Below are 72089 nucleotides of genomic sequence, written 5' to 3' on the forward strand. Positions count from 1 at the left end.
ATTGGTGTTACATGGCATTTCATCCAATTTTTTACTTACAAAACAAATATGTTGAATTCAGTTGAATTCGATAACTGTTTAATTCAATCGAGAATTTGATCAATACAATACAAATGCTTACTAAGATAACGGTAGTCCCACGTCAACCTTGCGGTTTTATCATAGATATAACCTCCCCTTTTTTGTTGATCCTTTTTCATGAAATTGATTTATATATCTCTACTAGGTGACCCGGTAAACACAATAATTTCTATCCAGCAAATCATTAAATCGTATAGAGCAATTCCAAATGAAATCGACAAATGAAAAAAACATGTGTATTTTTAATTCGAATGAAAGTTTGTATTCCGTTTGGGTTGGAGGAAATATGAGTTGTCTACAGCATTTGGGAATTTTTTGACTCAAGTGCAACTTTTAAAAAGGGCGTATCGATTTTAGTAACAGAAATCTTTGAAAATTTATATCTCTTAAACTATGTGTCTTACCGAAATAATATCTTATGGCGGGTTTACATTAGGGAGATCTATAGCTATAGATGGATTTATTCACGTGAAATAGGTGTAAACGGGTGAGAATAAATATGATACACTTATTCGAGGTATATATAACTTGAATAAATTCAGCATATGTAAACGCTTGTGAATTTCTCACTGGTGAGAAATCACTAAAGTTGGATGCAGTTCTACTTCAGGTGAATAAATTCACCGAAGATATGAATATATTCATTATAGAAGTTCATGCTAGTGTAAACGGTTGATGCGATTTCTATAAATCTCATCATATTTCTTCATATGAATATATCACTAGTCTAAACCCACCCTTAGGAAGAGTACAGGGTAACTTCGATATAACGTACAGTTTACTTTCAAATTTGTACGTTGTACCGAATTGACGTTATATCGAAGCATAATAAAGAACTCAGGAACGTAGCTTATATTACTTTATTGTGTTGTTGTTTGAGTAAGATTAATTAATAAATTCAACTAGAAGACGAAGCCAAACTTTCTCTTGATGTTTCCCTTCGTACTGTTGATTAATGTTTGAGTCATTCAGAATCCAGAATCACAAAACAGTTTTACTTCGGGATTGGTTAAAGGTACAAAACAAACTTTAGTATCAAAATACAGATAATTTATTGTTCTTTCAGAAAAAAATATTCCAAAAATTATTCCTTCGAACTTTGAAAATGTGTACGTTATATCGAGTGACGATATATCGAAGTTCCCCTGTACTTTTTTTTTATTTACAAAAAAAACTTTAACTTGCAATATCCTAAAATATATATTTTAATTTTTTTTTTGTTTTTCCATATAAAATAAAAGTCATGTAGAAAATTTAAAAAATGGGTCCAAGATGGTAAAACTATTTTTGACGAACTTTGTGGAACATTGAATTTTTATGAATTTTCGTAACTTCGAATTTTGGTATGTTGACAATAATTTTTAGCCACAAATTATGAATCCTGATGTAATTTAAAATAATAAAGTTGTTCATCAATCTCCTTCTAATTGCAGCTATTCTCGAGATATTTAAAAAAAAAATCTAAGGGGTTGTATCTAGGACACGACTGCATATTTTCGACGTAGAACTACGAAATTTTAATATGGAATCCACTTGTTTACCACTTCGAATATTATCTTAAAATGCATCGAAATTTTTGTAATAGATTATGTTCTTCGTTACAAATAAATTTGATGAATCCTTTTACGTTTCATATGATGCCTAGGACCACCAAAATATATGAACGGAAAAATTGTCAAACGATCATTGTATTTTACATTTTCCTCTGAAATTATTGCACATCTAATGCTTACGTAGTTCTCGAACCGCGAAAGTTCATTGACTTCTAGTATCTGAAATGACGATTTTGCCAGGCTTCTCAGTACAAAGCGAGTACAAAAGTACTCAACACCAAAAATTACCCCCGACTTGCATGTTTTTGCAAAGCGAATTCCCCCAGGCACATTGATTTTCAAGTCCGTGTTAGGGAAATACAGCTCGGTGGGAACAAAAATACCCCCGATTTGCATGTATATTTGCAAAGCGGATTTCCACAGGTACACAGGTACAAAACTTGGCAGTTATTTAAATGTTGTTTGACAGTTATTTAATTGTTCATCTCATGAAAAATAACATTTTATTAATTGTGATAGACGCACAGAAATATTTCCTATTACTTGATGCAAACATCTTTCCGATCTGTTAAGAAATGTTCGAGTTATAAGCATTCGAAATACGGGTAGGGTTAGCACACAAATCGGCGGAACCAAATGTATGGGAAAAAGGAAATTCTTCCAGTTTTCATAAATTAAACCGTTTAGAGATTAGCGAATTATAATGTATAGCATATCAAACAAATCTTAGAGAATTTCTGATTGGATTGGTATGCAAATCATTAGAATTCATTCACAGTGAAAATAGTTATTAACGTTATCTTTATTTCATAAAAAAGTGACCTGTTTTCTGATTTGACACCCTTCCTGAAAGACGTAGATCTACGTCAAAACATTTCTAATTTATTGTCCTTTTCAATTTCATTTTTTTATTTGTTATATGCATTTCTTTTAAAATATTAATATAAAATAGAAGTCATGTAGAAAATTCGAAAACGTAGTCCAAGATGGTAAAATTATTCTTGACGAACTTTGCGGAACATCGAATTTTCATAAATTTTCAAAGCATGGAATATTGTTGTATGTTAACAATCATTTTTAGGCACAGCCCTTCATCAATCTTTTTCTAAATGCAGCCATACTCGAGATGTTTGAAAAAAGTCACAGGGGTCCGAGACACTACCGCACAGTTGACGTAGGATTCCGTTAGGCTATCTGTTGATTTTTGATATGTTTGAAGAATTATATCGTAAAATTCTTTGATAATGATTTGGTGGTCTCTTGAAAAGGGCCGTTCCAATCCAGTTCTCTTTGCTTTCGCTGCGCTTCGATCTAAGATTGGACCCCACCAGTGGTAATCCAACTTGGATATCGTCATGTGGTTTTTTTCAGTTCGTTTCTCGCGTTATTCGTATCGTATGTTTTTCTTTCCGCGTCATAAATTGGACGCTTCGCGTAGTGTGTGATGAGCAAGAAGAAGAGGAAGGCAGGCTCGAGCTCTGCAAAAAAAAAACAAACGCATTGCCAGGAGCAATGAAATTTCGAGGCAAGCGTCATCTAATGATGCACGCGATGTTGCTGCAGTAAAAAGCGCTCGCACTGAACCGAGCCTTCGCGAGTGTGACACCGCATCAAACAACAGCGAAGTAGGCGATTTCGGCGCGTCGGTCGAAAAAGTAAGTAAGCAACCAAAATCAAAAAAAAAAAAGCTCCCCCCGCTGGTGGTAAAGGTGGTCTCTCTTGACAAACTCATCGGCGAATTCGCATCGATAGGTGTTACAGCAGAGTACAAGCTGTGTGGCACAATTTAGTCTTTTTCCAAGCAGTTAACATTGTTTGTTTTCCGTCATCATAAGGGCTTCGTAGGTGCCTTTGAGAATGCATCATTGCATTAAACTGACGTTATAGCGAAGCAGACGTTAAGGTGCGCCAAAACATTATAGAATAATATCCGAAGGTATAAACAAGTGACTTATATAAAATATCAGCGTAGTTCTACGTCAACAATGCGGTCGTATCTTGGACACAACCTCCTATAATTTTTTATATCCAAAATATATATTTTATGAAGGCTCATATGGCGTCAGCCTAACGGGGCCGGGAGTTCAATATTTTGACAATGTTTGCTTACAACTATGTTAGTAATATGTAACCGATTACTCGCGGCTGACTCGAGGTTAGTATTACAAGTGTTCTCATAATTGGTATGTCGCAGTCTTCGATGCTCTGTACGTGTGCCCGACACGGGATACTTCCTATTGGGATGCAGACCATTAATCAGCAACGCCCCCCTAGTCTGTACCCCATATCTAGCGTGGTGCGTCTTTCTCGACTCGAGGAATCCAGGATAGAATGGTCACTAGCCGGCGCAATCATCAGCTCGTGTAGAGTTGTCATGAGCGGTACAACCTTTGGCTCTTGTTGAATGATCAGTGGACTGCACAACCTTCGGTCCGTGCATCTGTAAAGAGTGTGTGTATGTATTGCCGCGACTAAGTAAAAGTTTATCGATCGGATAGGAGGGATATGAAACGGGGACACAACGAAGGAAACATCATTAAACGTTGACATCGGCGTTTCTGAGGAACAGGTATAGATGAAGCAGAAGATCAGGATCACGGCTACCTAAGATATCCCGGACGGGGATATCCGATTGTCTGCCTTGTGCTCTTAGTGCTCTAGAGAGCTGAGAGCGAGCAGCATGGAACCGGATACACGACCAGACAACATGCTCGATCTCGTGGTAGCCATCGCCACAATCACAAAGATTGTTTGCTGCGAGCCCAATGCGATAGAGATGCGCGTTTAGGTTGTAGTGATTGGACATAAGCCGAGATATCACGCGAATGAAATCACGACCTACATTCAATCCCTTGAACCATGCACTCGTCGAGACCTTAGGGATAATCGTGTGTAACCAACGACCGAACTCATCACCACTCCACATGCGTTGCCAACTTACGAGCGTATACTGACGAGGAATGTGGAAAAATTCATTATATCTTGGTTGAGTTCATTCATCTTGGTTGAGATTTTTGAATTGTTCGATAGTTAGTTTCATGACATATATTAGGCTGTCAAAAAAGTCCTGCGGTATTTGTTTTGAATTTTCATTTGTTCATAAAATTAGTTACAATCATCTGTTTTAAGTCAAATATGCGCCGTTTTGTTCGATGACTTGTTCCCAACGAGATGCCAACTTCATTATACCCCTGTTATAGAAGCTCGCTTCCTTATTGGCAAAAAACTCGGATAGCCAATTTTCACAGGCCTCTTTTGTGGCTAACTTCTGACTACCTAGCTCGTTCGCCATGGACAAAAACAGGTGGTAGTCACTTGGTGCAAGGTCCGGACTATACGGCGGATGCAAAAGAACCTCCCATCCTAGGTCCCGGAGCCTGACACGACCGCACAGTTGACGTAGGATTCCGTTAGGCTATCTGTTGATTTTTGATATGTTTGAAGAATTATATCGTAAAATTCTTTGATAATGATTTGGTGGCCTCTTGAAAAGGGCCGTTTTGTTTGGTTGTTGGGTATTGTTTGGTTGTTGGGTATTGTTTGTTCACTCTACCAGTGTTTATCGAGTGATCATGACAGAAGGTTGGTAAACAAAACACATTTTTCAATTTTTCTCGCCGTATAAAGTTTTCTTGGGTGAAAATGAACACAACAAAACTGACAGCTTAAACCAGACGACCCGTTCTCGAGCGGGAACACACCTTGGTTTTCATTTATGAAAATTGAAATAAATCGTTTCATATATCAAGTCATTTTAAACACAACTGCTACCGTATACAATTTTACACTTACACTTGTGCTCCATTTTTCAGAATACACAATCGGTCATTGATATGAAATTTCACGAAACGACCAACAGTAAAGTTCCAAATTTAAATTTTATTTGCTAGAATTAATCGTATCACTCACCTTACTTGCAATATAAAAATGCACCCGACTTTCATGTATTTGCAATGTCGATTACCCCCAGGCAGCAGGTTTTGATGACTCTGTTAGGAAATACATTTCGGCAGGAACAAAAGCTCCCCCCATTTTCATGTATTTGCAATGCCGATATTCCCCAGCAGCTTGGTTTTGATGTCTCTGTTAGGGACCCGCCGCTTGTTCCGTCAATTTCGACCAATCAGAAGTGGGTATTTGCGTTAGGATAGGGGTTGAGATTTTTCAATTATTCGATAGTTAGTTTCATGACATATATTAATTTCGTCAATATAAAAAATTGTTATGGAGTGCCGAAATCGATTGACGCAAAAATCCTTCAATCCATCATGAAATGACTGAGCAATAAGCATTTGAAATTGGACAATTTTCACGATGTGATCGATTTTAGATTTTCAATTTGTACCCCAATATGTTCCCAAAAGACGTAATCCTACGTCAAAAAATATTTCTAATTTATTGCCTTTTTTATAGTAAATAGGTTCTTTTAAAATGTTTGTCGTGTTACACCGCCATGTTCATGAAATTTGATGAATTTGCTTATAATTTTCAACAATTTTTCCAAATACATTATTATGATACAAATATATGTTTCGGAGTTACGTTGAAAAACATTTGGAGACATGTGGGTTAATACAAAACGTAGCGATAATGTTTTTCAACGTAACTCCTAAATATATATTTTTACCATGATGATGTATTTGGAAAAGTTGTTGAAAATTATAAGCAAATTCATAAAATTTCATGAACATGGCGGTGTAACACGACAAACATTTTAAAAGAACCTATTTACTATAAAAAAGGCAATAAATTAGAAATATTTTTTGACGTAGGATTACGTCTTTTGGGAACATATTGGGGTACAAATTGAAAATCTAAAATCGATCACATCGTGAAAATTGTCCAATTTCAAATGCTTATTGCTCAGTCATTTCATGATGGATTGAAGGATTTTTGCGTCAATCGATTTCGGCACTCCATAACAATTTTTTTAACATGGCGGTATAACACGACAAACATATTGATTAAGCTTATTTACCATTAAAAAAAATTAAAAAATATATATTTTAGATATTCAAAGTTTTTTTTTTGAAATAAATAAAAATGCTATTTTTTTCTCAGTGTATATTTTTTTTACATTTGGACATCAACACTCTATAACTCATTCTAAGACACTATTTCGGTAGGACTCATAGTTTTTGGGATATAAATTATCAAAGATTTCTTTTACTAAAATCGATACGCCCTTTTCAAAAGTTACACTTGAGTCAAAAAATTCCTAAGTGCGGTGGAAAACTCATATTTCCTCCAACCCAAACGGAATACAAACTTTCATTCGAATCAAAAATACTCATAGAAAAACTTTTTGTCATTTGTCGATTTCATTTGGAATTGCTCTAATGTGCCTCGATTGAATGTGAGCCTGTCGGCCACAATGGTATCCAATACGTGGACACGTGCACTTGAAAGTTCCACCATGAAACGGTTTCACAGTAGTAATCGTGTATGAAAATGATGATTGAAGAGTAAATTGAAATCAGATCAGATTAATTTGTGTTAAATTTGCTTTTATTTAATTTTACCAGATTAATCCAATGAACCTCCAACGAACAAATTATTTCACAAACCAAATTCGGACATACACCCAGGGTAGGATCGTAAATGTTGAATGGTTAGCTCATTACGTCCGACCGGCCTTGGGATAACTATCAGGCTAGATCGATAAAAAGAAGAGCTGAATTCGATTTCGGGGTTGTTTGTACGTGTGTATAACTTCCGGAGGATTTCCCAGCGATGACAGCTTGTTAAAATTGCATGAACAAATTCTTTCTCCACATCCATAAAAATGTGTTAGTTTTTGGTTTAGTGCACTGCTGGAAAACACACATCGGAGGATTGTTATCGGTGGCGTAGCCAACACCCTCGGCGAATTGGGACGAATTTTCACGATATGCTGAATAATTCAAACGCCAATAAAGGTATTTCGGCTGGATGGGTTTGACCTACCATGGTCCAGTCAGGATCTAGGGGGTCGAAAATTGACTTTACAGCGCGTTAGGGCTAGTTTACTATTTTTTTTTCTCATGGAAAAACTCGTAAAATGAAATCCCCATGGCCCAATGGCTAACGCTGTTAAGTTTATTACTTTTGCCACTCGTCGAACGGAGTAATGATTTAAAAATGAAACCAGAGTGAGGGACATTGTGTTATTTGATTAAAACACAACCGGATAGCAAAAGTCATGTGATTGTCGTGCGAAAGTTCACTCTTTTTATGTAAAGGGAAGCCATTTTGTTGTGTGGACAATTGGCCGAAATGAAACAAAATGAAGCTATACATGTACTCGGGTCTCCAGATAATTAATTAAATTCCCTCTCCAGCATTGGCCACAGTAACACCAATGTGCTTTTGTTCCTTTTTTTTCTCTGAACATCTTCAAAGCGTAAAGAGACACCAGCTGAAAGTAAACACTTTTTGTGAAACTGTTCTTCTCGCTACAGTTACTTCTGTTATATAAACTGTCTACTGAGAACGAGAAAACAAATGAAATAAGAATAGTTTTTCTTCCAAACTTTCTCCTCCTCGAGCCCAACTATCCCAGGCTTTTACGACTTCTTTAATGCTTTTACCCGTTCATTTGGCCACCTCCCGTTGAGTCCTTTTCTCTGCCACTGAAAATTACCTAGAAAAGGATTCACATTGCATAAAACTCTAACTTCAAAAGCTTACACTGGGATACTCGCTTTTCCCCGCCACTATTCGCCATCTGCACACACCCCGACCAACCAACTGGCAAATTGAACAAGTTTAATTTATAATGCTTATTTTGAGATTTTCCCCCCCGGGTCCGACTTCTTTGTTTCCACAGTGGAGATTCCGGAAATACACTTTTTTATTACTATCCCGTTTCCGCTGCTGTCTTTTGTCCCGGTGTCCACTTTGATACACTGGATGCTCTTGATAGAGTTAAACTTGGCGCTTTCTTGATTGAAACGTCCATTAGTAGGGATTAGGTATTCACAGGTGCGCCGTTACCGATTGGCCAGGTGAGCTGAACTTTGTTGCTCTCTTCAATAAAAAAAACGGAAACTTTTATCTGGCGCAGCCAATTGCTGCTTGCTTCTATTTTCTTCACCACTGTCTGCCATCCGCCAGGGTAATTTGTTTTGTTACCTGGAACCGGGAGCCATCGAGATCTTCATTACATAGTTGTAACCATGAGGTGGTGGTGGTGTACGGGAAAGCGATCCTTGGGTGTAGATGCTATGATGAGAACACAGCTTTGAGGATTACACTGATGGGAATGCTATATCGGGAGGGATTTGATGAGACACAAACAAAGATTCTCTCGAGTTAGCATAGTTGTTCAGCGGAACACATAGCCGGTATACATTTCGTGAACTAAGTGGGGTTCTTGTGTAAGCAACATATATCAAAATATGACACCTACAGAGAGTATCGGTATTTTAGAAACATTTTTAACATTAATTAGCACCAGTTTTTGGAGTCCTTTGTCCTTTGTCCTTTGACTTTGTCCATCAGCAGAATAGAGAATCTCGCATTTCTATCGCAGATTGACAACTTGAATAGTAGAACTTTTTTGTGAAGGAGTTTGCTTGATTTCGTTCAATTGGTTTTGTTTTTATGACGTAGAACTACGTCTTTCATTAAGGGTGCCAAATCAGAAAACAGGTCACGTTTTTATGAAATAAAGTTAACGTTAAAAACTATTTTTGCCGAGAACGGATTCTGGCGATTTGCACACCAAACGAATCGGAAATTCCCTAAGATTTGTTCCACATGCTAAAATCCCAATCAATCCCACAACACCATTAAAATCCCATAGTCTGTATATGGTTCTAATTGATGAAAATTGGAAGCATTCCTATTTCCTCTTACATTTGTTCTGTCCATTTGTGTGCTTCCCTGAACAGAGCTGTCAATAACGAGCAACTTATCGACGAGCAATGGAGGGAAATCGTAAGATGTAAAGTCTCCGTGAATAAAGGAAAAGAAGAATAACGAAGGGGAATATTTGCCTTGAGTATAAACAGTGGATCTTGCTGAGGTAAACTTTATCCTTCTTGAGGACACCGACTGGACAACACCGGTGAGGGATCGAATGCCTTTCTCAAGAAAATGGGGGGTGGAAGAGCAATACGAGGAAAAAGTAAATTTTTCCAATGGCCTTTTTGAAGGTTAGAGACGTATGAACTGAAGAAGTTTAAAGTCTCACATGTCTTCGTTTCGGATTGAGCAGTGGACGCGACCAAATCACTCACTCGCTGATGTCCCTAGCATTGCAATCATTGCATCAAACTGACGCCATTACATTAAGGTTCTGAGCTACACGATTGTGTGGGGAATCATCAAGCTAAGCTATCGTCAGCTCACCAAGAAAATAAATGTTCTGGAATTTTGTCAGTGATTTGGTTTCGCATGACGGTAAGAAAACTCTCTCCACAAAGGATGACAGCTAAGTTAATCTAGACTGGCTAAATGAACAGAAAGAGCTTCTTTTGACCAGAGCGCAAAACAGAGATAAATATGTGTATATTTAGTTGATTCAAGCCATCAATATATGGATATTTGTATACGTACGTGCGTGCTTCATAACCCGTACGTAAAAAAAGTGCATCTTCGCTGCGCTGAAACCCCATTTGTAATGATAAATATAAACAAGGAGGGGAGATAGCGGTAGGGAATTATTTACGCTAGGGTATTAGTAATGAATCTCTGCTGAGGCAAACATTTAGTTTTTTTTCCAAACAGTTAACATTGTTTGTCATCATAAAGACTTCGTTGGTGCCTTTGACATTGCATCAATGCATTGAACTGACGCTATGGTGAAGCAAGTTTAAGGTTGTGCGCCAAAAATTATTTGGGAAATACCAAGTTATTTAATACGTTATAATAAGTCATTAGTTTTTCTGGGTTCGCGTGCAGATATAGTTTATTTCGCCTTTTTAGTCACCAAGAAAGTAAATGTCGTTCTGGAGTTTTGTATGTGATTTGGTTTCGCTTGCCAGTAGCAAAACTTTCTCCACTAAGGACGACAGCTGCGCTTATATCGACCATGTATTGTTCGGCGAGCACAAAAATGATTCATCAAACAATTGTCGTAAAATGATTCTACAATAAAAAAAAAACATTTCAGGGCGACCAAACTGGTAGAATGGTTATTTCAAAATTTTCGTAGCATTATAAAATAATATCCGCAGTTGTAAACAAGTGACTTGAATTAAACTACAGCGTAGTTCTACGTCAACAATGCGGTCGTGTCTTGAACACAACCTCCTATGATTTTTTTTTGTGCCAAACAGACAGTCGAAAGCAGCTTTTTGACGTGGGACTACGTCTAACCGGAATATATGAGGGGTAAAATGAAAACCTAATCACAAAACATGCAGCAAAAAATGAAAGATTTCGAATGCTTATAACTCGAACATTTCTTACTGGATCGGAAAGATGTTTGCATCAATTGATAGGGAATACTTCTACGTATCTAACGCAATTAATAAAATGTTATTCTTCTTTAGATAAACAATTGAATAACTGTAAGATGTTAAGCTTTATCTAAACACCCCAACTGCCTCGTTTTGATTGGCTCGATTTACAGCTTCCCCAATACAGCCATCTCAACCATGCAGCCTCGGGGAAATCAGTATTGCAAATACATAAAAGTATGGGGACTTTTGTTTTCACCGAAATGTGTTCCCTAACACAGACTTCAAAACCAAACAGCGTTGGAGAAATCGGCATTGCAAACACGTGAAAGTAGGGGGAGCTTTTGCTACCACCGAAATGTGTTCCTTAACAGAGATTTCAAAACCATGGTGCCTGGAGGAAATCGGCATTGCAAATTCATGCAAGTTGGGGATATTTTTGTTCCGACTGAAATGTGTTTCCCTAACACAGACTTCAAATCCATGGAACGTGGGGAAATCGGCATTGCAAATACGTGCAAGTCGGGAGCATATTTGTTCCGACTGAAATGTGTTTCCCCAACACAAACGTCTAATCCATGAAGCGTGGGGAAATTGGCATTGCAAATACATGTAAGTCGAAGGCTTTTTTGTTCCGACTGAAATGTGTTTGCCTAACACAGACTTCAACACCAAGGTATCTGGTGAAATCGGCTTTGCAAATAAACTAGGAGTACTTTTGTACTCGCTTGCCTTTGTGCAGACTAGAATAAGTTTCCCTAACACGGTCTTCTAAACTTAGGAACCTGGGAAAATCGTGCATACGAGAGTACGAGAAGTAAGTACATTTGAGAGATGCAAACTACAGAGGAAAATGTAAAGTAAAATAATCGTTTGATAATTTTTCCGTTCACATATTTTGTCCTAGGCATCATACCAAACGTAAAAGGACTGCCATTAAATTAACTTGTAACGAAGAGCATAATCTATCAAAATGCATGAATTGACCTTACATGGCATTTGTTCAATCTTTTTACTCACAAAGCAAATATATTGAATTCGCAAATTGTTGCATTCAATCAAAAATTAAATCAATACAAACAAATAATTGCTAAGCTAAGGTAGTCTCACGTCAACCTTGCGGTGATATCATAGATATAACCCATTCATTTTTTATTTATTTTGCTATTTCAATATTGGAAAGTTTGTGACGACCATAAGGTACTCAAATAAAACGGATTCCCTGTGTTCGAAATATGTTTTCTGCGTTGATGATATTTATTGTATGCGTATGGCTTAAGTATTGGGCTGTTCTGAAATTTCGTGACGCCACTGATGATGACTAGATCGAGATGCTGATCGAGAATAATACTCGGTACACGACATTCAAATTCGTAAATTCACCATTGAAATTGAAAACTTCCAATTACGAGCGTCTGGTGAAGCTTGAATATGTTGACGCCTCGGTTGCAAACAATTTGACAAAAAAAATGTAATTCTAGTCTCGCTGGAGCCTCAACAGTTAACAGCCTTTCTTAAGAATCACAGTATCATCAGCCTATAGACTACGATTTGATCTTTTGATTATCCTACTTCGATGGTAGAGGCGGATGAACTATGAAGTTGAAAGGCTCGACACATCCAAGAATTTTGACGTTGGATTACGTCTTTCGGGAACATACTGGGGTACAAATTGAAAATCGAAAATCGAGCACATCGTGAAAATGGTCCAATTTCAAACGCTTATTGCTCAGTCATTTCATGATGGATTGATGAAATTTTTGCGTCAATCGATTTCGGCACTCCATAACAATTTTTTATATTGAAGAAATTGATATATGTCATGAAACTAACTATTGAACAATTGAAAAATTTCAGCCCCTATCCTAACGGAAATACCTACTTCTGATTGGTCGAAATTGACAACATAGGCGACGGGTCCCTAACAGAGACATCAAAACCAAGCTGCCTGGGGGAAAGCGGCATTGCAAATACATGAAACTAGGGGGAACTTTCGTTCCTACCGAAATGTATTCCCCAACAGAGACATCAAAACCAAGATGCCCGGGGGAAATCGACATTGTAAATATATGAAAGTCAGGGGCATTTTTATATTGCAAGTAAGGTGAGTGAAACGATGAATTCTTGCAAATAAAATTTTAAATTGGAACTTTAATGTTGGTTGCTTCGTGAAATTTCATATCAATGACTGATCGTGTATTGTAAATGTAAAATTGTATATGGTAGCAGTTGTGTTGAAAATGACTTTATATATGAAACGATTCATTTAAATTTTGATAAATAAAAACCAATGTGTGTTCCCGCTCGAGAACGGGTCGTTTGGTTCAAGCTGTCTATTTTGTTGTGTTCGCTTTCACTCAAGGAAAGTTTATACGGCGAGAAAAATTGGAAAAGTTAAGAAATATTAGAAAAAGTGACACATATAGTAATAGGTGTTGTTAGTCAAACTAAAATTCGCAATGGGTCGAATAAACATTCAGAAAGTAAAAAATATAAAAAAAATTACCTTTTCCATTTCAAATATGTTTTCTCTATGTTAAAGTAAAATGTTTTTACTGATGAGAAAAAATGATAATTTTGTTCGGTATTGGTAATCATCTTATATTACATTAGTGAGTTTCTTATTTTTTATTGCATCCATACATATCACAGAAGGTATCGTCTAGAATCACAGATGGTGGTTTTAGTCATATCTCGTTCCACTTCAGTATTTTTTATCTGGTACGCACCATCCAACGACTGTTTACCATCCTTCTGTCATCATCACTCGGTAAACACTGGTGGAGTGAACAAACAATACCCAACAATCGAACAAAACAGTCCTTCTCAGGAGGCCATCAAATCATTATCAAAGAGTTTAACGATTTAATTCTTCAAACATTTCCAAAATCAACAGATAGCCTAACGGAATCCTACGTCAACTATGCGGTCGTGTGTCAGACACAACCCTCCTGTGACTTTTTTTCCGACTTGCATTGTGCACGCTAACCGATTGTCTCTCAAAATACATTCAAGACGTGTTGTTTGGCATAAGAAATTTCAACTAAGTATGCAAGTAATGCTCCTTGAAACGGCAAAAGTTTCTCTGGGACGTTAGTGGAATTTATTGACTACTGCGAGATGATACAAAACCTTGAACAACCCGAGCAAACAGGTTACCTGTCACAGTAACCATGCATACAGATACAAGCAAGTACGAAGTTTCCAAAGGTGTTCTCGAGATGATTCCATTTCCAGAGAGAATGACTGCAATATATTAGACTTTCGTCAAGCTTTTTAAGGCCTGGTTTTTTGATGGACATGTGATGTTTTGACCAGATTTAGTTGGTTATCACCAAAGCCAAGATGTATCGTGACGAATAAGTGGAGTGGAGTGGTAACGAAAATGGATATATTGGGAAAATTTTGCACTGCAGATCCGGTCGATACAAACTTACGTTCGTGATGGAATGGTCAGTCTTCACGTTCTTCCCTGCATTTTCTCGCATATTAGCAATGATGATGTAGTACTACTACTGATCAGTAGTTAGTCGATCAAATTTTTAAAAAATTAAACGCCCCCGGGTGGACTCGAACCACCAACCTTTCGGTTAACAGCCGAACGCGCTAACCGATTGCGCCACGAAGGCCCTGATGGGATTTTGTGGATTTCTTGCTTGCTACGCTCCACGCTGGGAGCATAGTGTTTCCGTTAGAAGCTTCCAACCTGGGCGATTTGCAGCTCTCGCCTTGACCCGTGTCCAGGGCCTGGCCTGACCGGGTAATGGAGTAAAAAGAGCCCCCAAACCAAATCACCAAATGGCAAATATTGTATAGGATATTAAATAAGAAATTTTGGCGGTTTATTTGAACCCCTATGTGGTTTAACATAGGATCTATAGTGAAAAACGTACTTTTTCATTTATTTCATGCCATCCTCAAAAGCTTCGAGATAAAAATTTAAAAAAAAAATAGAATGTGCATCTGTCTACGGTCTATCAATAAAAATTTCATCAAAAATTTGTGTACTATAAAAATATTGAAATTTTGAATTTTTTTTTTTGATTTAGAGATTCAGTACTACTCTAATTCATATTTGAATGTGTTCTTATGGCTTTTCTAGATCTATGTGATTTTTTCAGTTTTTTTCAGTGTTGCGCGGTACAATTTTTTTTTATATTTCCAAAAGATCTGGCTGGGTAAGGGAGTAAAAAGTCCCCACAAACCTAATCACCAGCTTAATGGAAAATATTGTATAGGGTACTGAATAAAACATTTCGGCAGTAGTACCATATACAGGTCAGACTCGATTATATGTGATTCGATTATATACAATTTTGGACTCGATTTAATATAAAAAAATATTTTTTTCCAAACTGTATATAATCGAGTCGACCTTTCAACGTTAAGGTGAAATTTAAGGTATTACATGTACGGTGGGGTAACAATCGTGATTCTTGAAGATTTTGCTTTCACCAGAAATTGTGTATATCAATATTAAGAAAGATAGTTGGACGTCAAAGAAAAAATTGTAGAGCGGTTAAAGAACTTCAATTTAATTGATAGAAACAATCTAGTTTTATAATTAGGATAAAATGAGTAATAACACATTAAAAATTATTAACTTTTAAGGTTTCCACTTCCAAAATGTTGTGTAATCCACTAATTTAGTTGTTCCACTCTATATCCTGCACTAAATTTTCTCATCTTTCAAATGAATCGTCAGAATCGTCTTCCGTAGCGTCCTTTTTAATGTAGAGCCAGTTTGAGGCAACAGAGTCCGAAACAAAAAAAAAGTTCTCTAACTCTGTCATTGTTGAAATTCGAACATAAGCGTAGGAGGTTTTTTTTCATCAAATATGATCATCTATCACCTTCTGAGAGAATCTGGATAAATTATTTTTTTTCATGTGAGAAAGGTGTTTTCTGACTTTAAGGGGATGAATCAAAAATCAAATTCTCCTTTTATTTTCAAAAAACGAAAAATACATGCAAAAAAAAATTTTTTTTGGCTCGATTATATACAGGATTCGATTATATACAGTGAAAAGGAATCAAAAACTGTATATAATCGAGTCCGCGCTGTATATCCATATATGGTACACCATAGGATCTGTGGTGAAAAATGCACCTTTTCGTTTTTTTCACGCCATTCTCAATAGCTTTGAGACAAAAATATGAAAAAAAATACTGAAAGTACATTTTACTAAGGTGTATCGATCAATATTTTCAAACATTTTTTTCATCAAAAAATCAAATAAAGGGTGTGTCACATCAAATTGCATCACGGAAAAAACGCTGTAGAAATTCGCCCAGTAGACCGATCCTTTTGAAAATTTTAGACAGTAAAATTAAAACTATTAAACAACTTTTGGCATTTTCTTTTTATTCATACTTCGAGCCCAAGCCCGTATGCTCGCACCTTCCTCTTTACCCCGTCCATAAGGTTCTGTACAACGTCAGGTTGTAGTTTTTTGACGTAGGACTACGTCTTTCATTTCTATACCGGGGTGTAAAATCAAAGTTTCGAAAACGAAAGCGTTAAGCCGAAGACCGAGATTTTGAGTGTTAATAGCTCCTAAACAACTGAACGAAATGGTATGATAAACACTTCATTCGAAAGATAAAATGTCTACGCGTTCTATACTTGTTACTTTCTGATCCAAAAACTTGTTTCAATAGTCTTAAATTTGCTTTCAAAATAGGCTATTGAAATCACCAATCGGTATATAAGCGAGCGCCGCTCGGAAATCTACTCAGTTCTAATTGAACAGCGATTGGAGCATATTGTCGCTGTTGTGGTGAAGCTCTTCATTTATCATGAAAGCGCGGATGAACGGTGTCACCAAGAGCCTGTTTGTGCACCTTAGGCCAGAAGGGAATCCATCAGGAGGAGAGTGATGCTACAAACGGTTCCCCGGGAAGATCTCGAAGCAGCCGCTACACACACATACATGCACGGAATTCTTTCCGTTTGGATGCCATTCAACATAGAAAGATCTGGAAAATAATCTGCCAGTTGCTCTAGGAATTTAAAAATACATTCATGTGAAAGAGTTTATTTGAATGTTTTCTATCCATGTAACACTGTGACCAAATACATTAGGTTTTGTGATTTTTCAATCAATCGCAATCAACAGGATAGCTTCTGAAGATTATTCTTCCCCATCAGTAGGATATTTCCGTATCCAATATTGGATGCATAAAACCTTGTGCCTCCAACGTAACGCTCTCGTTCTCGAAGTTCTCCAAATATTCATTCATTCAGAATGAATTCAGATTCAACTTCATACAAATGATCTCTAAATCAACGATAGTCCTACGTCACCCTTGCGGTTATACCATAGATATAACCCACTTCCTGTTTTTTGAACAGAAATCCATTTTCTCTTGAAGTCCGCCTCCGATTTGACAACTTTTGGGTTCTTCCGGAGGGCCTGCTTCATAATGGCCCAATATTTCTCTATTGGGCGAAGCTCCGGCGCGTTGGGCGGGTTCATTTCCTTTGGCACGAAGGTGACCCCGTTGGCTTCGTACCACTCCAACACGTCCTTTGAATAGTGGCACGAAGCGAGATCCGGCCAGAAGATGGTCGGGCCCTCGTGCTGCTTCAATAGTGGTAGTAAGCGCTTCTGTAGGCACTCCTTAAGGTAAACCTGCCTGTTTACCGTGCCGGTCATCACGAAGGGGGCGCTCCGCTTTCTGCAAGAGCAGATCGCTTGCCACACCATGTACTTTTTGGCAAACTTGGATAGTTTCTGCTTGCGAATTTCCTCCGGAACGCTGAATTTGTCCTCTGCGGAGAAGAACAACAGGCCCGGCAGCTGACGAACGTTCGCTTTGACGTAGGTTTCGTCGTCCATTACCAGGCAACGCGGCTTCGTCAGAATTTTGGTGTACAGCTTCCGGGCTCGTGTCTTCCCCACCATGTTTTGCCTTTCGTTGCGGTTAGGAGCCTTCTGAACCTTGTATGTACGCAGGCCCTCCCGCTGCTTGGTCCGCTGGACGAATGAACTTGACAAATTCAGCTTATTGGCGACATCCCGGACCGAACTTCTCGGATCACGTCTAAACTGCTTAACTACGCGCTTGTGATCTTTTTCACTGACGGAGCATCCATTTTTGCCGTTCTTCACCTTCCGGTCGATGGTTAGGTTCTCGAAGTATCGTTTTAGTACTCTGCTGACCGTGGATTGGACGATTCCCAGCATCTTACCGATGTCCCGATGTGACAACTCCGGATTCTCGAAATGAGTGCACAGGATTAATTTACGACGCTCTTTTTCGTTCGGCGACATTTTTCCAAATTTACGAAAAATTGACAGTGAAGCATGGCCAACGTGATCTATACACTCTTATCTGATTATAAGCGAAAGCTGAAGATATAATTCCTAAAAATTAAATTTCTACAGCGTTTTTTCCGTGATGCAATTTGATGTGACACACCCTTTACTAAAAGAACATTCAATTAATTTTTATTTTAATTCTAAATCAAATTTTATTTATTTGAGATTCAGTATTACTCTAGTTTGTATTCAAATTTCTTCCTAAGTCTATTTTAGGTATATGTGATTTTTTTCAGAATTTTTAAAGTGTTTTTCGCGGTACAAATAAAAATTATATATATTTTCAGGCATTTCGAAATTTAGAAAAAAAATATTACTTTGAACCCCACTTTTGCTTTTATTTAAATGCGTTCGTATGTGTAGTTTTTCCACATGTACCGAAATTTCATATGTCTAAATTTTGTCGGTATATTGAGATCATTGCGCTGTACAAAGATTTTTTTTTCTCGTATCCTAAAATATATGAGATTCACCCCTATTCTGTATTTCGATCGATTCGAATTATTTCGAACGACTTGATAAAATTCCATTCTGTATTTGATTCGAGTTGTTTTTCCATTCCGTTCGATCTGTTTCTCTTCGAACATTAAATGGACAAAACGTTCGAAATAGGAAATACGAAATTATAACTACAGTGGTAGACATTCGTGTAGCCGCACCCTATTTTTCCTCAATATTTTTAAAAATAAGTCAATTTTTTGTACAGTTTTGCTCATAAAAGACGATTATTGTTTATTTTCATCGAATGCATTCTAAAAAAAAGTTTTTTGCGGAAAATTTGTGCGGCAAATTTCGAGTCCAATCGGTAGCTAATATTTAGTATGTCCACCTCCATTTCGGATCACTTTGAATACTCGATTTGGCATCGAGTAAGACAGCTTTTAAAGTGTTGCCATATTGATTGTAGCCCAACATTCCTGAAGCACTGTCTTGAGACTGGAAATGTTGTCAAATTGTCATCCGTTTGCATAGACCATTTCGGCCAAGATTCTCCATAGGTTCTCTATGGGATTGCCAGCAGGTCATTCAAGAAGCGGAATGTCCTTCTCGGCAAACCATGCCTTCGATTGCTTGGAAACGTGGATCTATGCATAATCCTGCTGAAAAAACGACATCTTCGTTAGCGTTATTCTCAATATGGCCAATCAAAACGTCCTCCAGTAATTGAAGATACTTTTCGGAGTTCATTCGGGTGAAAATGAAACAAATGTGAAGCTTGCTGTGATATGAAACGGCTCCCCAAACTGTCAAACTTCCACCCCCAAAGTTTCGCTTCGATCTCACGACATGCCGTTGACTTAAATTGTACCAATAGCAACTGTAACAATCCGGACCATCCAAATTGAACTTTTCTCGCCGGAAAATACAACATTTCTCCATTCTAGTTTCCTCTCCATGTATTGCCGGGCGAAAATGAGATGGTTCTGCTTATGGGTGGCGGTCAGTTTCGGCTTCCCTTGAACTATCTTCCACATGATGTTTGGTGACTTATTCAAGATGAGCGCAATATGCCTCTTCGTTACTGGAACAACCGATTCTGCCTTAATGTATGAGCAGGATATCGTTTCATGGTTGCTTCGTGTCGTATTCGACCTTTAAGACGCAAAGTAACATTGGTGTTCCATTTGTTGGTCGTTATATCCCATATTTCTGCCACTATTTAAAGAAATTCCGTACCATTTTGTCAGATAGACCAATTTTTGTTACGATCGAGCGATTAGAAAACTTTTGTTCATTGATTTTCTTTATTATTTTCCGCCCCTCTTCCGTCAATAGAATACCTTTCGCCATTCCTTTAAATTATACGCAAATCACTAATCTAACCAAATTCTTACGTTGCACATCTAATATTTATCTTGTAAATTGAACATTCCCAAGTATTTTTTCAAAAAACACAGATAAAGGCTTGGTGATTATGCGAAAACTCGATGTTTATGCCCTGCGGCTAAACGTATGTCTCGGGAAAAAACGACGTTTGAATGTTTATATCAACCGATGCCGCCTTGTGTGTGTGTGTGTGTGATTGTGACGCGCGTCCTTTCAATAAAATTGACTTAAATATACTTCCACTACAGCAAATAAGTATCCCGATATAAAGAACATTCCTAGTTGTTTTGTAAGTGTTTCAAGTTTTTTTTTTTCAAGTGCGGCGAATGTCTATCACTGTATATGGATTAAACCGAGCATTAGAACTGAAGGCAAAACTTCATCATAAATAATCTTTGGCAACGCTTTACTAGGCATTGTATGTATTATGTTGATAGGATTGACTCATATTCAACTCACAGCATCAGTACGATTGCAACATTATCGCTGTGAGGCGTAGAGATGAAGCCGCTCGGGATTTACGTTTTTTTGGTGATTTCTCATCTTTCAACTGTTTACCTCGCGCCTGCTCGAATCGATCCTGTAGAAACCACTAATTTGGAGTACTTAGTAGATGGTGATGTTATATCAACAGATCCGAGATCTTCACCCGAGGTGACTGAGAAAGATGTTCAGGTATGTTGTAGGACTCTCGTGCATTGAAATCGTTTTCGCAACAGCACTCTTCTTCTCAGGATTTCCTGAGACAATTTGGCTTTCTCAAAGACACCTATGCCGTGCATAACGTCGGCAATAGAATGGATCAGGCCCTGGAAGATCAAACCTCACTTGCACTGAAAAAATTTCAACATAGAATGCAACTGCCCGAAACTGGTACGCTGGATGACGACATGAAGCGACTTATCGCCGCTCCGAGGTGTGGTGTCGCCGAGCTGAACTCCGGGAATGAAAAATGGTCCCGCAAATCGTTGACCTATAAGATAAGAAGTTTCCCGCCGAGCATTGGTTTGGACGCGGCCAGAAAGAACATCAAACGGGCATTTGACGAGTGGACCAGGCATATTGATTTAAACATAACGGAAGGGACGCGGAGCAACGCTGATATTTACATAAGCACTGAGAAAGAAATTCATAAAGATCGACTGGGAATGGAATGTCGATTCAGTAGCAATTCCACTGTGGCGCATGCGTTTTTTCCCGAGATTGGTGACATTCACTACAATAATATGTTGACATATTCGCCAGAGCAGTTCTTCAGTGCGACTTTGCACGAAATCGGTCATACCCTCGGGTTGGAGCACAATAATTCGCGAACTTCGATTATGTTTCCTATGCATATTCGGTATCATACTAAAATTCCGCTTCAGGATCGTTCAGCTCTTCTTGCCATGTATGACGCCCGTCGGATCGCGGATCGACCCAGAAAAGTATCACTAGCTTCTCCGGGTCCGAGACTTTGTTCCTTGCCTAAAATTGACACCATTTTGAATGACGCATCGGGCGCAACGTTTATTTTAGCAGAAGACTATTATTTTCTGCTGAGTGAATTCAATCCCAAAGGGAAGCCGATATCAACGAAATGGCCGCATCTGCCCACCAACATTGATGCCGCATTCACCTGTCACAGTAATAAGACATTTTTCTTTAAAGGAAGTGAACTGTGGGTTTATGCGGAAGATCAGCTCGAGGCCGGATATCCGAGAGCAATTTCTAGTGAGCTCCCCGGATTGCCAAACGATATGAGTGCTTTGTACCAGACGCGTGCTGGAAGTCTCATCGCTGTCAAGGGGAAGCACTATTGGTTCTATAATCCTGCGAAGAAACCCCCTGTGAGCAGCCACTTCCCGAGATTAGTGTACGATTTCAGGGGCATGCCGGTGAATATGGACGCCGCTCTGCACCATACCGATGGGCGGTTTTATTTCTTCCAAGGTAGGAATTATTTCACGCTTTCCACGAAAGGTTTTACTGTTGGTCCTGGACAGCCACTGGAAAGCAAGTGGTTTAGATGTTGATGTGACTCGTAAATCACAGGTTGAGTTAGATATAATAGTTATGAATGAGTAAGTAAATAAACTAGGTACATTTCCTGAGCCTCATTAATGTGCCATTAACAATTTTATCTCTTGATTTAGAGTGGTTAGGAAATCTAATAAGTATTGATACCATGGAATTTAATCAGTATATAAGATATCACGTGCCTGAGTATCTTAGTGGGTTGGAAGGTAGTTCGCCTCCTCGTGTTATGCGTTAATGCTAAATGAGCCACAAAATTGAGCCTATGGACTCCAGTTTAGGAGTTAACCAGAGAGTGTCTGTCTCGGAGCGAACGGCTTAATAACTAATGCTGTATTCTGTGAGCTGCCCTTTTTTTATGTAGGACTATGTCTTTCAGTTCTATACTGGGATGTAAGTTCTAAGTTCCTAAAACGAGAGCGCTACACTTAGAGTGCAAGGTTTTGAACATTAATACCGTTCTGAATCATATTTCGGACGCTTAAGGCATATGATGCCGAAAACAGATCTCAACACTATGCACAGGCATTATTTGGTTGATATCTATCTATCTATCTATCTATCTATATATATAAAAATGGAGTGATGTCTGTCTGTCTGTCTGATTCTTATAGACTCGGAAACTACTGAACCGATCGACATGAAAATTGGTATGTAGGGGTTTTTGGGGCCGGGGAAGGTTTTCGTGATATTTTGAGACCCCACCCCCCTCTCTAAGGTGGGGGGGGGGGCTGCCATACAAATGAAACACAAATTTCTGCATTACTCGGAAATTAACCAAGCAAACGAAACCAAAGTTGGCATGTGAAAGTTTTAGGGTGCAATAAATGTTTCTATGATGGTTAGACAGTCCTTCCCCCACTCAAAGGGGGGGCTGCCATACAAATGAAACACAAATTTCTGCATTACTCGAGAATTAATCAAGTAAATGAAACCAAATTTGGCATGTGGAGGTTTTAGGATGTAATAAATGTTTCTATGGTGATAAGATACTCCTTCCCCCTCTCTTAGAGGGGGCTGCCATACAAATGAAACACAATTTTTTGCATTACTCGGAAATTAACCAAGCAAACGAAACCAAAGTTGGCATGTGAAAGTTTTAGGGTGCAATAAATGTTTCTATGATGGTTAGACAGTCCTTCCCCCACTCAAAGAGGGGGCTGCCATACAAATGAAACACAATTTTTTGCATTACTCGGAAATTAATCAATCAAACGAAACCAAAGTTAGCATGTGAACGTTTTAGGGTGCAATAAATGTTTCTATGATGGTTAGACAGTCCTTCCCCCACTCAAAGGGGGGGCTGCCATACAAATGAAACACAAATTTCTGCATTACTCGAGAATTAATCAAGCAAATGAAACCAAATTTGGCATGTGGAGGTTTTAGGATGTAATAAATGTTTCTATGGTGATAAGATACTCCTTCCCCCTCTCTTAGAGGGGGCTGCCATACAAATGAAACACAATTTTTTGCATTACTCGGAAATTAATCAATCAAACGAAACCAAAGTTGGCATGTGAACGATTTAGGGTGCAATAAATGTTTCTATGATGGTTAGACAGTCCTTCCCCCACTCAAAGGGGGGGCTGCCATACAAATGAAACACAAATTTCTGCATTACTCGAGAATTAATCAAGCAAATGAAACCAAATTTGGCATGTGGAGGTTTTAGGATGCAATAAATGTTTCTATGGTGTTAAGATACTCCTTCCCCCTCTCTTAGAGGGGGCTGCCGTACAAATGAAACACAATTTTTTGCATTACTCGAGAATTAATCAAGTAAATGGGCGGGACGAAGTTTGCCGGGTTAGCTAGTTTTTCATAAATTAGTTCAATATACTTTTAAGCTTTCTACTTTGGTACCTATTTGATTGAAAACATTAGAAAATCATCCAATAGAGTGCTTTTCAAATGAAGCGGATAAGAATCAAACTTCGGACAATGAATCAAATTTCGGACACTTTATTTCGTGAAGCGACCCTAATTCCTCCATATATGTATGTAGAGACGCTTGGAGAATGCTTCGCTCCATTTTTTCATATTTCATTGAAGCACACTTGCGCTTTGTCGTCAAGATCCAAAAGTGCATCACCCTTGTCGAAAATCGAACACTCCTCTAATTACATTATGTTGTCACCGAGTCTACATTTTTTTTTACGTACATCAATTTTGTTATTTTTGTGCGAGTGAATCAAATCTCAAGTTTCCACTCGGTTCGTGGCAGTTCAACACACACGGGACATTTTTTGATTACTCGGCGCGTAATTATTTATCGGCAGATATAGCGGGGTAACTTCAAGCGCCTCCCCAGAAATTCGAAGGTAGAAGAATTAGTTTGTAGAATTAATGTCGGAAAAATAAAAGAGTCGAGAGTTGCACGCCAAAACGATTGGTCGAGTTTTAGTTGTATGAAAGAAAGCCAAGACCGTTCAGGCTTACGCTACATTCGTAATTTTCTTACTATGTAATAATTCAAATGTAATTCTTAAATGAAGTGATAGTGAAACCAAGGGAATGCTCTGAAGAAGCAATTGGGATATTAATTTTATTGTTATATCATCAGTGCATCAAGCCATTCAACATATTAGAACAAAGTTTCATATATTCAACATATTAGAATATGATTCAGAACGGTACCTCTGTGCCTGCTAAGAGGAATGGTATGATAATCACTTCATTCGAAAGACAAAATGTCCAAGAGCTTGTTAATGCTCTTGCTTGTTAATTATTGACCAGGATTGTTGACTTGTTTCAATAGCATAAACATTGTTTTGAAAACAGGCTATTGAAATCACACTAATATTTATATAAGCCGGTGCCCGCTCGGATTTCCATTCAGTTGTAATTCTCAAGTGACAGGGAAATGGTACCACTGGCTCGCTCGCTCGCCTAAACACTATGTTCTTCTCTCCTAATCCCATTTATGTTCTGCAAGAAAATCCATGTACCGTCGATGAGGGTGTGATTGGGACACGGGGGTGAGATTGGGTGAAAAACGGAGAATGTTACAATTAGTAATATCGTAGCCGTTTAATAGGGGACATATTTTCACTACTTCCAATGCATCAATGCATTATTTAAAAATTTATCAAAGTTTGAAGTGTAGAAAACCATCAAATAACACCCCAGTAAAATATCATTATACAGAACTACTATAATGTTAAATATTGGATAGAATGATTCTTTTATGTCTTGCCAGATGAGTCATTGCTGATTTTGAACGCCAAAAAAGTTTTTGATTTTTTTTTTCATTGTGTATACCATGTTCTATTAAAATCGATGAGAATTGCGTCAAAATTTGCTGTTTTTCGGCTGATTTTGCATGGAACCAAATATGATGGAAGCTACCCAAAATCATCATATTCATTATCATAAAGGGTGTGTCACATCAAATTGCATCACGGAAAAAACGCTGTAGAAATTCGCCCAGTAGACCGATCCTTTTGAAAATTTTAGACAGTAAAATAAAAACTATTAAACAACTTTTGGCATTTTCTTTCTATTCATACTTCGAGCCCAAGCCCGTATGCTCGCACCTTCCTCTTTACCCCGTCCATAAGGTTCTGTACAACGTCAGGTTGTAGTTTTTTTTTGAACAGAAATCCATTTTCTCTTGAAGTCCGCCTTCGATTTGACAACTTTTGGGTTCTTCCGGAGGGCCTGCTTCATAATCGCCCAATATTTCTCTATTGGGCGAAGCTCCGGCGCGTTGGGCGGGTTCATTTCCTTTGGCACGAAGGTGACCCCGTTGGCTTCGTACCACTCCAACACGTCCTTTGAATAGTGGCACGAAGCGAGATCCGGCCAGAAGATGGTCGGGCCCTCGTGCTGCTTCAATAGTGGTAGTAAGCGCTTCTGTAGGCACTCCTTAAGGTAAACCTGCCCGTTTACCGTGCCGGTCATCACGTAGGGGGCGCTCCGCTTTCCGCAAGAGCAGATCGCTTGCCACACCATGTACTTTTTGGCAAACTTGGATAGTTTCTGCTTGCGATTCTCCTCCGGAACGCTGAATTTGTCCTCTGCGGAGAAGAACAACAGGCTCGGCAGCTGACGAAAGTCCGCTTTGACGTAGGTTTCGTCGTCCATTACCAGGCAATGCGGCTTCGTCAGTATTTCGGTGTACAGCTTCCGGGCTCGCGTCTTTCCCACCATGTTTTGTCTTTCGTCGCGGTTAGGAGCCTTCTGAACCTTGTATGTACGCAGGCCCTCCCGCTGCTTGGTCCGCTGGACGAATGAACTTGACAAATTCAGCTTATTGGCGACATCCCGGACCAAACTTCTCGGATTATCGTTTTAGTACTCTGCTGACCGTGGATTGGACGATTCCCAGCATCTTACCGATGTCCCGATGTGACAACTCCGGATTCTCGAAATGAGTGCGCAGGATTAATTCACGACGCTCTTTTTCGTTCGACGACATTTTTCCAAATTTACGAAAAATTTCAACGTGATCTATACACTCTTATCTGATTATAAGCGAAAGCTGAAGATATAATTCCTAAAAATTAAATTTCTACAGCGTTTTTTCCGTTTCACCAATGTTCAAGAATAATTTTTTTCTCATCTTCCATTTTCCGGGAAATGACTAAAGGGTGTGTCACATCAAATTGCATCACGGAAAAAACGCTGTAGAAATTTAATTTTTAGGAATTATATCTTCAGCTTTCGCTTATAATCAGATAAGATTGAAAACGAAAAAGAGCGTCGTGAATTAATCCTGTGCACTCATTTCGAGAATCCGGAGTTTTCACATCGGGACATCGGTAAGATGCTGGGAATCGTCCAATCCACGGTCAGCAGAGTACTAAAACGATACTTCGAGAACCTAACCATCGACCGGAAGGTGAAGAACGGCAAAAATGGATGCTCCGTCAGTGAAAAAGATCACAAGCGCGTAGTTAAGCAGTTTAGACGTGATCCGAGAAGTTCGGTCCGGGATGTCGCCAATAAGCTGAATTTGTCAAGTTCATTCGTCCAGCGGACCAAGCAGCGGGAGGGCCTGCGTACATACAAGGTTCAGAAGTCTCCTAACCGCGACGAAAGGCAAAACATGGTGGGAAAGACGCGAGCCCGGAAGCTGTACACCGAAATACTGACGAAGCCGCATTGCCTGGTAATGGACGACGAAACCTACGTCAAAGCGGACTTTCGTCAGCTGCCGAGCCTGTTGTTCTTCTCCGCAGAGGACAAATTCAGCGTTCCGGAGGAGAATCGCAAGCAGAAACTATCCAAGTTTGCCAAAAAGTACATGGTGTGGCAAGCGATCTGCTCTTGCGGAAAGCGGAGCGCCCCCTACGTGATGACCGGCACGGTAAACGGGCAGGTTTACCTTAAGGAGTGCCTACAGAAGCGCTTACTACCACTATTGAAGCAGCACGAGGGCCCGACCATCTTCTGGCCGGATCTCGCTTCGTGCCACTATTCAAAGGACGTGTTGGAGTGGTACGAAGCCAACGGGGTCACCTTCGTGCCAAAGGAAATGAACCCGCCCAACGCGCCGGAGCTTCGCCCAATAGAGAAATATTGGGCGATTATGAAGCAGGCCCTCCGGAAGAACCCAAAAGTTGTCAAATCGGAGGCGGACTTCAAGAGAAAATGGATTTCTGTTCAAGAAAAACTACAACCTGACGTTGTACAGAACCCTATGGACGGGGTAAAGAGGAAGGTGCGAGCATACGGGCTTGGGCTCGAAGTATGAATAAAAAGAAAATGCCAAAAGTTGTTTAATAGTTTTTATTTTACTGTCTAAAATTTTCAAAAGGATCGGTCTACTGGACGAATTTCTACAGCGTTTTTTCCGTGATGCAATTTGATGTGACACACCCTTTATTCGAAAAATCGAACATTGGCCGAAACCCGCACTTTTTTTGACAAGTACAAACATACTGCGAACAAAAAGTCACTTCAAGTATCAAATATACGGTATTCATAAATGCATCAATTTTGCATTCCAGGAAGAACAAGCACAGGAGAATGGATGTCTCTAAGTATGAACCCAAATTAATCCACCTAAGGTGAGATGTGGTATTTCATGTTTCATGTAATTTTAACATATTACAGGCAGGGTGTTTCTTTCAAACGAAAGCATATGCCTTTTTTATTGTTGGTTGTAAAGAAATGTAAATGCTTAAAAATTACCTGAAAAGTTGGGAGGTTATTATTCGGTATGGCGGAAAAACATTCACATCAACAATCTCATTAGAATTCTCGTTACGCGTTCTGATCATTTCCTCCAGTTCCTCCACACACGAAATTCTACGGGCCGCCATAACCTACGGTTATTACGGACAAAAAATCATACAGGTTTTCAATAATATTTGCTAAATTAATCGATATTTGCAAACATTCACAATTGGAAAAGCAAGAATAAATGAAAAACCTTCCGTCTTCCAAAATAAACAAATCAAAGTGCGTTGCGGAGGTTAGATGTGTTGATGTGGATTCAGCAGAAAAACTTGTTCGTTTTGGTTCGATTTTTCGAACACTCAATTTCCCCGACTGTTACTTTCCTGAAGGAGGCTCAATCGAATGAGTTTCGTCCTATATCACAATGTATGTCTTATTGTCAAAGTAATACTGTAGAAAAGTTCACATATTTTTGTATTTTATTGGGTTTTTTAATTGAAATTGAAAACAACTTTCAAACATACTTGCTTTAAATAGAATTTATTACCAAAAAAAGTTACACAAAATTGAATGAAATCGATGGTAAGTGGTAGCTAATAAATTAAGCTATCTCTTAGTGCAAAAACATTACCATATGGTTGCTTTCCAAAGACATGAAAAATTATCAAAGGTGCTGTTCGATTTTTCGAACGCTTGACATAAAATGGGTTAATATGAGGTTGGGGAAAAAGTTATCCATTATATTCTTGATAGCTGGCTTTATTGATCAATATCATGCGTAATATAGTTCATACAATTTCAAGTTTAGGCGTTGAAGAGGTGACATTTCACATTTAAAAAAACTTCTGTTGCTGTTTCTTGGTTGTTTCATTCAGTTGTAAGTTACAGGGTGTTAAAAATGGGGTCAACAAAGAAAACAACCGGTACATTTTAACATTTTTTCTTTTATAAAGGTGAAAATGCAAGCTGAAATTGTGAATGGTGTTTATGGTGCCGATACTGCAACAATAAAATACGTGGAATTTAATTTATTTTTTTTTTAATTTAGAAAAAAATATTTTTAATTTTTTATTTATTATTTTAAATTTTTTTTGTGCATTGAACTAAACTCAGTTCTCTACAGCCAATAAATGGAACGTTTGAAGCTATCAATTGACTAGAATCGTCCAGAATTGGCCAACAGAACTGCCCATGTTTGTATTGGAGACGTTAACGACAAAATGAACAAAATCGCCTTTTTTGCTATTTCGCATTCTACACAATGTAATACGTTTGCTCAACATGTAAACAAACATTTTCTGTTCGAAAACATTTGAGCAATTTTGAAAAAATGTTTCCGAAAAATCACTGTTTGTCCGCATAACAGACGTAGTTTCATACAGCTTTCATACATCGTTCGAAAATCAACAATTGTGAGTATTATGTGTTATAAGCTAAATCTACATTTGAATCACATTCTTTGTAGAGTCCAAACATGTCTGTCACGATAGTGTCTTATTACTAAGTGTTTCCTAATAGATGAATATAATGAACCCTTGAAACCCTGCTCTTATAATTACTATTTTCTGTATACGATGAACAAAGAGAAGCAATTGTGTTTTTTAATGTTATAATTACCTAAATTTGTGCATTTGAACCTTCAAGTTGATAATGAAACATCAGTAGTAAAAATAAAATAATATTGGTTCTTACCAATATAACTCCTCGGATTCAACATTGAATTATTCCACATACTCAGCATTTACTAATACCGTTGGAGTAAGTCACTCCAGTATCCTTATGCGATTGGTCGTGATATCGGTAAATCATGTTGCTAAAATTACCAACATTGCAGATTGCCTTTACAAATTCAATAAATTGATTAAAACACTGGTGATTACGTCTAGCTATGCGGACAAATGTTCATTGAAACGATTGATTGTCCGCATAAATAGACGCAAGCGTTTTCCAAATGGAAAACATATGTTATAATCTGCAAAATCATCTAGGTCCTCTTTTTGCCGATCATATCCTTCAACTGGACAGATCATTTCATCGGAAATTTGCATGGTTATGCTTGTAGCCCCAAAAAACAACAAAAATGCGTTTTCCCAACACTAATGGTGTTGTCGATTACGTCTCCTATGCAATCATGGGCAGAAAAGAGACGTTGTGTTCCATCAGGACAACGCAAGGCCACACAATTCCGAGAGCTTGATTGGGATGTTTTTATGCATCCACCATATAGTCCGGACCTGGCACCAAGTGGTTACCACCTTTTTCTCGCATTCCAACATTTCCAGAGTGATAAGAAATTGGGTTCAAGAGAAGATTGTAAAAATCTATTGCTAAAGTATTTCGCCAATAAGGACCAAGACTTCTATGATAGATACATTATGAAGCTACCTTTAGAATGGCAACAAATTTTACAACAAAACGGTGTATATTTGACCTCAACCTAATATTTTGATATTCGTATGTTATCACGTGATCGTCACGTTACAAAATTCCATTTTTATTCCTAAAGAAATTCACGGCCCCTATGTGTTTGAGCAGCTAGCTTCGATTCTGGGATCGAATGAGGTGTGTTTCCTGAGCCAAGATGATAAAGCACGTCTTTTAATGAGTTTAATAGCAGTGAGCAAGCAAGCACCGATAGATGCATCTCGAATAGGGTTACCATAGCTACATAATAATCTGTATTTCTACATATTATTTAGACTTTTTGAACCAAGAATCTGTAGATTATAGATTACACATGTTTTGTATTTCATGCAAAATTTACAGATTTTTGAAAATAACGTTGCAATAATGGCTTGAGGTTAATAATATTTTTTCCCATCTAATCTATTTTATTCATATAGCGTATAATGAAAAATAACATCGTTTATCTTTTTCTTACTAAAGCACAGAAAACGTAAACTCCAAAAGTTCACTCATACTGTCGCGAAAATCCATTCCGTTTGAAAGTTTATTTTTCAAATGAATTGAGAATGCAGTGCTCAAAGCGAAAAGTAGGTATTAAATCAGTTCAGGAAATATTGATGCTCGTACCATTGAAAATGCTGAATTCGCCCGCTCTCACTGGAATCCGTCATTAAACATAACTACATAAACATAACTACGACCGAAATCTTATTTCACTGTTTCTTGAACTATGTTTTGCTATTGATTGTTGAATTGAACAAAACAAACTGAAACACCTGAATTCACTCAGATTAATCTCGACACCAGAACACTTTATCTTTCATTCTTGAGTAATATATGCCAAGAATAATACACCAAATCTGATGTTCTAGAACCAGACTTTGGAGATTTATAATATAATAAAATATAAATAATAGAAATTTAAATAAAAACATACCCGATTAATGTGTTTATAATGAAAAATTCCTTCTCTGTCCATATCTAAATCATATCATATCTCAAGCGTTGACAGCTCTCCAGTTAACCTTATTATGTCACCTTTTAATTTATTACTACCATTACATTTTTGTGTGTACCTGAAATATATTATAATGAAGATATTTACATTGTCCAACGTGAACAAGCATCCCCTGGTAACTGAATGAATTTCCGTTGCACCTTAATAAAGTAATGTAATGTGTATATGTTTCCTGGTATTGCGTGAATACCATCAACATCGTCTAATCAATAATTTCTATGTCAATCTATGAACATTATGCCTAAAAATTGGACCTACTACAGATTCCAATATAGATTTTTGAGAAAAAGCTAAAAAGATTTTTTCAGACCAAAAACACAGATCTTGATTTTGTCATAGCTGCTAAACAAAAGCTTATTCCGTTTGTTATCGCAGGATGCTAGAGCACCTTGGTCATGCTGAAGCAGTTTAATACAATGTCCCAATGTATCCTGCATTTCGTTCAGAAAATCGCATTTTTAGCGTTACGTAATTTGTGCACGACGCCTAAGTGACAATAAATATTTTTTTGTTATTAACATACTTATTGATTATGTTTTCCAGGCGTGGATTCAGACCTGTTGATGCTGTTTCTGTCGATTTTGTGTAGTGGTTTTAGTGCCAAGTGTTTCGTAGTTTGTTTTTGTAATTGTACAGTTTTGTTTATACAGGGTTTTCCAACTTTAAATTCCGAAAGTAAATTGAAATAAAACACACTTAGAATTCGAATTTCGATGAAACTTTTATTTCAAATTAAAGTTTAGTTTATGCCATTATGTGTGAAATACAACATCATTCATATGTCCACCTAGGGCTTCCTCGCACACCTTGATCCGGAACAGGTAATTTTCGATGACTTTTCAGAACATATGGGGCGGTATCTCGGTCATAACTTCACGAATGTTGTCTTTCAAATGTTCAAGAGTTTGCGGAGAGTTGGCATAGACACGGTCTTTCGCATAACCCCACAAAAAAAAGTCTAGCGGGTTCAAATCGCATGATCTGGACGGCCAATTGGCATCACCAAAACGCGAAATTATGCGTCCCTCAAATTCCGTTCGCAATATGGCCATGTTCGGTCGTGTTGTGTGGCACGTGGCGCCGTCCTGCTGAGACCACACATGTCATCCGTATCCATATCTTCAATTTGTGGCAAAAAAATCGGTTAACATGTGGCCATAGCGCTCACCATTCACAGTTACCGTCTCGCCATCCTCATTTTCAAAGAAATACGGCCCGATGACTCCACCAGACCATAATGCGCACAAAACAGTGACTTTTGGCGGATGCAATGGCCTCTCAACAATCACGTGTAGATTTTCTGAGCCCCATATACGGCAATTTTGGGTGTTCACATAGCCACCGAGCTCGAAATGTGCCTCATCGCTGAAGAAAATTTGATGCGAACATTCAGCATTTTGCTGCTGTTGTTCGTTCACCTAATCGACGTATGCCCGACGCATTCCATGGTCACCACGCTCTAATTTTTGTACCAGTTGGACTTTATATGGACGTAGGTGCAAGTCCAAATGCAAAATTCGCCACAATGGAATCGAAACATTCGGGTCATCCTCCACACCGGCAGCAACAGCAGCAATGTTTTCGGCCGAACGCACATTACGATGATGCACAGGTTACATAATATTCGCTACGGATCCAGTTTGTTCGAATTTACGCACTACATTAGCGATTGCTTTGTAGGCCGTCCATGACGACCAAAATCCGTCCGTAATGCTCGAAAAACATTTGCCGGGTTTTTATAATTTTTATAGTATAATTTAACAAAATTAACACGTTGTGCGATGCTAAAACGATCCATATTGTAAAATGGCAGACATTCAACTAACGATATGACGCTTTGGTTGACAGCTATATCAAACGGTTGTCAGCGCAGGGCTGTATACTTTCGGAAGCCCGAAATGGAAAACCCTGTATTCAAATAAAGTACTGAATATTAAAATCTTGTTTTTTCTTTATGCTGGCAGTGACAATAACTCTCTGATTTTTGGATATGTTATGCAAAGCTTTTAAGAAAAAAATATAAAAATATAGAGCGCCCTGCAACTTTAACTATGTAAACCAAAAAAGGCAAATACAATCAATTATTCCGAAGCAAAATCCAAGCATTCTCGCAAGCATAATGTTATTCCAAAGAAGACTCATTGGCCTCCATTTGATATTTCGATCATCTGAACTGATCTAGTAGTTCAAATGTAATGAATTTCTGAAAAAAGTCCATTTCGACGAAAACATGATTTTTAGGACCACCCTAATGACAAAATAAAAAAAACGGGTCCAATATTTTGCCAAAAGAAGTTAAACTACAAAATTCCACGAAAATCTGAGCACCACTACATCGGTTTGGCATTGAATGGCTGAATATATTAGGCTGTCAAAAAAGTCCTGCGGTATTTTTTTTTTAATTTTCATTTGTTCATAAAATTAGTTACAATCATCTGTTTTAAGTCAAATATGCGCCGTTTTGTTCGATGACTTGTTCCCAACGAGATGCCAACTTCATAATACCCCTGTTATAGGAGCTCGCTTCCTTATTGGCAAAAAACTCGGATAGCCAATTTTCACAGGCCTCTTTTATGGCTAACTTCTGACTACCTAGCTCGTTCGCCATGGACAAAAACAGGTGGTAGTCACTTGGTGCAAGGTCCGGACTATACGGCGGATGCAAAAAAAACCTCCCATCCGAGCTCCCGGAGCTTCTGGCGCGTCACCAAAGAAGTGTGTGGCCTGGCGTTGTCCTGATGGAAGACAATGCGGCCTCTGTTTATCAAAGATGGCCTCTTCTTCATGAGTGCTACCTTCAAGCGGTCCAGTTGTTGGCAGTACAGGTCTGAATTGAGCGTTTGGCCATAGGGAAGCAGCTCATAATAGATTATTCCTTGACAATCCCACCAAACACACAGCAGAACCTTCCTGGCCGTTAATGAGGGCTTGGCCACCGTCTGAGTCGCTTCAGCGGGCTTCGACCACGACCGTTTGCGCTTCACGTTGTCGTAAGTGACCCACTTTTCATCGCCAGTCCCCATCCGCTTCAGAAACGGGTCGATTTTGTTGCGATTCAGCAGCGATTCACATGCGTCGATACGGTCAAAGGTGATTTTTTTGCGTCAACGTGTGTGGCACCCATACATCGAGCTTCTTTGTGAATCCAAGCTTCTTCAAATGGTTAATAACGGTTTGATGACTTATCCCCAGCTCTTGGCCGATGCTACGGCTGCTACTATGCCGGTCTTTCTCGGCTAATTCAGCGATTTTGTTGCAATTCTCGACGACAGGCCTTCCGGAGCGTGGCGCATCTTCGACGACCTCTACACCAGAACGAAAACGTTGAAACCATCGTTGTGCGGTGGAAATGGAAACTGTATCGGGTCCATAAACTGCACAAATTTTATTGGCAGCTTGAGATACATTTTTGCCTTTGTCATAGTAGTACTGTAAAATATGTCGGATTTTCTCTTTATTTTGCTCCATATTTGTGACACTACAACTCACGAACGACTTAACCAAACAAAACACTGTCAAGGACTATATTATAGCGCGCAAAAATACCTTTCCAACAAGCTATAGTATGACTCGATACAATGAATACAACTAGAACTACGCGCTTACAACGACACCTCGCGGAAATACCGCAGGACTTTTTTGACAGCCTAATACATATTTTATATTCATGTATTTATGAATTTATTTATCCAAAAATATACGCGCCCCCGGGTGGACTCGAACCACCAACCTTTCGGTTAACAGCCGAACGCGCTAACCGATTGCGCCACGAAGGCTCTGATAGTGTTCAGATTCCTCTCGGATCTTATCATCGTGTTTTTTTTTAATAGAAGTACCTTTAACCTTTGTTCTTGCTATGGATCTTCTAGTTCAGGGATGGCCAAACGGTAGTCCGCGGTCTACCGGTCGCCCGCGTAGGTATTTCTAGGCGCCCGCCAGCTGGTCTAGGAAAGTGTCACCTCGAAATGCAATGGAATAAATATCCCTCCACCTTTCGCCGTGATCATTTTATAAGGTGTTTATGTTAACCTCAATAAAACAAATTAGTTGTAAGGGTAGATATTTCTTCATTAATGTTTCGGTTTTATATTTTCTTTCAGATTGTAAGTGCTTTAATATTTACACATCCAATTGTTCAACCACTTGTAATAAAGTAAAGAATTGTCAAAAGGAATAACTTCAACAATTTGTTAAAATGTCCAATTGAACATGTTGGAAACATCAGGCATAACGTTTCGAAAATCAATAAAAACAAAGTTTTCGAAGAAAACTGCGCTTTTGAAGACTGCGTGTGAGAATTTCGATGAAGTATTGTTATTTAAATTTTTAAAGTAAATTTTAAGTAATATGAATTAATTGTGCAAATTTATTTTTCTCAAGAAACATAGTCATGTGCTATTCATAGTGATGAATAAGAAATTATAAATATCGAAAATTAAATATTGGGCCCTATTATGTAATTCTAGTTGAACAGAACTTTACGTGTTAGTTTTATTTTACTGTTATAGATACAGTCGGGTGAAAGCTGTCGGCATAATTTTTCGAGCTGTTTCGTTTGCTTGTTGCATTCCCGATACTTTGCTTTAAGAAATATTTCGGAGACGTTTCAATAAAAAAAAAAGTTTTGAGAAAGAACTCGATTCGATAAGATTCTATCGCTTTACAAAATGATAGTGATATTTATAGGGATCGAATTGATCGTTCGATTCAATTTTCATAATAAGGGCCAATATTTCCGATAGATAGTTCTTATACTTCTAGTTAATTGGTCAATTGGTCTCACATACCGAGAATCAATAATTTTCATTTTATTAGGAAAAGTGATTCGCCTCAAATTGGACATCTAGTTATTTGGACAGACTTGTAATGCGGCACGAATAATTAGATATTTTTATATGATTCTCTAATTGGACGTTTTTGTAAACTTCCTTTGTGCAAGTTTCAGCAACATGATGAATTTTTGGGAGTGTTTTCAACCATTTTATTTGTTAGATTTTCCTGTTTTAACTTATTTTTCACATTGTGTTGTGTTTGTTGATAAATCCAATTACAGGTGACAATCGCCTCTATTGCGACACTGAGTGGTGCCTCGGTAAGACACATTAGAGGTAAATCTTTTTTTTGCTTTAAATAAATACAAATAATGCCTAAAAATAGCATCAGCAAAAAACAACAATAGCAAAAATACAGAGAGACGCACAGTCTCTGACACAAATTGTATTTTCCAGTGCATCTAACAGTTCGGCTGAAAAGTTTATAAAGTAAGAAACAATTTTTTTTGCATAATTTAATTTTATTATTCATCAATTGTCTTCGAGGGTGATACAGCGATTATTGCGATCTTGCAACTTTTCGATGCCATTTTTCTAGTACTCCTTCGGTTTTTTTTCTCAAAATAGGCCTCAGTTTCGGTAATCACTTCATCATCAGTCTTAAATTTCTTGCCAGCGAGCATACTCTTCAGGTCTGCGAACAGAAAATAGTCGCTGGGTGCCAGATCTTGAGAATACGGTGAATGCGGAAGCAATTCATAGCCTTCATCCAGTTTTTCCATCGTTTTCATTGAGTTGTGATTTTTTTCACAATAACAAAAGTTGCTTCACTCTCAATGCTGTAACTCACGAACCAATCTACCGATTGCTGTCAAATTTTGACAAATATCCATTGAAAGATGGTGCCTTGTGATAGTCAAGTAGATTTTTGCAAGAGGCGCCATCTAGACTTCAACCTTATGAACTTTTCAGCCGAACTGTTATTGTATACCGGTATGGAATCATTTAATTAAATAAATTAATTGAAAATTACTATTAGAAATGTAACAACTGATATTCATCTATAACTCAACTGACAATAATCCTATAAAATCCAACCGTCCAGACGTATAGGAATTTAGTCTAAAATCGGAAATCGGAGAGGAAAAGATCGATCTTCTGAATATCGATGCAAGATCGCCCAAACTTAGTATAAACTCAGTTTTGTAGTCTAGTACTTTTTTATGACTTTTTGATACAGTCAACCTTGGTAGACCGCAGCCAAACATTTGAACAATTAGTCGCCCGTTATGTCCAAAAGTATGGCCACCACTAGTTCATGGTGTTTTTGTACTGTGACTATTTTAGGGGTAATCAATACAATTTAAGGGTACGTTAAGGGTTCACCCTTACCAAGGTCTTAAGGAGAAAGCGGAGTGTGGATAAGGATAATGAACCACGAACTGGGGCAACTCTACGGCAAATCCAGCATTCAGAAATTCGTCAAGGCTGGACGAGTGCGGAGGACAGGGCATGTTGCAAAATTGCCGGACAGCAGCCCTGCAAAGATGATGTTCACATCGCATCTGGTGGGAACAAGAGCGAGGTGGTTGAACCAGGTGGAGAAGGACTTGGCAAGAATCGGGGCAGCCTGGAGTTGGAGAACTGCAGTTATGAATCGAGTGCATTGGTGGAACAATGCTGTGAAAAAAAAATTTGTGAACCATTTGAGAAAAGCACACATTGGATTGTTTGGAAAGTGAAACAATTATTTGTTCAAATTTGATTTTTCCAAAACTAAACCGCTCTCCGCTAACATTTCAAAATTTTGGGCCTTCTCAGGATACTACGAAGAAAATCGAAATTGACTAGTGTTTGAGTAGATGTAATCGAAAAAAAATCGTGTGTGCTAGAAAAAAAAGCACTTCCTTGTTCCAAAATAATCCAACCGAGAAGCGACACAACGGGAGCCAATCCAATACACACACACACACATACACTGACGAAGCACAGTTCAATAGTTCGTACATTGTAGGGGAAATAAAATGATGACTATCTGCGGTATTGGATGTCACTCAGCTGGATCACTCGCCTCACCCGTTGGCGTTGGGTTCCGTCGTATTAATCCACGGTAACCACCACCGTCAGTGCGGGTTCCTGTCTCATATCCTGTCCAGTGTGAAGCTCGCCTGTGTCCGAGGGCGAAAAACAGTGAAAATAGTTGTAATAGTTTATTGAGTGTTACACGATATGTCAGATAACTGTATGTGTTGTGTGCTCCCTGGTGAGCCCCATCGAGTGGGTGGAGGCCCTTCGACCGGCTTGCAAAATTGAACACCCACAACCACACACACATCGATCCATGGCAGCGTTATCGATTCGCTTTTGTTGCGCCACGACGATGGAACTCGCCTCCTTCGGACACCGTATGGAGAGAATTTGTTCGTATGGTCGCGTGAACGGAAAACTCCGGCAGATAGGATTAGTTTGAGGCCAAGGGAATTTACGCCGCAGCAGCAGATGGAAATATTGGGAATTTGAAAATAAATCAGTGATATCATACACATCGCTTGGTTTGATGAACGATCATCCCTTGTTTTTTCTTGGTTGCCTACCGCTCGGGAATGGGGGCGAATAAAAATTGGATTTGATGAAGCGTGTTAATTGAGTTTTCAGCTGTAAAACCACGGCCGTAGTGGGACCGAGCAGAGTTTTTATTTTGAAAGCACGAATCATAAATCTGAAAACTGGTGCTACATAAAATGCAGTATTGTACTTTTTTTGTTCCATCACAAACTTTAGAATAGATTTATTAACAATGTCACTTTATATTCCACGAGTGGAAAATTGAACCGATTGCCATCTTTTGCCACCAGTGTCCGGCAGTGGGGTTTAGAAAGGTCGCGTAAATCGAAATGTCCTTCCGGACCCTGACACTTTTCAATTCGGCTGTCCCGAACATTATCCTAATCGAAAAAACAATGTGGAAGTCTTGTGTTAGTTTCCCTTTTCGCCCAATTAGTGAATGTTTACGGTAGTACTTAGTTGAGATTTCTATACCAAACAACACGCCTTGGATGTATTCTGAGTGTCAAGCTCTAGAATGTGTGTGATCACAATGCATGTCAGAAGAAATATTTTCGACAACGTGATCCTGCCACAGGTACTCCATCCATTATGAACATCATCGCTCCTTTTGAAATAATATTTATGAATAGCTAATTCAGCTGAATAAAGTAAAGAAGTGCGCTCGATGGATTTTCTGTGTATCGAACGATGTCATTATATGATGTCGTGAGCTGTACCAAAAATTCATGGTCGAAATGTACGCGAAAGTAGAGAGCGAACGACTGCGATTCCTACGATCTTATAAACATAAGTGGCTTGAGGATGAATACATTCACTTGGAAAACGCTATCATGAGCAACGCCGTAACAGCGTCAGAGTCAAAACTATCCGAATGGATTGCAATTTTGCATTCCGAAATCCGTTCGACTCAAGTCCAGTCAAGTTATGCAAACGTGTCAAACTTGCGACACAATTCGACATAGATAACATCGAGCTACGCGTTCCATTTCTGTTGCAAAATGGATATTCGGGAGGAATAAACACGCTTTTAAACCATTTTTTAAAATGGAAATTCTACATATCACAAATGTGTTCGATGGGAAAAAGCAACACATTCTCTGCAATTGGGGGATAAATCTTGAACGAAAAGTGTGTTATGTATAAAGTTTTGGTGGAATTGCAAGGAAATTTAAAGACAAAAAATTAAGTTTGGGTTAAGACTATGTCTTCTATGTTTTTAAACGACAACGACATCGTAAAATTCGATTGAGTTACAAATCAATCGGATTCTGGAATATGAATAACTGTTCGATACTGTTACCAAAATAATGGTGTATGGTCCATGCGGTGATTCGAAACCTTTATCGCCTTGCATGATAGATGGAATCTATACGAAGCGTTTTCTTAGAGATTTCACCAACGACACGATCGCAAGCGTAGGAGGATATCTAATACAGTAGAACCCCGATTATCCGCGGAATAGTTTGGCTAGGTCTCCGCGGATCACGAAAATCGCGTATAATGCAATAAATGACTAAAAAAAAGATGCAAACACAATATTTCAGCAACTATTTTTTATCAGTAAAGGAATCATTAAACTGGTTCCCGGAATAAATCGCCACAGAAAACGACTGCAACAGAAACCACCGCTTATAAAATGTGTAGTAGGCTATAAATATTGTGGCGCGGTATTGTATTTCAAAACAAGAATTAACCGGGCAAACGTATCGCCCCAGGCAAACGTAACGCCCCGGGCAGACGTATACCGTCCGACGCTCGCTAGAGCTCGGTCGGACATTGCTAAAGGATCGTATCCTATGTTTCAAACTAACCGGGCAATCAGTGGATCCCAGGTTTGCGTGCGAGACACCGCCGCTTCCGACGGCGGGTCGGCGGTGGACTCGGATTGCGTCATCTTGGCGGCATGGGCCGCCTCGATTCCTTATCCTCGCCAAATGGGGACTTCGTCCCCATTACATTGTCCTCAGAATAAATTTCGAAAAACGAGAACAAGAGAATAAATTTATAATAGAAATGTGAGGCACATGATGTTTTTCCCGCGCCAAATATTTCTAGCCTACTACACTTTTTCTAAGCGGTTGTTTCTGTTGCAGTTGTTTACTGTGGCGATTTATTCCGGTCACCCATTAAACTATCCATCTATAAGGTTGTGTATACCAAAAGTCAAATAATGTGAAAGTCATAACAAAACAAAAATGTAAAATCCTACACCTCACTGATAATTTCCAGGAAAGTCCATAGCATTACTATGGAACTCGCTTTCGCGTATAAACTACATCGCGGATCATTCGCTCGCGGATAACCGAGGTTCCACTGTATATCAACGAATAAATACTGATAAGGCGTCGTACACAAATTACGTAACGCTAAATATCCGGGTTTTGGACCCCCTCCCCCCTACGAAACGTAATTTCCTATCTCTAATACACAGAAAGTAGCGCATCCTCGACCCCCCTCCCCCTTCTTATCGCGATACGTAATTTGTGCACGACGCCTAATGTCATTCACAAAAATGTTAACAACGCAGACATTGAAATTAATAAACGATTAAGTAAAGGGTGTGTCACATCAAATTGCATCACGGAAAAAACGCTGTAGAAATTTAATTTTTAGGAATTATATCTTCAGCTTTCGCTTATAATCAGATAAGAGTGTATAGATCACGTTGGCCATGCTTCACTGTCAATTTTTCGTAAATTTGGAAAAATGTCGTCGAACGAAAAAGAGCGTCGTGAATTAATCCTGTGCACTCATTTCGAGAATCCGGAGTTGTCACATCGGGACATCGGTAAGATGCTGGGAATCGTCCAATCCACGGTCAGCAGAGTACTAAAACGATACTTCGAGAACCTAACCATCGACCGGAAGGTGAAGAACGGCAAAAATGGATGCTCCGTCAGTGAAAAAGATCACAAGCGCGTAGTTAAGCAGTGTAGACGTGATCCGAGAAGTTCGGTCCGGGATGTCGCCAATAAGCTGAATTTGTCAAGTTCATTCGTCCAGCGGACCAAGCAGCGGGAGGGCCTGCGTACATACAAGGTTCAGAAGGCTCCTAACCGCGACGAAAGGCAAAACATGGTGGGGAAGACGCGAGCCCGGAAGCTGTACACCGAAATGCTGACGAAGCCGCATTGCCTGGTAATGGACGACGAAACCTACGTCAAAGCGGACTTTCGTCAGCTGCCGGGCTTGTTGTTCTTCTCCGCAGAGGACAAATTCAGCGTTCCGGAGGAGATTCGCAAGCAGAAACTATCCAAGTTTGCCAAAAAGTACAAGGTGTGGCAAGCGATCTGCTCTTGCAGAAAGCGGAGCGCCCCCTTCGTGATGACCGGCACGGTAAACGGGCAGGTTTACCTTAAGGAGTGCCTACAGAAGCGCTTACTACCACTATTGAAGCAGCACGAGGGCCCGACCATCTTCTGGCCGGATCTCGCTTCGTGCCACTATTCAAAGGACGTGTTGGAGTGGTACGAAGCCAACGGGGTCACCTTCGTGCCAAAGGAAATGAACCCGCCCAACGCGCCGGAGCTTCGCCCAATAGAGAAATATTGGGCGATTATGAAGCAGGCCCTCCGGAAGAACCCAAAAGTTGTCAAATCGGAGGCGGACTTCAAGAGAAAATGGATTTCTGTTCAAAAAAAAAAAAAAAACTACAACCTGACGTTGTACAGAACCTTATGGACGGGGTAAAGAGGAAGGTGCGAGCATACGGGCTTGGGCTCGAAGTATGAATAAAAAGAAAATGCCAAAAGTTGTTTAATAGTTTTTATTTTACTGTCTAAAATTTTCAAAAGGATCGGTCTACTGGGCGAATTTCTACAGCGTTTTTTCCGTGATGCAATTTGATGTGACACACCCTTTAGTATCATATTCGTCTCAGCTGAGTGAAGAGCAATTAATACATTAGCAAGTGGATAAAGGAAGTGGCAATATGGCTGTGAAATTAGAATACCGCTGTGAATACTCCTCGGTTGAATGACAACAGCGAAGTAATGCGGTTCCAAATAAGAACGATATATCAGCTCCATTGTTATCTGGCGTATCGTTGGTTTTCCAATTCATGAACGATACCCAGCAGTTATAATTTTGCAGTGTATATTGAAAAAGGGAAGCGCGTATTTTCCTCCAACGAGACAGCATTTGAACGATATGAATATTGATTTTCTTTATTTCGATTTTCCACTTTACGACAAAAATCTATTCCTTTTTTTCTTTACATTTAACTTTTGAGAGATCAAACATATCAGTTGCACTAATGAAATACATCGCATCAATAAACATCATACATTCCGTTGAAATCGTTTAATTCGTTGTTTTCATCGATCCCATTCGAATAATTTTGTAGATTATCAAAACATTCAAACATGCTTAAAATACATTATTTATGTTTTATTTACCACCCAAAATATTCTCCAGAAATAACTTAAATGGCAGAACAACATTTGCCGGGTCAGCTAGTTATGTTATACGATAATCATATGGAATAAGATATGATGATGATAGCATTTGAACAACCAACATAAATCTATAGTTTGGAAGAATTAAATCCCTGTGTTGCATTTCTTCTCAAATTTTATATCAATTAATCGCCAAACTTTGATGTTTTTATCGCGCTCAAGACCATATTTACCGAACTGTCCGCCCTCATCAATGAGTAATATCATTTAATTCTTTCAAAGTACCGAATCAAAAAGCCAATTACGAGTGAAAAATAAGGATCAACATCAATTTCAATCCAATCCGTCCCCCCGACCGCCGAAGGCCAACGCCAATTTTCACAGCAGTCCGGGCATGCGACACATATGTTGCGAAAGTGGAACGGGCTGCAAAATTAAAATCATGCCACGATTGCTGCCGACCTGTCGACAATGCGGAAGTGATCGAATGGAAACAACAGAGTGGACCAACAAAAAAAAAGAGTTTTCCATCAGAGCGGAGATTGACCACAGCAGCATGAAATGAAAATTAACTCATTTTCTCATTAATCGGCCCGGCCCGGAAGGAGGGAACGATCGGTGCGCAGCTGGCAGTTGATGATTCCGGACGACGAACCGGATCGCACAGCCGGGTTCAGTTCTGAATTATTAACAGTATTTTTAATTGCTTTTCATTGCACTGCACCGCCCAATTGAGAGGGAATTTATCAATCACTTGTCAGCAGCGGACTTGGTTCACACTTTGTTGTAAAATGTCCCGAAACGGTAGACACTTGTCGAACGTCTGTTGGATGCTGTTGAGGACGGCGAGGACGTCATTGGACACGGATCGGTGACGAAGCGGGAATTTCATTTTCTCGAACTTTGCGGTGCTTTTGTTTTAGCTTTGGAGATTGGTAAAATTCCACTTCTACGGTTGAAACATACATGAAATTTTTGTTTTTTCCTTGATTGATATGCTGCTTCTGTATCATTCCGTACCACTATGATACATAGAGGGTAGTCCCATCCACGGCTCGGAAGATACAGTCCTGCATTCTCAAACTTGGATGTCATTCTGTTGCTATCGAATCTTTCGAATTTTGGATCGTTCGAAAGACTTATCTTAGATTATTATTTGAGATAAAATTGATTGCTAATCACTTTATAGTTCGACAAATCTGTCGACGAGTTGGTTACAAGTCTAATCAAACTGGCCGGATTCCGGGCTGAGCGTAGATCAACATTTGCTGACAATTCGTAACGGATATCTTTACATCAACGGAAAAGCATACATCATACAAAACGGGATATTAAAAAAAGAATGATGATCCAGTAAAATTTTGGCCAAAAATGACTAGTTACCATTGCAGCAAGGTATACGAGTCTTAATAGCTTTACGACTGAAGAATGTTAACGTATTCCAAAGCATCTAAAATAGTAGAGTTCTAAGGAGTAATAGTGAAGCCGAATTTGAAGATAAAGGGAAACTCTATCGAAAAGGTTCGTGAAATTGATTGACAATAATATCAACCAAACAGGCATGCATTGGTCGTATCAACGGACAAGTTAGACAGTATTGTCGAAATTAATTATTTTTTAAACGAACAATAACATTTCCGCCTTAGATTGTTTTTTGATTCATATGAAATATATTCGACAAAAAAAATTTGAGGTACAGAGGGTCAAGTCGAAATTTTAAAAAGAATATCGGAAAGAAATGAAAATCGATTTCTTTCAGTTTTTTAAAAAGTCTTTGTAGTTCAACAAAGTATTTTACTAACCAAGTCAATAACAAATTCAATTAACCTTATTAACCAGACTTCGATACTTCGAGGCCTTTCAATACAGAGATTTTTTTTTGTTCGAATGAAAAGTGACCCATTCGTATTTGATGATCAATAATTCAATAAATCAGTCATTCCATGCCAAACCGATATATGTGGTTATCGGATTTTTCGTAAAAAATGGTAGTTTTGTTCCTTGTCGCATAATATTAGAACCAACTTGTTTCGAAAATTCATAGCTTTCGAACTACTAAGGCGATTCAGATGATCGATACATCACATTAAAGTGGATGAGCTAGCCATTTTTGAAGAAAAAAAAACATTACATTTGCAATTGATTTTGTTTTCGTTTTCAGAGAATGCCATATTTTTTATAATTTTTCTTGAAAGCTGAGAAAGCTTTTTTTATAAATATTTCACTTGCGAACAAATTGGATTTTGGTTTTGTAATTGAATCGTTTGTCCATTTGACGCATTTGCGGGATTACAACAAAAAACTGTTCTTCTCAAAATTTAAATCTGGCCCTCCTATTTGTTGGTATCAGGTTTAGTTATTACACCCAAAACATATAAACACTTTTTCATCATTATGACAGTTTAAGCTCAAAATATAACGCTAACTAAGTCGATGGATTTAGGGGGTTTCTCAAACAAACAAGAAATCAGAAACGAGATTTGGCGGTTATGAAGTGATTCAATTAAATTATATGTATTTTTAATATTCACTAGCTTACCCGGCAAACTTCGTCCCGCCAAAAATTCGTTTTTGTTATCAATACCTTCGAACTTTCACGTTTTCTTACTAAGCGCAAGATCATGAGTCATTCAATCGCAGAACTGTTCATTGATCGATCTTCTAATCGACCCCGTTGAATTTACCGTTTACTAAAAAATTCCTAGTACTTGTACCAAAACTCTTCATTATCATCATCATTCATTATATCAGATTATTTTCACAATTCTCGTTCAAGATGTTTCAACCATTTGCAAATAACATGTTTCTCCGTTACATGGAATAAATGTTTGATACAGAAAATATGATAGAATAAAGCAGACAACTCCCCTCTCTTCCCCTTGTAGAGGGAGGAGCAGTGTCCATTCACCATAGAAACTTAGAGAGGGGGGAGGAGTGTCCATTCACCATAGAAACTTTTCGTGCCCCCTAAAATCTTCACAAGCCAAATTTGGCTCAATTTGCTTGATTAGTTTTCGAGTTATGCAGGAATTTGTTTTTCATTTGTATGACAGCCCACCCTAAGAGAGGGGGGAGGAGTGTCGAACCACCTTAGAAATGTTTCTTCCCCATAAAACCTCTACATGCCAAATTTAGTTCCTAGTTTGCTTGATTAGTTCTTGAATTATGCAGAAATGTATGCTTCATTTGTACGGAAGCCCACCTACTCCCCAGAGAGACGGGAGGAGTGTTTATTCGCCATAGAAACGTTTTGTGTCCCCTAAAACCTTCGCATGCCAAATTTGGCATTTTCTTGATTAGTTTTCGAGTAAAGCAGAAATTTGTGTTTCATTTGAATGGCAGCCCCCTCTTAGAGAGGGGGGTGGAGTGTCTAACCACCATAGAAACATTTATTGTACCCTAAAACCTCAATATGCCTAATTTGGTTTCATTTGCTTGATTAATTCCCGAGTAATGTGCTGCAATACAGGATGGACGGATGAGGGGGTCTGATAAGTATTATTTGTTTAGCTCTTAATACAAAAGGAATACAAAAATGGGTGGGTTATATCTTAGATATAACCGCAAGGTTGACGTGGGACTATCTTAGTTTAGTAATAATTTATTTGTATTGAATAAATTTTTGATTGAATAAAACAATTTCCGAATTGAATTGAATTCAATATATTTGATTTGTGAGTAAAAAGATTGAACAAATGCCTTGTAAGGTCAATTCACGCATTGTGATAGATTATGTTCTTCATTACAAGTACATTAAATTACTGTCCTTTTACGTTTTGTATGATGCCTAGGATTTACAAAATATGTCGACGGAAGAGTTATCAAACGATTATTGTATTTTACATTTCCCTCTGAAGTTCGTATCTCTCATGTGTACGTGCTTCTCGAATCCCAAATTTACTTGATTTGATGAACTTCAGGCACTCATTTTCTATTTTGACATGTTCGTCGAACGCATTCTATTTAATCAATAAACGTTATCGCAACAAATGGATATCAACATTTTGCCAAATATTCCAATGATATGTGTAGAAATTCAGTGAGATGAAGATATGAAGGCATATCCTTCAATGCAATCTTGAATAACTGAGCCAAAACGTTGTGTAATCCGTGTTAGGAAAATACTTTTCGGAAAGCAAAAAAAAAACATGCGGGTCAGATATATTATATTTATATACTACATTCCAGTCTGCACAAAGGCAAGCGAGTACAAAAGTATTCGCAATTTGCATTTATTTGCAAAGCCGACTTCCCCAGAAACCTTGGTCTGGAAGTCTGTGTTAGGGAAACAACTTTCAGTCGGAACTAAAATGCCCCCGACTTACATGAATTTGCAATGCCAATTTCCCCACGCTCCATGGATTTGAAGTCTGTGTTATGGAAACACATCTCAGTCGGAACAAAAAGAGTCACAGGAGGGTTGTGTCCGAGACACGACCGCATAGTTGACGTCGGATTCCGTTAGGCTATCTGTTGATTTTGGATATGTTTGAAGAATTACATCGTTAAACTCTTTGATAATGATTTGGTGGATCTTAAAAGGGCCGTTTTGTTTGGTTGTTGGGTATTGTGTTTTCACTCCACCAGTGTTTACCGAGTGATGATGACAGAAGGATGGTAAACAGTCGTTGGATGGTGCGTATCAGATAAAATATACCGAAGTGGAACGAGATATGATGAAACTCGTTCTCTGTGGTCCTAGACAAGATTCCTCCTATGTTACGTTTGGATGAAATAAAGAATAATAAATATGTTATATAAGATAATTACCAATACCGAACACAATTATCAATTTTTCTCATCAGTAAAAACATGTTACTTTAATATAGAGAAAACATATTTGAAATGGAAAAGGTAATTTTCTTTCATAATTTTTACTTTCTGAGTATTTATTCAACCCAATGCGAATTTTGATTGGACTAACAACAACTAATACAATATGTAGAGCATATGGGAAATCACTTTTTCGAATATTTCTTCACTTTTCCAATTTTTTCACGCCGCATGAACTTTTCTCGGGTGAAAATGAACACAACCTAAACCGAACGACCCGTTCTCGAGCGGGAACTTGAACACATCTTGGTTTTTATTTATTAAAATTGAAATAAATCGTTTCAAATAACAAGTCATTTTTAACACAACTGCTACCATATACAATTTCACACTTACACTTGTGCTAAACTTTTCACAATACACGATCGGTCATTGATATGAAATTTCACGAAGCAACCAACATTAGGATTCCAAATTTAAGTTTTATTTGCTAGAATTAATCGTAATTTGCTAGAATTAATCGTATCACTTACTTGCAATATAAAAATGCCCCCGACTTGCATATATTTGCAATGCCGATTTCGCCAGGACACCTTGGTTTTGATATCTCTGTTGATGAATACATTTCGGTAGGAACAAAAGTTCCCCCTACTTTTATGTGTTTGCAATGCCGATTTCCTTCAGGAAGCCTGGTTTTGATGTCTCTGTTAGGGAACACGTTTCGGTGGGAGCAGAAGTACCCCCTACTTTCATGTATTTGCAATGTCGATTCCCACAGGCAGGTTGGTTTTTATGTCTCTGTTAGGGAACACATTTCGGTAGGAACAAAAGCTCCCCCTACTTTCATGTACTTGCAATGTCGATTTACTCCAGGCAGCTTGATTTTGATGTCTCTGTTTGGGACCCGCCGCATGTCGTCAATTCCGACCAATCAGAAGTGCGTATTTTCGTTAGGATAGGGGTTGAGATTTTCCAATTGTTCAATAGTTAGTTTCATGGCATATATTATTTTCATCGATATAAAAAAATTGTTATGAAGTACCGAAATCGATTGACGCAAAAAATTTCATCAATCCATCAAGAAATGACTGAGCAATAAGCGTTTGAAATTGGACAATTTTCACGATGTTCTCGATTTTCGATTTTCAATTTGTACCCCAATATGTTCCCGAAAGACGTAATCCTACGTCAAAATATACCTCCAACTTGCATGTGTTTGCAGTGCCGATTTCTTCCTGGCACCTTGGTTTTGAAATCTCTGTTACAGAACACATTTCGGTGGGAACAAAAACACCCCCTATCTTTCTTTACTTGCTGCTTGGTTTTGAAGTCTGTGTTAGGGAACACATCACTGTGAAAACAAAAATCCCCCTACCTTCATGTAGTTGCCATGCCGATTTCCTCAAGGCTGCGTGGTTATGAAGCCTGTGTTGGAGAAACCGTAAATCGGGCCAATCAAAACGAGGCAGTTAGGGCGTTTAGATAACGCCTAACATTTTACAGCTATTCAATCTTTTTATCCAATGAAAAATAACATTTTATAAATTGCGATAGATGCGTAGAATTATTCCCTATCAATTGATGCAAACATCTTTCCGATCCAGTAAAAAATGTTAGAGAAATAAGCAATCGAAATCTTTCATTTTTTCCTGCATGTTCTGTGTTTAGGTTTTCATTTTACCCCCCATATATTCCGGTTAGACGTAGTCCCACGTCAAAATACGCTCTGGAGGGAGATAGAGAATGTTTTAAAAACTATTTTGCGTTACGTAACACATGAGAAGTACAAAGTACTACGGGGCCTTGCCTGCCACTCAGCTTAGTTTTCTAAGTGCACTTCAGTTCTTATTTGAGGGCTTACTATGCCTTTCCGAAGCATCCAATCGCGCATTGTGTGGCCGGGTAAGCACAACGAAACAATGATCTAAACAAGAATTGCTTATTGGCATTAATTTGATACGTCGATCATTTGAATCGGTCCAGTTGCTCAAAAGCTATAAATTTTTGTGGTGGAAAAATGTGCTAAAAATATATTTTTCAGACCATCGGTTGACTTTGAAAAGTCATAACTTAACTGTTTGAGTGCGGAGCAAATTTTGTTAGCATATGCCAAAAATTCGGATGTGTTTGGGTATATTAAAAAAAAAATACTGAAGAGCTTAGATAACAGATAACATAAACTCCTTTATCTATACATAATTTTTTTTTAGTAATGAAGAATAATATTTAAATAATTTCATTCAAAATTATGGTTTGCTGCACAAAGCGCGTGAAGTCCTCTTTAAAAAATGTTCCCGAAAGACGAAATCCTACATTAAGAGGTGCTAAGTCAAAAATAATAACACAGGACAAGAAGAGCGCTATCGCGCTCTCCGCACTTTTCGCATACACCAAGAGGAGCGCTATCGCGCTCCCCCATATTCAAACGGTTAAGAACAAACCTCAGCTTTCAAGAAAAAATATGAAAAAAACATGGCGCTCTTGGTCTCGAGACCATGTAAACTAAAAAAAACAAATACAATCAATAATTATGAATATCTAAAATCCAATTTTTGGCAAGTGCAATGTTTTTTCAAGAAAGACTATTTCATTGTCTTTAATTACTATGTTGATCATCGGAATCGGTCCATTATTTCAAAAGTTATGATTTTTTTTTGGAAAGTCATTTTGGGAAAAACGGGGAAACGGTTGATTTTTTGGACAACCCTCAACTAATTGTCTTAAATTTGATATATCAATCATCTGAATAGGTCTAGTAGTTCAAAAGTTTTTCGAAAAAAGTCATTCTTGGAGAAAAAAAAGCGAAAAAATGAAGTTTCCGAATCACCTTAAAATGGAAATGGTCATCCTAATGAAAAAATAGAAAAATGCGGGTCTTATGTTTTGCGGTAAAGAACTAAATTACCACTTTCGCGAAAATTTAAGAATCAGCATTCAGGAAATCAGAAATATTTGTATATGCGGCCATGCCATGTCACACCGATATAGTGGTTCTCAGATTTTCATGAAAAGTGATAGATTCATTCTTCATCGCAAAATATTAGACGCGTATTTATTATTTTTTCATTAGGGTGCTTATTTCCATTTTAGGGTGGCTCAAAAACTTCATTTTTTCGCTATTTAAAAAAAAAATATTTTTTTTCGTAAATTCATAACTTTTTAGCTGCCTAAAGATAACGATGGTATTAACAGACGGTTGCCGGGTATTTAGAAAATGATATCATTACGCCGAACATGATGTACAAGTTTGTATAGAATAAATAAAAGATGTATCGGCAAACTTCGACACATAGCTTAAAATCGCAGCCTGAGAATGCACTAAAAGATGTAAAGATATAAAAAAGATAAAAAGATAACAGATTTTCTATAATGAAGCATATTAATTTTTATAAGAAAGTATATCATATTAATTAGATATTTTTCTATATAAAACCATGCACTAAAGATAATAATTTGTTGGAAGCGTTAACGTTTTTATGAAAGTTTGTTCTCCACAATGATGAACTCTCCTATACTCGCGCATACATCGCTCATAGCTGAATTAAATAACTATAATGAAGTGAAGTTGAAAAATGAAGTTGGAGAAAAAATATTTTCTGAAGTTTTTTCATTCAATTATATTCTTTCCTTAAACTAAATACCATAATGCCTAAGAAGTATACAATAGTAATATTACAGAGGAGTTCAACTTTCGGGCTGTGACACAGCGCGGGCGTATACGAGTTATGATTTTGGCCGCGAGTACAGGAGGGTCAAACATTAAAATACAGATAAATTGGATATCTACTGAAGAATGTGTTACTGAAAACCTGACATCTAAAATGTTTATCCTGAATTACTATGTAGTCGGAAATTCGTCCTCTAAAGTCGTCGTCTGGTTCACCAGAACATTTGTATCGATGTTGGGAAGTATCACTTGGTGTTCAGTTGGCCCAGGCTTCTCAATCTTCTAATAATTCCTTCCTTCTTTAAAAAAATATGTCTCTAACCTCGAGTCGTCCACGAGTATTCGATTTCCCACTCCATCAACCATAACAGTTCGGCTGAAAAGTTTACAAGGCTATTTTTTTTGCAAAATTCAATTTTATTATACAACATAATTGCCTTCGAGGGCGATACAGCGATTATAGCGATCTTGCAACTTTTCGATACCATTTTCATAGTACTCTTTCGGTTTTTACTCAAAATAGGCCTCAGTTTCGGTAATCACTCCACCATTGATCTTAAATATCTTGTCAGCGAGCATTCTCTTCAGGTCTGCGAACAGAAAATAGTTGCTGGGGGCCAGATCTTGAGAATACGGTGGATGCAATTCGAAACCCAATTCAAAGCAATGCTCTACCAATACACGAAATTCGGATTTTCCCATTTTTTTACAATAAAAAAAGTTGCTTCACTCTCAGTGCTGTAACTCACGAACCAATCGACCGATTGCTGTCAAATTTTAACACGTATCCATTGAAAGATGGTGCTTTGTGGTAGTCAAGTAGATCTTTGCGCCATCTACACGTCAACCTTATGAACTTTTCAGACGAACTGTTCCAATTAAGTATAAAGATGTATGTAATAGAATTTGGATTCTCTATGTATTGAGCCTGTTGAAAAAATCGTTCAATCATATCGGAAAAGTGTTAGTTCATCCGCTCTGATTCGACACAAATCGTATAGGTGCAAAAATGTTAATATTACACTAGATTGTTTTTTTTTGGTTTTCAAACAAACAAAGTTTGGGTAACCGATTCACTCTCCGTATAATTGACTCATGTGTTATAATAGAAACGCTTCTCATAAGTGGGCGTAGCATTTGTATTATAGACATTCTAGCAACGAAATGACCATGAAACTGTCAGAGATATGAGAAAAATAAAGCAGATTGAGAACTGAGAACTGAGATCTGAGAACAACAAAGATCCTTTATACAGTTGATTGTGCCAAAAAACGACTGACTATTATCATCTGCGAATAGTCTCAGTTTGTCATCTGTTGTAAACTTTTAAACAATAATTTGTACTTTTAACACTAAAAATAAGTGGTATCCTAATCACGTAACTACTAAAAACAATCCATGTAAAAAGAATGGGATAAGTTCTGCCATATTGCACAATGATTTCAAGCTATCTCAACAACAAAGTTGAAAACCTGGCATTCCGTCAATCACACGTTGGCATCGGAGCCAACTTTACATCAAATCAGAATCAGGAATGCGACGACAGGTGATGCAACGATAGCTCGATTGCCTCTCCACAAAGTGTACGCAGTGAAACAGGATCACCAGGATTCGCTTCCGAGAACAGAAAAAAAGCTAACGAACTTTTCCGCACATAAATCAACACGTTCCTTCAGACAGCCTAAAAGGAAGAGAGCAAAGGAAAAACTATCCTCCAGAATACTATCTCTCCACGTACGAATGCAAACTCCTGAACATTGGGAAGGACTACTCGGCAGCGTAAGAGGCAACAATTTGTGTAGCAGAAACGAGACTGCGGTTTATTATTGTTGCTCGGATTGCACTTTCTCTGCCTTGTGTGTGAGTTTATGTGTGTGTGTATGTGGAATGCTGGGCCATAACATTGCGGATGATTTGGAATCTCGGCAGCAAATCTTATTAAGGTATCAGTATCATTCGCTTGCTCTGTCAGTTCTGGGGAAGGGGCAGTGCATGTGCAAGCCCAGAACTAATGGGCCGAACTGGAGATTTAAGCAGTCTAAAAACCTTCGGTTTCTGACGGAACAAATGTGCAGGAAGCTACGAAAAATGAGGGGGGTCGAGAGTTCTGGTAGAGCCCACACTGACCTTTACTTAGGCGAGCAAAATTTGCTGGCTAGGTTGTGGTTTTGTGATCATGAAAATGGAACTCTCACTTTGTCGAACCGGTGATGTTCATAATGGTCTAAAACTGTGGTTTTAAACTTATAGGATGTTTGGAAAATATCAATTTTTCCTTTGCTTAAACTGTTCGAGAGAAAATATTGTGATTTCAAAACTCACGCGTCTGCATGAACACCTCAACCTGCGGAGGCCACATCGGCACATGCATACATTTATCCCGAACTTTGAGCAGTGGAAAGCAACGCTAACCTCAGAGTTTTGCTTTGCACCCCACCACCACCGTAACTTGTCGAAAAATGTTTCAAATCCGTAAAACACCACAAGCCATGGTTCGTTCGACGCTCTCACGCTTCCAAGTGCGCTTCCAAGTCGTCGTACTTTGTACCGCTGGGAAGCTCTGGAGCTCTGGATTGTGGGGCACTATTTGTGCTCGCCTTCCCCGAAAACAGGACTGCCTCTGCCTCTCGAGAAATATGGCAATGCGTCTCTCCACTCGAAGACAAATGGGAGGCAAGCAGCCTAACCATTGTAGAGTACTGAGTGTGCATAAACAGGTCGGATTACGAATGGGAACGAGATTAAAGTATTAGGAAATGGTTTCGTTTTGTTATGATTGTGCAAAAATCCACATACAAATTGTGTTCCTTGGGTTGGTGGCTCGATAAGAGCAATAGAATCTGCAATTGAAAAATAATTGGTACTGAATCGATTGAAATAGGAAAACTGCATTTGGCTTGGAGTGCAATATTTGTTTATTGTGCTGTGGTTGAGGTCATACGATAATCGATTTAACCTTGTACAAAATTTAATAGAGAGGGAGATTTCTGAAGAATGAAAGATGAACAATCTATTGATCAAAATATCAAAATATATACTGATGAGATTGAATCCCGAGTTTTACAACGAATATTTCCATATATGCAAGATTAGAGAATTTGTATTGAAAAGATTCCTCTGATGACATCACATGTACCCAATATTTTTCGCACATTTTCAAATGAATGTTCCCGTTTCCAAAGTATTTTAAAATTTTGTGATTTTGAAACATAATGGTGTCGGTCAACATAGATAAAACTTGCGAGAACAGCATAGATTTGATAATTTGGAGAGAACAAAACTTTTTCAGAATAGCTAATGTACCAGAATAAATCGGAATTTATAATGTACCACAACAAACCATCGACAACAATTATATTTGGCGGAGGAGCCATCTGATCGCAACACTACAAGGTCTTTGAATGAACGATTGTATATCGAAAGAATGACCACAAAACCATGGCACTGAAAATGCATCTCAGAGACAGAAAGCGATAGGAAGCTACGAATATGACTTCTACAGATTTATATCAGGGTTTTTACGAGATTTTTTACGCAGGTTTTCTACGTTTTATTTAAACCTGAGCAATATCACTTCATGCTCCCTCAGGACATATGACGGTAATTAGTGCTCATGACGGAAATTAGTGCCGCGCCCTACCACGTTTCTTACGTGGATTTTCCAATTAACACGTTTTTTATGCGAATTTTCGAATTGACGCGGTTTTTTTTCACGAAGTACCTATCCCCAGGCGTAATAAAAAAATTGTAATTGGTTGTATCTAGGACACAACCGCAGTTTCGACGTAGAACTACGGAATTATATTATTAAATCAACATGTTTATCACTTCGGATTATAATCGCGGATGGCTTATTTATACTAAATATGTTGAAAACTGGCAGAAACGAATGTATCAGTTGCTCGTTACGGGTAGGAAACGGGTAGAAAAGCACACAAATCGACAGAAACAAATGTATGAGAAAATGAGAATGCTTCCAGTTTTCATTAATTTAAAATGTTAGGGGATTAGTGAATTATAATGTATAGCATATCAAACAAATCTTAGAGAATTTTTGATTCCATCGTTGTGCGTATCATCAGAATTTGTTCGCTGTAAAAATAGTTATTAAAGTTAACTTTATTTCAAAAAAACGTGACCTGTTTTCTGAATTGGCACCCTTCCTGAAAGACGTAGTTCTACGTCAAAAAAGTGTCTCTAAGTGTCATGTCATTAATTTGATTTTTGGATACAATAAAGCATTTTTTCCACTTGACTACGATAAAATGGACTTACAATTACATACTCATGGTAAAAAACTAAAAATATGTTTGATTATCAATCAAACAGCAGAAATGCAAATTAAAAAAAAAATCATAACTTTTGAACTACTTGACCGATGTTGATGAACGATATATCAAATTAAAGCCAATAAGCTAGTCTTGTAAAAATATTTCAATTTCCAAAAAATGGATCTTGTTTTCGTAATTATTGATTGTTTATCTTTCTTTAGTTTACACGGTTTCAGCACCATGGGCTAAATCGGATAGCTTTTTACATAAGATGTCTGAAAATCAGAGATATGATTTTTATAGTTTTTGAGTTATGATTTTCAAAGTAAACCGATGATCCGAAAAATCAAATGTTCTTGTTTTTCCAAACATGAAACTAGGTGGCTTTTTTTAAAAAAAAATTAGGCTCATTAGCATTTTAGCTGTAACAGAGCCGAATTTTAATCGTGTGCATGTCACATGTTTATCATTTCTATAATTAGCACATCACACAGTTGCCTTTTTCCGGCGTTAGAGTATCCCCTTCTATACCATTGCATATGGTACACATTTACACAGTATCCATTTTGGCATAAGAGTTTTCTATCTGTTCTTCCATTATCCGGATAGACCGGACAGCGGAAACAGTTGATTGATCATCGTTGAGTTATTTATAGCAGCCTGATGTATCATGCAGAGCAGAGCAGTTGTATGGATGAATCGATATTATTTCGACCGTGGATCGATCTTCATCGCTGATGATTGTTGCGTGGACGTAGTTATTCTGTAACAACACATGGTCAATGAGGGCCCTGAGTTTTGAACTAGTTGGCTTCAATAAAAATAAAAGAACTAGCTGATAGGCCTGAATTTGCTATGTTGATCATCTGAATCGGTCCAGTAGCTCAAAAGCTTCGAATTCTTGAAAAATATATTTTTAGAAAAAAGAAATTTGAAATTTGGGAAAAAATATTTTTTTGGATCACCTTAATATAAAACTGGGCACCTTCATGAAAAAAATAAAAAACGGGTCTTATTTTTTGCGATAAGGAACAAAACTATCACTTTTCAAAAAATCTGAAAGCCACTACAGGTCGGACTCGATTATATACAGACTCGATTATATGTGATCCGATTATATACAATTTTGGACTCGATTATATACAGTTTGAAAAAAAAAATTAAAATAGTGATTTATGATGATTTTGCTTGAATTTTTACCAGGAAATGTTTATATCGATATTGCAGCCAAATTAAGAAAGTGTCAAAGAACAAATTGTAGAGCATTTAAAGAGCTTCAATTTAATTGATAGAAATAATCTATTTTAATATATTTTTTTTGAATAAAATTAATGATAACGCATCAAAAATTATTAACTTTTAAGTTTTTCACTTCCAAAATGTTATTGAAATCCATGAATTTAGATGTTCCACTACTACATCCTGTACTGAATTTTCTTATCTTTCAAATGAAAGCAACAGAGTTGTCTTCCGTAGCGTACTTTTTAAGTAAAGTCAGTTTGAGGCAACAGAGTCCGAAACAGAAAAAAAGTTCTATGACGTTGTCATTGTTGAAATTCGACCATATGCGTAGAAGGTTTTTTTTCATCAAAAATGATCGTCTATCACCTCCTAAGAGAATCTGGATAAATTTATTTTTTCCATGTGAGAAAGGTGTTTTCTAACTTTAAGGGGATGAATCAAAAATCAAATTCCTCTTTTATATTGAAAAAACAAACAAAAATACATGCAAAAAAAACTATTTTTTTTATTCGATTATATACAGTGAAAACAAATCAAAAACTGTATATAATCGAGTCCGCGCTGTATATCGTTTTTTATTTTTTATTTTTTTCGTTTTTTGAATATGAATGATTTTATTTATTACTAGCTGACCCGGCAAACTTCGTCCCGCCCAAAATTTGTTTTTTGTTATCAATACCTTTCACCATTCACGTTTTCTTACTACGAGCAAGTTCATGGGTCCAATCGCAGAGCTGTTCATTGATTGATCTTCTAATCGATCCAATTGAATTTACCTTTTACTATAAAATTCCTAGTATTTCTAACAAAACTCATCATTATAATATCAGATTATTTTCAGACATAATTCTCGTTCAAGATTTTTCATCCACTTGCAAATAACATGTTTCTCCGTTACATGAAATAAATGTCATACCATCATAGAAAAATTCCTCATACCCAAAAACCCTCACATCCCTAGTAGCGTAGGCCGTAGGCCTCAGAGAGAGAGGAGAAGAGTCTATTCACCATGGTAACGTTTCGTGCCCCCTAAAACATTCGCATGACAAATTTGGCTCCATTTGCTTGATTAGTTTTACAATTATGCAGAAATTTGCCTTTCATTTGTATGGCAGCCCCATCTAAGAGAGGGGGAGGAGTATCTAACCACCATAGAATAATTTATTGTACCCTAAAACCTCCGCATGCAATATTTGGTTCCATTTGCTTGATTAATTCTCGAGTAATGCAGAACTTTGAGTTTCATTTGTATGACAGAATAATCGAATCGAATCGAATCGAATCAAATAAATGAATACGTCTCTATTGTGATTGATGGTGAGACCATTGATCGCGTTCGGGAGATTAAACATCTTGGTTTGATGACAAACTTATGTTCAATACTCACATTGACAATGTCATCAAGAAAATTGCCAAGAAGAATGGAATTTTGTGTCGACTAAGAAACGATTTAACTATTTGCAGTAAAATGCTGCTATATAAATCAATCATCTCTCCTCATCTAGACTTTTGTTCTTTCATTTTGTTTTTGGCCAATGAAACGCAAATATCGAGACTACAGCGCTTGCAGAATAAAATAATGCGTTTGATTTTACAATGTAGCAGGTTCACTTCCTCATATTTGATACTGGACGCTCTGCAATGGTTATCTGTGAAGCAAAGAATTGTGTATTTAACTATGGTGTTCATTTTTAAGGTAGTTAACGGTTTGCTGCCTCGATATTTGTGTGATCGAGTTGAAAGGGAAAGTGACTTTCATAGATATAATACTAGAAACGCGGATGAAATAAGAACACCACATCTCTTAACATGTGCTTCACAAAATTCGCTATATTTTAAAGGAGTAAATGTTTTCAACTCGATGCCAAGACATATCAAACGTGCAACAACACTAGCAGAATTTAAGAGAAACTGTATTTCACACGTAAAAGCTGTATTTTCCTAACAGCCAAATTTTTTTTTTATTTTGATTACGATTTTGACTGATGAAGTTTTATACGAACGGATATCTTAAAGTGAACAGGTTTTTGATTTTTTTTTTTTGGCAGATTTATCTCACTTCTTAACTAGGCGAACCTAGCCAGAATTTTCACCTGCCCCCGGGCTTCTGAATGCCAAAGGGGGACTAGGCTCTGCGGAATGCACGTATCTGCATGCTCGTGCTGTTTTAGTCCTGACCGAGGAATTGTCGGACAATCGCGCAGGTGCTAAGGATGACCGACTTTTGGATGCCGGCCAATTCCTTCTCGATGTTCAACACCTTTAGCGCTTCCAGAAGTGTCTTCGGGATAATTCCAGTTCCAGAGAGAACGACTGGAACAATTCTTGGGACCTCCCTTAGCCCCCACAGTTCCTTGAGCTCCACGGCTAATGGTCGGTACTTGCAGATTTTGCGACCGTGGGTCTCCTCCAGATTCTGGTTCAGTGGAATAGCGACATCGATGATGGTGACTTTACGGTCGCTCTTGTCGTAAACCATTATATCTGGGCGGTTGTGGTGGATCGAGAGGTCGGTCAGAACAGTGCGATCCCAGTACAGCTTGAAACGGTCATTTTCCAGGACAGGTGCAGGCAGGTACCGGTAGTTTGGTACGTTGTCTTCCAGTAGAGCACATTGGAGCGCCAGTTGTCGATGAACAATACGGGCCACGTTGTTGTGGCGCTCGGTGTAGGCTGCGTTGGCCAAAACGGGACAGCCTCCCATAATGTGCTCTATGTTTTCACCTGGTTGATGGCACATCCGGCAAATGTCATCAACGTCTTGATGCCAGACGTACCGCCTGCAGTTTCTCGTCGGCATTATCCTGTCCTGGATGGCTATCATGTCGGCTTCTACTACTGAAGAGAGTTCACCACGCGTTAGCCACAGATTAGATGCGGCCTTGTCGACGTGTGGCCGATCCAGTTGATGGGGGTGGGCACCATGCACTGCCTTCTGCTTCCAAGCTGCAATCTTCTCCTCCACTGTCTGCAGATTGCAGTTGAGTTGGTACTCCGCTTGCGCCAAGTGCAGAGCGCTGTATCCTCTGTCGGCGGCGCAGACAGCCCGGTATAGCGCGTTTTGGTTGGCGCGTTCTGCGAAGTACTCGCGCAGTTGTCGTACCTGGGCAACACACAGTGCAGATATGTCGACTATTCCAAGTCCCCCTTCTTTGCGTGGTAGTGAAACTCTCTCCAGTGCCGATTGAGGATGGTGCATTCCGGCCTCTTTGAATGCTTTCCTCATCCTCCTCTCAAGGTCCTCTAGGTCAGTTTTGCTCCATTTGACTACACCAAAACTGAAGGTCAGCAGGGGAACCGCGAATGTGTTGATCGCGCGTACCTTGTTCCCCGCGTTGAGGAAAGTCCTCAGGACACAGTTCACTCGACTCAAGAACTTGTCTCGCAGCTCCGTCTTGATGTCGGAGTGGCGAATCCCGTTGAGCTGTCGGAATCCAAGATATTTATAGGATTCGCCACGAACCATGTCTCTTATAAACTCGCCGTCATAGACCTCGTAGCCTCCGGATTCGGTAAGTTGTCCTTTAAGCAGGTGGACACAGCGACACTTGTCGAGGCCGAACTCCATGCAGATGTCCCTGCTTATGTCTTCGACAACCCGGATAGCTACACCTAGACGCTGACGTGAATCAGCGTAGACCTTGAGATCATCCATGTAGAAGGTATGGGTCACTTCTTCGTGGGCGCCGTCGCCATACCTTATTTTATAGCCATGACCGTTTCTATTGAGCGTCCTACTGAGGGGGTTCAGTGCCAGACAAAACCAAAGCGGGCTGAAAGAGTCGCCTTGGAATATCCCCCTCTTTATCTGCAGCGTTCTAGACTGCAACACATTTTCCCCATCACTGAGGTGCAGAGACGTGCTCCACTGCCTCATCGCATGCTGCAGGAACCTAACGACGACGGGATCAATTTTGTAGAGCTCCAATACCCGGACGAGAAACGAGTGAGGTATGGAGTCATAAGCCTTCCTGTAATCGATGTAGGCCATACTTAGGTTCCGCTGGTTATATACCGCCTGGCCGACTATGGCTGCGTCGATGATGGCCTGGTCTTTGCAGCCATGCGTATTTTTCCTGCATCCTTTCTGCTCTTCTGCGATGATGTGATGCTGTTCGCAGTGAGCAGAAACTTTGGCGGTAATTATGCTGCTCAGTATTTTGTACAGACTCGATAGGCACGTTATCGGTCTGTACTTTGATGGGTTCAATGTGTTGCTGTCTTTCGGGAGGAGGAAGGTGACGCCACGGGTGGCGAATTCAGGAAGGTTGTGTGGGTCACGTAGCACCTTGTTGAAGCACTCAGCTATCTTTGGATGTGCGACGGTCAGCTTCTTGTGCCAAAAGTTCTGGACACCATCGGGGCCCGGTGCTGCCCAGTTCCTCAGGTACCGCGAGGCTTCGCGGACATTGTTCTCTCCGACGATGATAGCTGGCATCTCTCCAATTTCACCACAACTCTCCTCCTCCCGTCTTAACCACATTTGCCCGTCGCGATGTTCTACTGGGGTCTCCCAAATACCAGCCCAGAAGTTCGTCACATCGCTAATATCTGGCAAACCTTCGCGGTAGTCGGGCTTCTCGTCGCTAATGTGGTCGTAGAACGCTTTTTCGTTATCTTTGAACATCCGATTTTGTTCCTGGCGCTTTGCAGAGTCAGAGTAACGTTTCAGCCGTTTTGTAAGGACGCTCAATTGCTGTACCAGTGTGTCGAGTTTTTCCGTCAGCTGGTGAGCTCCCAGCTGGCGAAGTTCAGTAGGCCGCACGATCACAGCAACTTGGCGATATAATTTCGCCGATCTGCTGCCTCTTTTGTACGCCATCAGTCTTCCAATTGCGGCGCGCTTGTTTAGGATCCGTTGCTCCAATCTCCTTCGCCATAGAGGCTCACGCCTTTCACGGAGATGTTGGAGCAGTCCGCCTCTTGGCCTAATACGGTATCCTAAACTTTTGGCGGTCGCCACAGCAGCACAGTAAACTTTCAGTTGCAGCTCCTCCATGTTCTCAGCATCAACCAAGTGCAGCGGAAGAACGTGCTCGTTCATGAGCTTTACTGCACTTGTCAGCCTGCGGGAATGCTGCAACTTCGGGATCCTGGGGCGCGACAATGGGTCTGTGTCGCGGAACTGTGAGATCGCCTCGTCGTAATGGAAGACCAGATCGCGTAGTAGTTGTTGATCTGGCTGTGGGTCTTCCGGCTCAGGGGGTTGTTGTACTGTGGCCTCCACTGGTGCTGATTCGCGTGCCCCACTCGCGAATGAATTGCTCAGCCGTACTGAACTTCGTCTCGACACATCGCTTGCTCTGTTGTTCCTGGAGCTTATTTCTCTCTGCACCTGCTGCTTGATCTCGTCGATTTGCGTTTGGGAGAGCATATTGTTGCGTACTATCGCTCTACGCCTCGCGTTCATCGCGTTCTGATCAAGCCTCCCGACGAACTCTGGATACGCTTCCTCGAACATTGTTAGTATTCGAGGGCGACCGCTCATGTCCGTCTCCAAAGCAGTGCAGATGTAATAGGCGCGGATCACGAATTCATTCATTTCGTGTGTCCACATGATCCGGCGCCTAGTGGTACCCACAAGTGTGGACGACTGTCGTCTGGCAGTCGCAACACGTCTCGTAGGCGCAGCGTTTCTTGGGTGATGTCGATGGCTGCTGTTTCCGTGTGGCGGTAGCTCTTCGGGTTGAACCCGGCTGGTGGCCCGCTCTTGCACATCGCCCTCCAGCCGCTGGCCGCTCGCTCTTACGCCCGTTCCAGGACCAGCTCCAGTTCGGGGACCCTCCTCGGGTGATCGCATTCTAATTATTCTTCGTGATCGTAGCTCCATTTTATTGGGTGTATCTCCTTTGCCCGGGAGACAGCGGGTTGGCAAGGCCTCCATGACCCGGGAGGCCTTCCCCGGGAGAGATATAGCGCTCTGACTCGCTCGCACCCCCTCACTTAGCCACTTTCGACACCCGTTCTCGGAGCCAAGACCAGGTGTGTGTTTCCAGTTCACGCCCGATCTAAAAATGTCGTCATATGATCTTCGTGGAGGCGTGAGATAGGAACATTTGAGACCAACAGGCAGGCTCCTACCCTATGTTGATCCCCATTTGAGAACCAAATGGCCAAATTTTTTTTTTTTTTTTTTTTTTTTTTTTTGTTTTTATTTTACTTAAAGTATGACCTGACGAAGTTTTTTTTTAACGGATTATATTGTTTAGACTAGCGGCCCAATTCTATGTTTTAATAAGTTTACCACAAAGTCATTGGAATAGCTTTGCTGTTGCACTCAAACAGACTCTCGCAACTTATTTTCTTTTCTTTTATTCAATGTTTCTTTTTTAGTCCAAATATCTCTATGTCTCGAACATCTACTCTTTCTCTGCGATCAATTGTTGCTCTTCCAATTTTGACTTTGAATTTCAACTCTCTACTCTTCATTTCCTACTATCTACTCTATACTTTGTTCTCTCTTCTCTCTACTCTCTGCTCTTTATTTTAAACTTTCCACTTTCTCTCCACTCTCACTACTCTCTACTCTTTCTACTCTCTACTTTCTCTAATCTCTTTACTCTCTACTCTCTATTATCTACTCTCTACTATCTCTACTCTCTACTCTGTACCGTCTCTACTCTCTACTCTTCACTCTCTCTACTCTCTACTCTCTCCACTCTCCACTCTCTACTTTCCACTATCTCTACTGTCTGCTCTCTCTACTCTCTACTCTCTACTCTCTCTATTCTCTACTATCTCTACTATCTCTACTCTCTACTCTGTACTCTCTCTACTCTCTCTACTCTCTACTTTCTACTCTCTCTACTCTCTACTCTCTACACTCTCTACTCTCTACTCTCTACTATCTCTACTCTCTACTCTGTACTCTCTCTACTCTCTCTACTCTCTACTTTCTACTCTCTCTACTCTCTACTCTTCCTACTCTCTACTCTCTACTCTACCTACTCTCTACTCTCTCTATTCTCTACTATCTCTACTCTCTACTCAGTACTCTCTCTACTCTCTCTCTACTCTCTACTCTCTACTCTCTACTCCCTACTCTCTACTCTCTACTCCCTACTCTCTACTCTCTACTCTCTACTCTTCCTACCCTCTACTCTCTACTCTCTACTCTTCCTACCCTCCATACTTTCTGTACTCTCTCTACTCTCTCTACTCTCTACTTTCTACTCTCTCTACTCTCTACTCTCTACACTCTCTACTCTCTACTCTCTACTATCTCTACTCTCTACTCTGTACTCTCTCTACTCTCTCTACTCTCTACTTTCTACTCTCTCTACTCTCTACTCTTCCTACTCTCTACTCTCTACTCTACCTACTCTCTACTCTCTCTATTCTCTACTATCTCTACTCTCTACTCAGTACTCTCTCTACTCTCTCTCTACTCTCTACTCTCTACTCCCTACTCTCTACTCTCTACTCCCTACTCTCTACTCTCTACTCTCTACTCTTCCTACCCTCTACTCTCTACTCTCTACTCTTCCTACCCTCCCTACTTTCTACTCTCTCTACTCTTTACTATCTCTATTCTCTACTCTGTACTCTCTCTACTCTCTACTCTCTCAACTCTTTACTCTCTTTACTCTCTTTACTTTCTACTCTCTACTATCTCTACTCTCTACTATCAGGTCAATCACGGAGAGCAACTACGAATTGTACAGTCTACCCAAGCTCAAGCTCAAGTTCTACTATCTCTACTCTCTACTCTCCCTACTCTCTCATCTCTCTACTCTCTCTACTCTCCCTATTTTCTACTCTCTCTACTCTCTACTCTCTACTTTCTACTCATTCTACTCTCCTTACTCTCTACTCTCTCCACTCTCTCTACTCTCTCTTCACTCCTCATACTCTCCCTACTCTCTATACTCTCTACTCTCTGCTCTCTACTCTCTACTCTCTACTCTCTACTCTCTACTCTCTACTCTCTACTCTCTACTCTCTACTCTCTACTCTCTACTCTCTACTCTCTACTCTCTACTCTCTACTCTCTACTCTCTACTCTCTACTCTCTACTCTCTACTCTCTACTCTCTACTCTCTACTCTCTACTCTCTACTCTCTACTCTCTACTCTCTACTCTCTACTCTCTACTCTCTACTCTCTACTCTCTACTCTCTACTCTCTACTCTCTACTCTCTACTCTCTACTCTCTACTCTCTACTCTCTACTCTCTACTCTCTACTCTCTACTCTCTACTCTCTACTCTCTACTCTCTACTCTCTACTCTCTACTCTCTACTCTCTACTCTCTACTCTCTACTCTCTACTCTCTACTCTCTACTCTCTACTCTCTACTCTCTACTCTCTCCTCCTTACTCTCTCTACTCTCTACTGTCTCTACTCTCTCCTCTCTCCTTTCTACTCTCTCCTTTCCACTCTCTCTACTCTCTACTCGCTGCTCTAAAAAAACGCACACACAAACACATACACGCACATGCACGCACAAATGAACACATGTACACACGCAGACGCGCACAGTCTCACACAGATAAAAACGCATCGCAGCTGCTGACCGCTCACTCTCTCACACTGTTTTTGATTACATCAACCAATCAACTAACCAAAACACACACACTCCCGCAAACGCACACGCACACGTACATGCAAACAGAGACTTCAACGCCTGGGCTGAGGAGTGGGGAAGCAGATGCACCAACGCCAGGGGGTACAGCCTACTAGAAGCCTTCGCAAAACTAGACGTCACACTTCTGAACGAAGGCACTAGCAGCACCTTTCGAAGGGACGGCCGCGAATCCATCATCGATGTAACTTTCTGCAGTCCATCACTGGCGGCTAATACGAAGTGGAGAGTGTCGGAGGGATACACACACAGCGACCACCAGGCAATCCTGTATAGTGTCGGCCAACGGAATCCCGCAGCGGTACGGAATACAAAAACCTTTGAGCGGAAGTGGAGGACAAAGGTTTTTGACAAGGAGCTTTTCGTCGAAGCACTACGCATAGACAGCAGAACTCTTAATCTGAGCGCCGACGGGCTGGCAGGAACATTGGTGAGGGCATGCGATACAGCGATGCCGAGAAGACTGAACCCGACGAATGAACGACGTCCAGCCTACTGGTGGAACGAGACACTCAGCATCCTCCGCGCTAACTGTCTACGAGCCAGAAGAAGAGTCCAGAGGGCACGAACCGATGTAGAGAGAGAGGAGCACCGCGCGTCTTTCCGAGCGACCAGAGCCGCCTTGAAACGAGAGATACGTAGGAGCAAATCGAACTGCTATAGGGAGCTGTGTCGAGACGTCGACGCAAATCCTTGGGGTGAAGCATATCGAATCGTGATGGCGAAATTCCGTAGTTCAACGACTCCCATGGAATTATGTCCGGAAAAACTCGAGGTCATTGTGAATGGACTCTTTCCGCAGCACGACCCACCGACGTGGCCACCCACACTGTACGGTGAGGACGAAGCAGAGAACGCACAAGTCACCAACGAAGAACTCATCGCGGTGGCAAAAGGTCTAAAGTTGAAAAAAGCACCCGGCCCCGACGGAATCCCCAATGTGGCCCTGAAATCGGCGATCCTTGCTTTCCCCGACATGTTCAGGGTGGTGCTGCAGAAATGCCTGGATGACGGTCTCTTCCCTGCGGAATGGAAGATACAAAAGTTGGTGCTGCTCCCGAAACCAGGAAAGCCACCTGGAGATCCAGCGTCGTATAGGCCTATTTGTTTGTTGGATACTTTGGGAAAGCTCTTGGAAAGGGTTATTCTCAACAGACTGGTGAAATGCACGGAGGATGACCACGGATTGTCGAAAATGCAGTTCGGGTTCCGGAAAGGAAAGTCGACAGTGGACGCTATTCGGACAGTTATCGAGAAAGCTCAGGTCTCGCTTAAACAAAAACGAAGAGGCGACCGTTACTGCGCGGTGATTTTGATTGACGTGAAGAACGCCTTCAATAGTGCCAGCTGGGAGGCCATCGCCGAGGCGCTACACAGATTGAAGGTCCCTAGCTACCTGTACAGGATACTGAGGAGTTATTTCCAGAATCGGATCCTGGTATACAACACAGACAGGGGACAGATAGTGAAGAATATCTCGGCGGGAGTTCCACAAGGCTCCATCCTAGGTCCTACGCTTTGGAACACGATGTACGACGGTGTTCTAAGGCTGAAGCTACCCAGAGGTGTGGAGATCGTGGGCTTCGCGGACGACATCGTAACAACGGTAATCGGCGAGACGCTTCAGGAGGTGGAAATGTTGGCGACTGAGGCTGTAGACATGATCGGTAGTTGGATGGACAGCGTAAAGCTCCAGATGGCACATCACAAAACCGAGGTGCTGTTAGTGAGCAATTGTAAGGCAGTGCTGCGGGCAGAGGTATCGGTCGGAGGACATACCATCGTTTCGAAGCGGGCGGTGAAGTACCTCGGAGTCATGATCGACGACCGACTGAACTTCAACCAGCACGTCGACTATGCATGTGGGAAGGCGTCAAAGGCCATCAACGTGGTGGCGAGGATCATGCCAAATAGCTTTGGCCCAAGCAGCAGCAAGAGGCGTCTCTTGGCAAGTGTATCTTCGTCGATACTGAGGTATGGTGGCCCTGCCTGGTTGGCGGCTCTGGAAACCCACCGAAATCGGAGGAAGCTGAACAGCACATTCCGACTCATGGCCATGCGAGTCGTAAGTGCTTATAGGACCATTTCGACAGAAGCTGTGTGTGTAATCGCCGGAATGATTCCCATCTGCATCACTCTGGCGGAAGATAGCGAGTGCTACAAGCGACGGGAAAGCAGAGGTATCCGGAAATTGATGAGAGCGGAGTCGTTGGACAAATGGCAGTATGAATGGGATACGGCAGAAAATGGTAGATGGACGTACAGGCTGATACCGGTACTTTCGACCTGGTTGAACAGGAAACACGGTGAAGTTAACTTTTACTTGACGCAGTTTCTGTCTGGGCATGGCTGTTTCAGGCAATATCTACACCGGTTCGGGCACGCAGTTTCACCCCTCTGTCCGGAGTGTGGAGATATGGAGGAAACACCGGAGCACGTCGTTTTTGTCTGTCCCAGGTTCACCGAAAGGCGCGAGGGGCTGCCTGCACTTCATGTCGAGAATATTGTGGAGGAGATGTGTCGCGACGAGATGATCTGGAATGCCGTGAGCAGTGCAATCACACAAATCATGTCGGAGCTGCAGCGAAGGTGGAGGGCTGACCAAAGTGCTGACAACGTCCGACGGTGAAAGGTGAACAACGGCGACGGCTGTTGCAAGAGATGGTACCTCACGAGAGTAGCTGTGACGGGGTGCGCGTTGTGTTGGAGGGCACCACCTAATCGGCTCTCCGCTGGGAAGAGAAATCCTGCGAGGGTGACTGTGACGGGGCGCGCGTCAAGTTGGAGGGCGCTTCCTAATCGGTGCACGTCTCGACAGGTAAACGGATACTGCCGCGGAGAACAGCAAAAGGCCTACCTGACAACGCCTGATCGTGGCCTGGATGGAGGAACACCGCGAACATTTCGAAGGAACGAGCATCAAGGATGAAGCCACGATCAAAATGGTGAATACCCCACGAGAGTAGCTGTGACGGAGTGCGCGTCAGGTTGGAGGGCACTGCCTAATCGGCGCTCCGTTGGGAAGAGAAATCCTGCGAGGGTGACTGTGACGGGGCGCGCGTCAAGTTGGAGGGCGCTTCCTAATCGGTTCACGTCTCGACAGGTGAGAAACCCCGCGAGGGTGGCTGTGACGGGTTGCGCGTCAAGTAGGAGGGCAATTCCTAATCGGTTCACGTCTCGACGGGTAAATTCAAAATGCCTGCGAAGAGGACATCAGCGCAGTGGAATTAAAAACGAATGGAAAGAAAAAAATATTGAGAAAAAGGGAAGGACAACGCTAGTTAGCGTTGAAAACTCGAGAAGTGCATGAGCACAGCCGCCCCCTGAAGTAGTCGCCTAGATGTGGTCCCAGGGGGAATAAGGCAACGAGTAGAGGGCTTGGTTTTTGTGGGTGCGATCCCCACTCGACGTCTGGGTTAACCCTTCCCAGGTAAGGCTGGTAGAGCGTTCCTCACCTCTTAAAAAAAAAAAAAAAAAAAAAAAAAAAAAAACGTACATGCAAACACACACACACTCGCACACAAAAACACATACACGCAAATGTATACGCAAACGAACACACGCAGACGCACACACTCTCTCACACAAAAAACGCATCGCAGCTGCTCACTGCTCACTCTCTCACTATGTTTGTGTTTACGTCAAGAATACGAACATTTACGACCGTTTACGACTGTTCACGACGACCGCGCTTCATTTTTTAGCGATTTTATTTATAGTAAGACAATTTTGTTATATTTTTTTTGTTTTTCTAATTGTATTCGTCTCTATTATGTCTGTCATGATCTTGGTGATGATAGACTATTTTTTTAATTTGTTGTTTTTATATTGTAGTAGTTGAAAAAAAAAGTAGTCTACAAAAGTTTGAGCGTTGCGCGCGTTGCACAGATATAAGGGATAAGAATTTAAAAGTTTTGTAAGAGCCGGTCTAGAAATTGTTCGTAAAGAAAAATTTCTCGATTTCTCTGGGTGGGGATATTTAAAGTCAATCCAAAACAAGGCTGGCGGTTGGACTGGTGTCTTGGTGGACCATTTGGCTGTAAGGGCCGGAACCGTATCGGCTCTGTGGCGGACAAGACTGAGTATTGGCTTGTCTTTCGACATTGCAATTGTAAATAAAATCAGTTCGTTTTTTTTTGCTAAACTGATTTCAATGCTGAGAAAACAAAATAAATATCTTTTAGATAACTCGTCTTGCTCAAACCTCTGTAGGGGAAGGAGACGGGACCATCATCATCATCATCATTAAAAGAGGAATTTGAATTTGACATTTGACATAAGTAACATTTTGAGACCGAAAAATTCCAACTAATATTTGCAAATTCCTCTGCAATATCATTTAAAAACACTACTAACACTACTTAACTACTAATTTTAATGCCGATTTTTGCATAAAAGATCATTTTTCATCCATTTATAGTAGATTCTTACCTTTTCTAGCACTTAACATGAAAACAGCAAACACAATAGTTAAAAAAAACTATAAAAACTGAAAAAATAAGGATGCTTGGTTTTAGGGAATCTGCTCATGCAAATATTTTATCACTGGTTTTGGCAGTCATTTTTTTTGCAAATACAAATGAATTATAAATTAAAGGCAGTATCGATATCTGTAAATGATGCTAAAATGAAGTCAATACCCCAAAGAAAGTCAAGGTTTTCATTATTCAATTATTTATGACATTAAAGTTCAGTAAATTTATGTTTAAACATGAAGTGTTCGGAAATCACGACTGTTCGTAATTTGAAACTAAACGGTACAAAGAAACCATTTGTTCAGTCTTCATCTACTTTCTATTATACCTAAAACCTAATTCAATTTGAACAGTTATTCAAACGTCACTATTGCCACTGATCGTATCTTTCAGTTCTGTTTCACACATCATTCCACAACTATCGCAGGACAATCCTATCTCTCACATTCGTTTGGATTCAAGCCACAATCTATTTGAAATCGGATTTTATGTTCTATGGTTAGCTTTAAATACATTCATAAGATAGGTGTTTACAAATGGGGATGTAGCTCAGATGGTAGAGCGCTCGCTTAGCATGTGAGAGGTACGGGGATCGATGCCCCGCATCTCCATATATATTCTTTTTGGTGGATTATGCAGCATCATAATTTCACGACACCAAATCCCCATAATAATGATGCGTGTGTACAAAACAACACTTTCCAACGCGTATTTTTGTCACAAATTCCTCTCAGTGCCACTAACAGAGTACAACATGATAGTGAATCCGCATATCTCCATATGGACGCTAATAAACTTCGACGCTGAATCACATCACGCATCTGGTTCGGCGCAAAAACGCATGTTTATGGTTACATATTTAAACAGGCTATGTTCAATGTCAAATATTGGCGCTCACTCCCGGAAATCCAGTCTTCCCGCGAGCCAACGTTGTTTCGTAGTGACATCTTCTATCGACAATACCACCTTCAGCACATACTCGCCTCTGATTGCAATTATTCGCATCATATCCTTGGCTTCGAACATCGTCAACCGATGCGAAAAACTAACCGTGCAAAATTTTAATCAGTTCACCACGCCTTCCCCGTCCTCCCACACGCATTTCCCAAAGGATCAACAATACGGTTTGTTTGACGGTTGCAAACATATCGCACATATTCACGGCGAACAACTGGATTTTCCGAGTCGGATCCGCGCCGCACCGATGGAGCTCATTATAGGCCAGATCGGTTGGCGTGAAATGAGTGTTTGATTTTACCATCGCGCCATCGTGCCATCGTGACTCGTCCCGTGCCGTTTCGTGAGCGCGAAGATGATAGAAGATCGCGCATTGTTTCACTGTTTATCCCGGGCATCGCTTCGCTCCTGAAAGCAGCAGCGTCAGTACGTGAATTTATTGAATGCGTGTGGGCGTTCGTTACGCGGCGATTTGTGACGCTGCATACGAATGGTGAGATTAAATTAAACGATAACATTGGTGTTGCGCACCCAAACCAGGGGCTCCGTATTTGAGCTCTGTCAATAGCAGGTGCCATATTTTAACCATCATCGATGCGTGTTCCCGTGGTTCATACTGCTAGCAATTAAAACCACAACAAACA

General features: G+C 39.7%; 1 protein-coding gene and 2 non-coding genes across 3 annotated transcripts; 1 reads left to right on the plus strand and 2 right to left on the minus strand.

Moving 5' to 3' along the window:
• Window positions 1–14575: 14575 nt before the first annotated feature.
• Window positions 14576–14649, minus strand: Trnan-guu (transfer RNA asparagine (anticodon GUU)). Its single transcript has one exon. It is a non-coding gene; the product is annotated as a tRNA-Asn (tRNA).
• A 6003-nt stretch (window positions 14650–20652) lies between these two features.
• Window positions 20653–22291, plus strand: LOC129777794 (72 kDa type IV collagenase-like). The gene is made up of 2 exons (XM_055784276.1): window positions 20653–20847; window positions 20907–22291. Exons 1-2 carry the CDS (start codon window positions 20674–20676, stop codon window positions 22185–22187), a joined length of 1455 nt encoding a protein of 484 aa, XP_055640251.1. The 5' UTR covers window positions 20653–20673; the 3' UTR covers window positions 22188–22291.
• Window positions 22292–35443: 13152 nt separating this feature from the next.
• Trnan-guu (transfer RNA asparagine (anticodon GUU)) lies at window positions 35444–35517 on the minus strand. The gene has a single exon. It is a non-coding gene; the product is annotated as a tRNA-Asn (tRNA).
• Between the last annotated feature and the right edge of the window lie 36572 nt (window positions 35518–72089).

Source organism: Toxorhynchites rutilus, chromosome 3 (assembly GCF_029784135.1).
Source record: "Toxorhynchites rutilus septentrionalis strain SRP chromosome 3, ASM2978413v1, whole genome shotgun sequence".
Lineage (NCBI taxonomy): Eukaryota > Metazoa > Arthropoda > Insecta > Diptera > Culicidae > Toxorhynchites > Toxorhynchites rutilus.

What these genes read in the sequence shown, in the direction of transcription:
- LOC129777794 (XM_055784276.1), top strand. Translation starts at nt 20,674, where the DNA reads ATGAAGCCGCTCGGGATTTACGTTTTTTTGGTGATTTCTCATCTTTCA. An exon ending in TGACTGAGAAAGATGTTCAG is followed by an intron (nt 20,848 to 20,906) that starts GTATGTTGTAGG and finishes TCTTCTTCTCAG; the next exon opens with GATTTCCTGAGACAATTTGG.